At 39.3% G+C, this 72,089-nt stretch overlaps 2 protein-coding genes, 1 long non-coding RNA gene and 1 pseudogene across 3 annotated transcripts; 1 reads left to right on the plus strand and 3 right to left on the minus strand.

The window, feature by feature from the left end:
• Window positions 1–1,907: 1,907 nt before the first annotated feature.
• Window positions 1,908–3,416, minus strand: LOC121781850 (putative receptor-like protein kinase At3g47110). The gene is made up of 2 exons (XM_042179550.1): window positions 3,117–3,416; window positions 1,908–2,331 (listed from the first exon to the last, which is right to left on the minus strand). Exons 1-2 carry the CDS (start codon window positions 3,236–3,238, stop codon window positions 2,076–2,078), a joined length of 378 nt encoding a protein of 125 aa, XP_042035484.1. The 5' UTR covers window positions 3,239–3,416; the 3' UTR covers window positions 1,908–2,075.
• Window positions 3,417–21,324: 17,908 nt separating this feature from the next.
• Window positions 21,325–31,601, plus strand: LOC121781505 (conserved oligomeric Golgi complex subunit 3-like; the record flags this gene model as incomplete). The annotated part of the gene is given in 25 exon segments (XM_042179240.1): window positions 21,325–21,387; window positions 21,805–21,849; window positions 21,935–22,009; window positions 22,108–22,203; window positions 22,469–22,546; window positions 24,870–24,955; window positions 25,219–25,285; window positions 25,410–25,472; window positions 25,566–25,667; window positions 25,787–25,891; window positions 26,016–26,108; window positions 26,900–26,988; window positions 27,239–27,458; window positions 28,198–28,284; window positions 28,573–28,689; window positions 28,811–28,843; window positions 29,014–29,100; window positions 29,183–29,245; window positions 29,955–30,071; window positions 30,566–30,658; window positions 31,020–31,086; window positions 31,089–31,138; window positions 31,251–31,292; window positions 31,295–31,353; window positions 31,445–31,601. Coding segments are annotated over 25 exon segments (2,127 nt in total), but the record flags the coding sequence as incomplete, so codon positions are not given.
• Window positions 31,602–32,198: 597 nt separating this feature from the next.
• Window positions 32,199–33,720, minus strand: LOC121782478 (annotated as a pseudogene).
• A 24,033-nt stretch (window positions 33,721–57,753) lies between these two features.
• On the minus strand, window positions 57,754–59,041 carry LOC121781905. Its single transcript, XR_006046204.1, has 2 exons — window positions 58,751–59,041; window positions 57,754–58,677 (listed from the first exon to the last, which is right to left on the minus strand). It is a non-coding gene; the product is annotated as an uncharacterized LOC121781905 (long non-coding RNA).
• Between the last annotated feature and the right edge of the window lie 13,048 nt (window positions 59,042–72,089).

The raw sequence follows: 72,089 nt of genomic DNA on the forward strand, positions 1-72,089 counted from the left end.
AAAGTGAAGACCGGATAGATGCGAGAATAGATAAGTTAGAGAAAGCAATTCTGATTGCCTTAGGGAAGAACAATTCCCAGACCAAGGAGAGAGAAGATCAAGCTAATGCTAGTCCAGAGGAAGTGTACCAATGATATGGTCAGCAGAACGAGGGAGAGGGGCCAAAACTCATGCAAATGCAATGGGAAGCTAGAATCCAAACGGAAGTTGGAACCCAGGCAGGCAAAGGGATGCTCCCTGGAGGGATCACCCAAATTTCAGATGTCCTGACAATGATCCGAATCTGCCGCCGCCGCAACAAAGCAACAACTATTCAAACCTCAAGAACGACAACCGAATTTGGTTAACAAAAATCCGGAGGGGAACAATTGGGGCAATCTGCAGCAGAATGACCAACCCAACTGGGTAAACAGGAATGAGAACAATCTAGCCAGTTCATATGTGCCACCTCACCAGAGGAATTATCAAGGCAACCATTAGAACTCTCAGCCCAACCATCAAAATCAACAAGGGCAGAATCAGCAGTATCACAACACAGGGGCCAGGGAATTTCAGGCCAAACCAGGGACATGGTCCAAATCACCCTCAAGGACCGAATACCAGCCAACAGAGTACCAGACAGCCGAAGAGCATTGGTGAGTCGGTAGGTGATCTGGTGAACTCGCAGCAGCACATTAGAACAACATGCAGTCCAACAATGACGTAGTGCATAAGCTTCAAGATGCACAGAATGAGCAGAAGGCAGCCATGGACATGTTAGCTAAACAGCTCTACCAGATCGCGACTTCTTTGAGCGAGATGCGCGGGAACGAAGGAAGATTTCCTGCCTCGGTAAAAACCACCAGATAGGGCAAATATCAGCCAGATAACCCTGAGATCGGGCGAGGATATGATGGGTAAAGTATGAAGAAAGATGGAGAGTCCATTCTCACTGCATTGGAAAATGGAATCAGAACAGAGGAAACCGGAACAGGGGAAGCTGAAACAGGGGAGGTCGGAACAGGGAATGCCAACCAGAATACAGACAGTGAGAAAGCAGTACCCAGGACAGCTGATCAACATTCCCTAGGTCCAGGAGTTGAACCTGAGATAGAAAAAATCAACATAGAAACTGGAGAATCTTCCAAGGGGAAACGTTAACAATAGTGAAAGGCAAGTGAAACCCTTTCCCCAACGAGGTGAACCTAGGAAGAAGAAAGAAGACCCAACGGACTTTATGGAAATTTTTGGGATGTTGGAAATTAACCCTACCGTTTCTTCAGGCTCTTAAACAAATCAAATTCTGAAAATTACATAAAGTAAATCAAATCTTAACAACTAAGCAAATAAATCATAAAATAAGCTAAATAGTTATATAAAGATATTATCAGCCTCATAATTTTATTTGGTTTTAAAATTTCCAACTCCAACCTTGAACAAAACTAAATTATAATTGATGGAAGATTAAGAAAATGAGAACATGGAAATGAAGATTGTATAATTGATGGAAATGTTTTAAGGCAAACTTACACCATAGCTATAAACTCCACAATAAAACCTCCTATCTGTAATTGTGGATCAATAATTTCTATTAATCTATGTGGCAAAGCAGAACTCGCATATCTGTGAAGATTTAATTCCCCACCAAACATATCATTTGTTGGACTTCTATTTGTGAACATCTCTAGAAGAATAATTCCAAAACTATATACATCTCCTTGCATGGAAATCGAGTATGATGTGCCATATTCTACACCAAAATTAGAACATTAATAAAAAAGTTAGTTTAAGGCTAAAAAGTTGTCATGTATAAAGGTTTGAATACAATTCAAGAATATACTAGAGAGACATAGCCTATAGTACTCTCAATCCCAATGGTACTTGTGTTGTTTTTCATACGATGATGGAAGTGTATGCTTGAGACAATCTTGGCTAATCCAAAATCCCCAACCCAAGCAACCATGTCTTGATCCAAGAGAATGTTGTCGAGCTTCAAATCTCTATGGACAATAGATGATCCACCATCAAAGTGAAGGTATTTAATTCCTTGAGCAATATCTAAGGCAATATTAAATCTCTAGAATATGCTAAGGCATTTAAAATCTTCCACTTTCTTCCATGTTGTTGTGCAACCATTTGACTAGACTCCCATTGAATTTGAAATAATACACCAATGCTTTGAACTCATTTCCTTTGTAGTCCATAATATCACAAACACTTACAAGTTTCACCAAATTCCTATGTCTTATGTAGCCCAAAGCTCTACACTCTGCCATGAATGTCTTTGAGGCACCTCTGACATCAAGATTGAGCACTTTGAATGCTACAATCTTGTCTTCCGAATCATCAAGACTGGAAGGCACATTTCAAGAAAGCTCATTCCCATCTATATAGAATCGACTAAAAAAACTCATGTTTCCAAACACGGATGATAGTTCGCCTCCGAATTTGTTTCTTTAAATAAAAAGACTCTTCTAATATGAGAGCATTGACATTGACATGGGAATTAGGCCATCAAGAAGATTTTGAGACAGATCTATCATACTAAGATTGACAAGGTTACCAATGGAACTAGGGATTGGCCCTTAAAGTCTGTTTCTCCGATGAACTAAACCAAAAAGAATCGGAAGTGTGACACCAACAACAAGAGGAATAACTCCTTCAAGAATATGAAATGAAACATCAAAATGTTCAACACTCACCGTGCTAATTTTAAGTCAACACTCAGGTCATTCTTCCACAGACGAAATCCGACGTACATACACATAAAGTAATTAATTATTAGAGTTCAACCTTATATCTATTGTATTTTAGATTGACATCTCTGCCCGATTTCCAAGCACCGTGCAAATTACAAGTTATTCTAACAAATCAAATTCTGAAAATTATAGAAAGTAAATCAAATCTTAACAACTAAGCAATAAAACAAAAAAATAAGCTAAATAGTTATATAAAGATATTATCAGCCTTACTTCGAATAAAGTAAAAGTCTTGGCTCATATCATAAATTTATTGGGTTTAAAATTTCCAATTCCAACCTTGAAGAAAATTTAATTATAATTGATGCAAGATTAAGAAAGGAAGAACATGGACATGAAGATTATATAATTGATTGAAAAAGCTTAAGGCAAACTTACACCATAGCTATAAACTCCACATTAAAACCTCCTATCTGTAATTGTGGATCAATAATTTCCATTAATCCATGTGGCAAAGCAGAACTCGCATATCTGTGGAGATTTAATTCCCCACCTAACATACATCTGCTACACTTTTACTTGTTAACATGTCTAGAAGGATGATTCGAAAACTATATACATCTCCTTGGAATTTGGGCCTAAACTATAAATAGCACATTTTCTCATTTTTCTTATTGGTTGAACATTGAATTTGGGCCTAAACTATAAATAGCTCATTTTCTCATTTTTCTTGTAGGTGTAAACTTTGATGCACGACTTTCATGATTCGTATCATCCTCCCCTTCTTGGAAAAGGATTTGTCTTCAAATCCGGGCCTTTTCTATTCCTGACATCCTCACGAGGTTGGAAGGCCTCGAGAGGGGCGCGAATTCGGACCAAGTTATATTGAAAATAACTGAACCGATTGGATCAGTTAGCAAATGTTGTTTCCACTTGATCGATTCAAACTCGCTCTCGCTCGTTTCCTACCAATGTAATTTGTAAACTCCCAATTTTGCACTAGTTTAACAGTAAAGCGGCAAGTTCGGGGTCGGTCCCACTGAGATGTTGGTGTGTCGAGAGTGTGTGTAGTGAACAGGGGGTTGGCTGCTGCCACGCTTTAACTTGGGAGTTTTTAACTATTATTTTTACTCTAGGCATAATTAAACTTGCTAACTTGATCAAGGTAAGGTTAACTACTGGGTCAAGTGAATTGCAGGTGAAAACGTAACAGTAAATGCGAGGATGAAAACGTAATAACTTTGATTAAGGTAAACTGAGAGCAGTACAACGTGAAATTGAAACTAAGCTAATACTTCGGAAAATAAGAAAGCAAGTAAAACCGAGAAGAATCTCGGTAGGTAATTTTGGAATACGCCGACAGATAACAAGTATTCTGCAGCGCTTCTTTAATTCCCCTTTCTAACTAAGCATTACTTTATCTAAGCTAAGCTATTCTAGAGAACTGGACTAAGATAGAGAACTAAACTAAGCTAAACTAGACGGAAAGTAAAAGATTGGATTTTTTTCTTGTGGTGGCACATCATCTATTTATAGGCTCGACTTCGACCTCTAGCTGGATAACGATCTTGACAGGGAATATTCGCTTATGCTGAGAGTGAGCGACTCATTGATTGCTACGTGCTTCCCTTCTAGAATGACTGCACTTTTCAGTAACAAATTCGTGACTCAGTCCCGTCCTTGCGTCTCATATGCCAGCACGTGTCCCCTTCTAGAACGTCGTCCTTGATAACAGAATGGTGCGCCTCATCTAGCTCATTTCCTCACGTGTTCTTCTTCTAGAAGCCACCGGTCCCCGCCTAACTGCTTGATTACTCCCCCTTGTTCAACTCTCCCCGATTTTTGGCCTTTTATCGCCTTTTGTACATACTAGATCAGTTCGGCCTTGCTACCTTGGTCAAGCGGCATTTCTACACCATTAACACTTGTTTTGCGTGATAAACCGATCAAATAGCACACATTTTACCCATAAACCGATGCATGAAATAGGTCTTATCAAACTGCTCACACTTAAAACATACTTGTCCTCAAGTATAAGAAAAAGAAAAGAAAAGATAAGGCAAATTTCAGGCATGGTTTGCTCATTTCAAGAAAGTAAAAAGAAGACGAAAAGAAAAACAAGCCTCAAAACTAAAAACACATATTTACATTTATGCATTAGACCGAATAAATTTCCAACAATCATACCCGAGGTCGAGGTCAATCCATTTTCCAGTAGCTCTTGTTTCTCCTTTTTTGCGTTTGCTTGATCAAGGTGTCAGTTTGTCAAGATTGCTCAATTTAAACCACTGTTGGATTCACTCAGTCGCTCATTTCTCACCAGAGATGTTAGGACTGTTCACTCAGTGTTGCCATAAATTTAATACCTTGAATCGAACTGCACAAGATAGTTCCTTAAGGTCTTTGTTTTGGGTCGTAACGGAGCTCAAGGGTAGTAACGTATTAAGGTAGGGTCCTAGGGGTTCTAAGTATAAAATAAAAATTTTAAATTGTAAAAAGAAAATCACATGAGTCAAAAGGCCAAAGATTCGACTAAACTTGCTGGATCATAGATCATAGTGGGATGTTTATTTTCTTACTGGATATTTGGTCAGAGTTCGACCTTTAGCCTTTTAAATTTTTGGCTTATTTCCTGACTTTTTTTTTACCCTTGATCAACCTGATTGTCTAATCTTGATCAACTCAACTACCCTTATTTCGACTATTCTATTGCTATCCCCTTTCGTTTCCCTTGAAAAACTTCATCTCTTTTACCCCTTTTTCCTCATGTGATATAAAAAGTAAAATTCGGTTTTAAGGCTTCAAAGAATGGGTAAGAGTGTATGGGCTCAAAGTGGTTAACTAGGGGGTGCCTTGATTAACGTGGCGGGTTGTGGAACGAAGGAAACGAAACGGCTCAAATGGCTAAGTCCTAGTGCCTTTAGTCCTTACTACTTGTGCAATTTTCATCTCAATATTAAAAGTCAGCCTCTCGTCAAATTTTCTTTTGTAAAAATAGTAGAAAGTGTTCTACTCTTGGATTATAACTCACATATAGAGAGACTTTCACAGTTGGTTTAAAAATTGAGCATTTTCATCATACTTGCGTCGTTCAAACTGATCAAGTTGTTGCAATCAAGCTTTTACATGTGAGCATACTTAATCCTTTTTCTAACTCTTCCAAAAAGTAATCAAGTCTTCCATTCATCCAATTTCATACATATTGCCTATTTATTACTAACTGGAATTTGATTTTTTTTGAAGATTTTGAGCATGTATGATTCTACTATAACTAACCCGTCCCCCCTCCCCACTGCATATGAACTCGTCCTTGAACAAGGGTTAGGCACAGGCAACGGCACAACAACGAACAAGGGAAACTTCTCACACTTAGACCAGATACTTGGCTAAGTGTGAGATAGTGCCAACAATAAAAACATGCTATCAAAATATGGCATGCATACTGTAACACCCCGACTTTTTCTACTCTTTTTATTGTGTTCTTGAAAGGACCGTCGTTTGTACACTTGAAAATTTTTTCGACCTTGTTTCTTTTGTCGAGAGAATAATTTTACAATTTGGCTTGGGCTATTAATTTAAGAGTGTTGGGTCATCCAAATTTTCTTATTCTTTAACCAACTTACCCAAACTCTACAATTTACATGTTGGGCCCAATTTCATCAAAGAACTTTAAGTTTCCAAGCCCAATTCATTTTATTTGGAAACCACACTTTGAAGCCCAATTAGAGATTAATGATTTCTATACATGCATCCTTTCCTCAACCCCACGACACCTTCCACCCTTCATCTTCCACCTTCCAACTCCCTCAATTAATCCTACAACCAAAAGACACCCCATTTAAACATCCACCCTTTCACTTCTCTTCTCACTTTATACTTTACAACAAGAACAAAGAGAGAGAGGAGAAGAAACCGAGAGATGAGGGAGAAGAAGAGTGAGGCAGCGGCGATGAGGAAGAGAAATGGCGACGTTAGAAGCGTGAGGGCTCCGGTTCAATCGAACGCAGCAACGTCAGTTCAGCGGGCAACGATCCAGCAGTGGCGACGAACAGTGGCCCCCTTGCTGCGTTTTGAAAACTGAAACGAAAGAACATATTTTTGAAGGAGAACTTATCTTTCGGGGCGGTTCGGAGTTGGTTCGGGGCTGTTCGGAGATGTTTCAGGGGCTGCCGTGTCGTTTCGAGGTTGAATCGGTGAGGAACGATGGCTGTCCGAACAGCAAACAGACAATGCAGTGGCTAATTGCGAATGACGGCGACGCTGCGAGACCTTCGACTGCACAGCAGCGACGACGCAGCAGCGCCGAGCGTCTGTGGTGGACACGGGTGACGAATCGGAGTCAGCAGCGGCGACGTCGGCGGCGAACAGGCTGACCAACGGGCAGTAGCCGACGACGACCGATCTGGACCGTGAGTTGCAGAGTTTACAGTGATGGAACAAAACGAATTGATAGAGAGATGAGTGATGGTGGTCGAAAGAGGAAAGGGAGCGACGGCGGAGCAGCAACGTTCGTACAGCAGCGTCTCCCGGCTCTGTGCAGCAGCCAACAACAGCAACAACGTGCAGCAACGGGCCGAACAGCGATGGCACCGCTCGTCTGCTCGACGAATTCCGAACAGTAAGTTCCGACACGTTTTTGACCGACCAAATGAACTCCGATTTGACCAATTCTTTTTCCTGAGTAAACTTCATGATGTCTTCTATGTTGTGTGTAAATTTCAACCCTTTTGGATTAAAGATGAAATTTTGGTGAATTTTTGAAGTTAACTGCGCAACTCTGCCGAAAATGTTTTCTCGACCAGTAGGTTACGTGGTTGTTTTGACTGACCTAAAAGGGGTATTTGGACATGAAATTTTAACTGGAAGTCCTTTGATGAGTCTTCTGTATTGTGGTAAAGTTTTAGCCCCAACGGAAGTCGGATGATTTTTAAATGATTTTTATAAAATCGTTGCGCAGTGCTGCCAGTTTTCAAATGAAATTATATATGTGATGAAGTGATAGGATATGCAAAGATGTATGTTATGATGTGATTTATGTGATTGGAAAATATGTTGATATATGTGCTATGTAAATTTTTTAAAGGTGAAACATCGCAAGTGAATCGTGATCGCAAGGGAAAGAAAGTGTTTTCGGATTAAGCACTCGAGGTGGGCTTTATTCTTTAAACTCTATTATTTGCATGTATATGAAATGGAGAGATAAGGGTGGTTTCAAATGTTATGTCATGCCGAATTTTATGTTTTGAAATGCCTATCTGATTGTCTACTGGGGAGTGAGTCCCTACTAGACTTTGATGGTTAACGAATTCGGGTCTAACTAGGGAGTGAGTCCCTACTTAGGCTAGTGCACTGATGGGGATCGTGAGCCGTTCTTTGTGGTCGGCCGGTCCAGTGATCGAGTTTGTGGCCACATTCTCGTTTCACATATGATGGTTCAGATATGGTACATGATGGGGAATGATGATGATGTTTGCATGCGCATGCACCTTTTGATGGAAATGATTTTAGTGGTTCTCGGCATTTTAAAGTAAAAACCCGAGTTTCACTTAACGATGGCTGGCATAACTTAAATGATAAAAATGTTTTTGGGGCATGAGTTCACTGAGTGCATCAAGTACTCAGCCCCCTGCATATGTTTTCCCTATGTGCAGGTTGAGCGTTGACGAGGACGGAGGATGTTGAGCATTTGGACAAAGACTATTCAATAAATGTTCCGGTTGCTATTATGTCTTCATACATAGTAGTAGCTAACTCTCAAATGCTTCCGCTATGTCAAGTTTTAGAACTCTGATGTTTTCTTTAATCCGTTGGACTATTTTTTATTCGAACTATGTTGCTTCATGATTTAAGACTATGATTTGTTAATGAAGTTCGTCTTTTGATCTACATTTCGTACCCCTTTGATTGTTTTCCCCTTTCTTTCCCGCTTCTTAATTCCCCCATTAGTCGCGATCCACCGTGCTTTCTATCCTTAGGAAGTGCGGTCGTGACAGAATGGTATCAGAGCAATTTTTCCTCCCGCTCTGGACCGAGAGTCTCTTATTCAATCTAGTCTAGACTCGTTTCGCTAGACTATGAGGTTGTGAATTGAAGGCTCAACATCCCGACTCGTCACACTCAACCGAGAAAAAGGTAAGATGTTTTATGAGAATGTTTTGAGAAAGAAAGATGATGAAGTTTTGATGAGGAACGATGGATTGTTTGTTTTTACATGAAAAGATGAAAGTTGATGTTCAAGTATGTTTTGATTTTTGAGTCAAAGCTTGTACTTCAAAGTTGAAAGTGAGATGTTGAATTTTGAGAAAAGTGTGAGTTTTGAAGAAAATGTTTTGATTTGAAAGTAGATGTGAAATGTGAAAGCGTTCTGTTTTGGGAAGTGAAATGTTGTGTATTGTACTTGTTATTTGAAGTATGAATGACTGGATATGTGATATTTGTTGATCTATGAGGTGGTAAAATGTTGTGAAATGAGAAATGTTTATGCAATTGATGTTGGACGTGATAATGAATGGAGTATGATTGATAATGTTATGAGATGTAGACTTCAAAGGCCTTAGATGTAGGCTAGTTATACGCGCGAACTATGTTTTCTTTTAAGGCAATATACTTATCGATGGAACGAATGAGGCCTAGAAAATAGCGAATTCCAAGGGGCGTGATGAGATGACGAGGCAAGGAGATCGAGAGTGCGAATGGAGGTCGGTGAACCATGAAACTTTTTATTCTTGGAATGACGCGAAATGTTGGAGCAAGCTTGATGTGCGAACTATTTCACGATTTCCTACGTTTTCCCTGAACGACAAGAACAAAAAGAATACGAGGTAGATTTCAAGTAGTGGGAAGATAGCGAAGACGAAATGAAGTTCAAACGCAAAAGAGGGTGTAAGACAAGGAGGGATGACGCGCAGTGCGCGAGTTAAGTAATATAGTCTAATCTCGCATAAATTGTTAGGAGTGGCAGCGATGTGACTTTGAACTACAATTAAACGACATGAGAAAGCTGCTTGGAAGACAAGACGATGGAAAATTCTATACTCGAAGGACGTAAGTAAATTTCGGGACGAAATTTTTGTTAAGGTGGGTAGATTGTAACACCCCGACTTTTTCTACTCTTTTTATTGTGTTCTTGAAAGGACCGTCGTTTGTACACTTGAAAATTTTTTCGACCTTGTTTCTTTTGTCGAGAGAATAATTTTACAATTTGGCTTTGGGCTATTAATTTTAAGAGTGTTGGGTCATCCAAATTTTCTTATTCTTTTAACCAACTTAGCCAAACTCTACAATTTACATGTTGGGCCCAATTTCATCAAAGAACTTTAAGTTTCCAAGCCCAATTCATTTTATTTGGAAACCACACTTTGAAGCCCAATTAGAGATTAATGATTTCTATACATGCATCCTTTCCTCAACCCCACGACACCTTCCACCCTTCATCTTCCACCTTCCAACTCCCTCAATTAATCCTACAACCAAAAGACACCCCATTTAAACATCCACCCTTTCACTTCTCTTCTCACTTTATACTTTACAACAAGAACAAAGAGAGAGAGGAGAAGAAACCGAGAGATGAGGGGAGAAGAAGAGTGAGGCAGCGGCGATGAGGAAGAGAAATGGCGACGTTAGAAGCGTGAGGGCTCCGGTTCAATCGAACGCAGCAACGTCAGTTCAGCGGCAACGATCCAGCAGTGGCGACGAACAGTGGCCCCCTTGCTGCGTTTTGAAAACTGAAACGAAAGAACATATTTTTGAAGGAGAACTTATCTTTCGGGGCGGTTCGGAGTTGGTTCGGGGCTGTTCGGAGATGTTTCAGGGGCTGCCGTGTCGTTTCGAGGTTGAATCGGTGAGGAACGATGGCTGTCCGAACAGCAAACAGACAATGCAGTGGCTAATTGCGAATGACGGCGACGCTGCGAGACCTTCGACTGCACAGCAGCGACGACGCAGCAGCGCCGAGCGTCTGTGGTGGACACGGGTGACGAATCGGAGTCAGCAGCGGCGACGTCGGCGGCGAACAGGCTGACCAACGGGCAGTAGCCGACGACGACCGATCTGGACCGTGAGTTGCAGAGTTTACAGTGATGGAACAAAACGAATTGATAGAGAGATGAGTGATGGTGGTCGAAAGAGGAAAGGGAGCGACGGCGGAGCAGCAACGTTCGTACAGCAGCGTCTCCCGGCTCTGTGCAGCAGCCAACAACAGCAACAACGTGCAGCAACGGGCCGAACAGCGATGGCACCGGCTCGTCTGCTCGACGAATTCCGAACAGTAAGTTCCGACACGTTTTTGACCGACCAAATGAACTCCGATTGACCAATTCTTTTTCCTGAGTAAACTTCATGATGTCTTCTATGTTGTGTGTAAATTTCAACCCTTTTGGATTAAAGATGAAATTTTGGTGAATTTTTGAAGTTAACTGCGCAACTCTGCCGAAAATATTTTCTCGACCAGTAGGTTACGTGGTTGTTTTGACTGACCTAAAAGGGGTATTTGGACATGAAATTTTAACTGGAAGTCCTTTGATGAGTCTTCTGTATTGTGGTAAAGTTTTAGCCCCAACGGAAGTCGGATGATTTTTAAATGATTTTTATAAAATCGTTGCGCAGTGCTGCCAGTTTTCAAATGAAATTATATATGTGATGAAGTGATAGGATATGCAAAGATGTATGTTATGATGTGATTTATGTGATTGGAAAATATGTTGATATATGTGCTATGTAAATTTTTTAAAGGTGAAACATCGCAAGTGAATCGTGATCGCAAGGGAAAGAAAGTGTTTTCGGATTAAGCACTCGAGGTGGGCTTTATTCTTTAAACTCTATTATTTGCATGTATATGAAATGGAGAGATAAGGGTGGTTTCAAATGTTATGTCATGCCGAATTTTATGTTTTGAAATGCCTATCTGATTGTCTACTGGGGAGTGAGTCCCTACTAGACTTTGATGGTTAACGAATTCGGGTCTAACTAGGGAGTGAGTCCCTACTTAGGCTAGTGCACTGATGGGGATCGTGAGCCGTTCTTTGTGGTCGGCCGGTCCAGTGATCGAGTTTGTGGCCACATTCTCGTTTCACATATGATGGTTCAGATATGGTACATGATGGGGAATGATGATGATGTTTGCATGCGCATGCACCTTTTGATGGAAATGATTTTAGTGGTTCTCGGCATTTTAAAGTAAAACCCGAGTTTCACTTAACGATGGCCGGCATAACTTAAATGATAAAAATGTTTTTGGGGCATGAGTTCACTGAGTGCATCAAGTACTCAGCCCCCTGCATATGTTTTCCCTATGTGCAGGTTGAGCGTTGACGAGGACGGAGGATGTTGAGCATTTGGACAAAGACTATTCAATAAATGTTCCGGTTGCTATTATGTCTTCATACATAGTAGTAGCTAACTCTCAAATGCTTCCGCTATGTCAAGTTTTAGAACTCTGATGTTTTCTTTAATCCGTTGGACTATTTTTTATTCGAACTATGTTGCTTCATGATTTAAGACTATGATTTGTTAATGAAGTTCGTCTTTTGATCTACATTTCGTACCCCTTTGATTGTTTTCCCCTTTCTTTCCCGCTTCTTAATTCCCCCATTAGTCGCGATCCACCGTGCTTTCTATCCTTAGGAAGTGCGGTCGTGACACATACTTCTCACACTTAGACCTAACACAGGTCTAAGTGATGCGGAATAGAATAACAGTTGCACATACCAAAAACAAATCAAAACTAAAATTGTTTTGAAATTAACGTGAGCTGAGATGGGGGGGGGGGGAAGGGTTGTACTCAATGCTTTCCGGGAGGATTACTGGGAAAGGCTGAGGTATGCTTGGAGGATGACGGGCGCCAAGACGGAGAGCTTGCAGAGGGAGGTGGTGGTCGTCTGGCAGGGGTCTGGTCTTGGGTGGTTCCCAACAACCTGGCCAGCAGGACCAGTTGAGCATTTGAATTATCCACCAGATGTATCAATGTCTGCTCCACTCAGAGCTTTTATGCACTGTCAGTGCTTGCAGCCTCCTCCTGCTCCATCCTTGGAGTGGGTGCCTGGTGCGTATCATCCTCTTCTCCATCGGCAAGGGTTGCTGAGGTCTCCTCTAGCCTTCTTCTCCTCTGGGGTTGGCTTCTTTGTTGCTCCCGCTGACCTGCTGCGTAAAACTGGAAATTCCCTCCCTTCGTCTTCTCTAAAACTTGAATTCTAACAAAGAAGTCAAAGTCAAACATTTCAGGACTAGGGCAAAAGACTGGGCGTCCGACTTTTTTCACGATCCAGTTCCTCCTCAGATAAGCCCCGAGTAGGTGGCAGATGTTCAAATGGCAGGCAGCATGGGTAGCAATTTTGTTCATGGAATACGCCAGCCAAAACCCAAGGTGGACTTTCCTCTGTTCTCTCATGCTCCACATAAAATAGAGCTCAGCCAGAGTGAGAATCGCCAGTATGTTGGCTTGTCTGAGAAGATTGGGGGCCAGGTAAACCTAGGCGGAGGGCAGGATCAGCAATAAGATGTCCTCTGGATTCAGATGTTCTGAAAGTAGGGGCACGTCCTCCGCAAATTGCCTTCTAGACGGCCTGCTGATCGAATTCGGTTTTCCTCTGAGGGAGATATCACACCCAACCCAGACCCCGGCAGCCACCTGTTGTTCCGTGTAGAGGTCCATGCGGATGGAGAAGTCGTTTAGGCTCATCAGTTGTTCCTGGCCAAAGACCCTGAAGGAAACACTCTTGTCGTTCAGGTCTGAACTTCCGGTGAAGCGGAAGGATGTGAAAAACTCCTTGGCCAGGTTCTCCGGCATAGGGGTCTCATCGACCTCTAACAACCATTCAAAACCGATGCCGACAATGTAGGCAGAAAACCTCTCATTTATCTCTATCTTCTCCAAGAATGGCTGGTGCAGCATCTTCCCTGCCTTTAACTTCTTCTGGGAGGTCACCCTTTGATTCACCTCCTTCTTCATTTTAGGATCATCGAATTCCAACATCTGTTTGCGAAGAGCTGGGGACAACACCACATGCTGAGGAAAAGTAGGCGGTGGATGGAGAGGTTACAGGCCTTCCTTGTTGTCTTCCTGGACGTTCGGGTCCAACGCAACTCCTGTCCCGTCGAATCACTGCCCTCATCTCTGGGCCGTGGGGAAACGGGTTTGGTGCATCTGTAACGGCGACCTCTATGTTAGCTGGGCGGCTTCTCTTGGGAGCAGGGAGAACACTTTCCTTCCCCATCCTCTTTCTCTCCCTCGCCAGGCTGCCCTCGGTAGCCTCTCTCTCCTCTCCAGCCTCCTGGATCTGAGGTTCTTCTGGTTCTTCTTCATCCACCAGCCTCCGTACTATACGTTGCCTCTGCACCACCGTTCCCTCCTCATTCTGTGTTTTCAGGTTTTCAGCTACCTCCACGAGTCGGTCCGTTGTCATACGCCGCGTCTGACGGCGTAGCGGCTCCTCCTTCTCCTTTTCTGTTCCTTCATATTCGAACAATAGGCGGAACTCCTCCACCTCTCCATCGTTAATGTCGCCGTCCCCAGTCAAATGCGGCTCATGGCCCGAAGCGGAGCCACTACCGCTTGTTGGTGACGGAATACCAAACGGCTGCCCATAGTCCTCTCCCAATCCTTCCCTGTCAGAGGTAGATTCGCTGTGTTGCATTGGCTGGACGGGGGACTCAGGTGAGGGTGATATAGGAGAGCTAGGAATGGGGGTTGTAGGTGATGTAGGAGAGCTAGGAAGAGGGGACAGGGGTAAAGTCGGGATGGGGGATGTGGTTTTGGGAAGAGATGGCGGCGAAGGTTGGATAGTAGATGGTGGAGGTGATGTAGGAGGGCTAGGTAGGGTCTTTGGTTTAGAGGATGAAGCCGAGTTTTTAGACCGGGAAATCCCAAGTCTAGCTTTGAGTTCGGCGTATGCTGCTGCATCGCCCAATTCGCGGGGTATACTTCGAAGGATTTTGTCAAGGTGCCTTAGAGTCTCCTTATCTACCTCGGGGCCGTGGAGTGGCGGTGGTTGGCGTAGAAGGGTTAGGATTTCCTTGATGAACTTGTGATGAAGTTTCTTAGTCGCCTCCGTCGGCGCCGACACTGGAGGATGATGAAGGACTGGGAATTTGCTCTATCAACATAGTTGGTAGTAGTGGTGATTGAGTGCTGGTGGAGAAAATGTTCTAGGCGAGGGTTCGAAAATTTGGAGCGGTGTGGGGAGAGTAAAGGAATGAACTGTAGTGGATTTAGTTGAAAGTGAAACACGACTCTGAGATCTGTCTATTATATTGGTATCACGACTGTTGAGATCTTTGATGGTTGAGATCTCCGTGACTATTCATGTACGGGCGCGCCTTTTCAGAGTGCCAACTGGCTTAGCTTCTCTGATACGCTTTCTCCTTCTCCCTGGGACGTTCCTGCATTGCAACAGTTGGCGCAGCCTGACACCTCTCCAATGACTGCATATGTCCTATCACCACCTGTTCATGATCAATTAAATCACTGTGGCCATTGATTAGCCTTCGTTGCACTAATCAAGTGGTAAGTTAAATCCAGATGCAAACTCTATAGTTCCACTTGATCAGTTTCTTGTCTCTACTCCCGACTTTTAATTTTCTAAGACATAAAAAAACTAACTCTTCAAGAAATATTTACACTAACTATAAGGATATGACCGGGTTCCCCTAGGACGTCACTTGATCAGTTTAATAGTTTTACAATTTGTTGCTTGATCAAGCAGACTACACAGGAGTACCCGTTCACTCCCTCTACCTGGTCACTAGTTAAGATTGGGCAGGGCTAGTGGAACTTCTTCCACCAGGCCTGCTTCAGTCTTGTCTCAATAGGGTTCAACCCGATGACTCTTTCCTATGAAGGAGAGCAAATTGGGTGAGTCTCCTTGTGCATGTTTGCCTCCAGTGTGCATGTCGTCATGGTGGCATTAGGGTTCGCCCATTCTGATTTCCTCGCTTCCTGGATATCAGTTCGATTTGACACTGGGATGGTAGCTCCTCCTGTTCACCGATGGACTATTTCTTCCTTGAAGATAGGTTGGTCACTCCTTTCTCCAACGTGGCTGGATGTATGCACCGTTTTGGGTTCATCTCCATCAGGTCTGCTGTCTTCCACCTGATTACCTCTTGACGCAGGCTTAGCTCTTGAATCAGTTTGCCCTCCTTGTTCATGCAGATTTGGTTTGATTGGCTTGTGATACGTCTGATCGAACAAGTCTTTGAAGGTAACGGACGATCCAGGTAAGGGCAGTAGTTGCCTCGTAGGCGCGGAGTTCTCCTTCAGCTTTCTTCTTAACTGGCCAGCTTGGTCAGGTGGTTTTTCGACTCTTCCTGATTGCGCGGAGTTCTCTTATGTCTTTGCTGGTCGTGTTGGTTTCCAGAAATCCGTCATTGTTTCTTCAATGTCCTGATCATCCATTTCCCCAATTATTGTCGCTTCGAGCCAGTCAACTGCTTCCTTTTAAGCTTTTCATTATTAGTGGAATCAGATGGTGGTTTAATGAGGAGTTCCTTTTTCAAACACTGTTGCTCCAGAGGTCTAACAGTATCTATTGATTGTATGTTCTCGCTGTCATGTGGCTTCCTTGCAGCTTCATTAATGTCGACTGTAAGTCGCTCTCCATTAAACTCCAAATTCATCGTCCCATGGCAGACATCAATGACTGTGTTAGCGGTGGATAGGAAGGGTCTTCCCAAGAGGATTCCAATGGCCTCCCCTACTTCTGGCTCTGTCATTTTTATGACAAAGAAGTCGAATTTGTTCACTTTGACGATTTCATTCTCCTGAATTCCCTCGGGGTAAATGCAAGATCCATTTCCCAGCTGTATCACCATATCGGTTCGACTAGTTTTTCTTCACCCAGCTTTTCATACATAGATATGGCATAACATTGATGGAAGCCCCTAGGGTCGCACATTGCTTGCTCCATTAGGACTTCTCTGATGGAGATTGGAAGCGTAAATACACATGGGTCAGTCTTCTTTGGTGGAAGATCACTAGGTTGGATCACACCGGTCACTTTTTCTGCTTCGACCATTCTTCCCTTTTCAGTGTCCTTCTCACGGGTGTAAGACTCTTCTTCTTTTGTGACTTGATCAAGGGGTGCTAGACTCAAGGCTTCGTTATGACTGGGTCTGGGTGCTGGGAAACTTGCAACTGAGTTTTTGAATAACCCCTTCCGATCTCAGAGCGATTGCATTGACATTCTCTCTCGCTCAGTCGTTGGCTGCACTGTAGCCGGAATCTTTCCTTCATTGCCTCTCAGTTCGCCTAGTGACAGGGCCGACCTGAGATAACTGCTTGTAAGCATCTCGAGTGCAGCTCCTCTGTTCCTTCTCGGGTTTCTTCTGAACCTTCATTTTGCTGCCTGTTATACCTCTGATTAAATGGCCTCCTCCATGGCCTTGCTGGTAGTAGCCGGAAGGTCCATACTGCTCCGTTTGGTTCTGGAGGAAATGATTTTGCTGGCTCCCTTGGAAGTACGGTGAGTTCCCTTGGGGTTGCTGGTTTCCTCTTTGGTACTGCGGGACATAATTCACCATTTGATTGTTCGATTGCCTTCCCTGATTGCTAAACTGAGGGACTTGGTGCTGGTACCCCCAGTCTCCTTCCTGTTGTCGACTTGACCAGTTAGACTGTCCTCCACCTTGACCAGTTCCCTTGAGGTCCACTTGACCAACCATGCCTGACCTCCCTGCATTCTGTTCCCTCCAATGTGTGGCCTCTCCTGGATTCTAGTAGGCCAGATTGGCTGCCCGTCAGAGGGTTGTATCTGCAGTGTCGAGGGTCGTGGTGGTTGCCATTTGCATTCCAGTGGCCAACGACATTTACTTGGCTTGTGTTCTACCTCAGGAGGGAACGTCGCAATAGTATAGTAGTGATGTCCTTCTGGTGGGGACGGTTTGCGGCACATACTCTGGCGTTTCCTTTGGTGCAGGTGGTGGAGGTGGTTCTGGCTTTCTCTACTGCCGGCCTCCAGCAGTTTCTTTTCCATCTGTTCAAACCGAGCCTCCAGCTTTTCATCATTGCGTGCCTCTGCTGCGTGCGGACTGCCCCTCTTCTATATTGTCCTCGGGATGTCTCCGTACGACCGCTTGGCTTCAATAAGCCGCTCCAGGATGTTTTTGGCTTGGCTGAATGGGGTTTTGAGAAAATCCCCTTGGGCTGCGAGGTTGAGATCATTCTTGCTAGTCCACAGTGAGTCCGCCATAAAAGATCGAGTAGAATCATCCCGCTTCCCCAGCTTGTATTGGGGCATGCTTGAAGCAGCCCTTGAAATCTGTCCCAATATTGGCCGAGGGGTTCATCGTACTCCTGTCTGGCTTCTGTAATCTCTCTTTTCAGGGCACTCGTCTTCGATGCTGGAAAGAAGTGATCTAGGAATATCATGCGGAACTCAGCCCAGGTCCTGATGGATCCTTCTGGCAGCCTTGACAGCCAGACACCCGCATCGCCCTTTAAAACGAAAGGAATAGCTTTGAGCCTGTAATCTTCGGATGTGGATCCAGCCGGCACGGGCTGAATATCACAGTATCGGCAGAACTCCTCTAGGAAGGCGTACGGACACTCCTTCGAAAGACCGTAGAAGTGGGATAAAACGGCTAGCACTCCCGATTTGATCGCGATGGTCCGCATCCCAGGAGTAGCGGCAATGGCATGTGTGGGCTCCTTCTCATCATGAGCGTGCAGAGAGCCAATCCCGGAGTCGTCAGTGACAAGGGCCACCTCTGTTGGTGGTTGTTGTGTGTTCTGTTCAGCGGCTGCCGCGGCTTCTAATGCTGCTCCGTAACGAGTGGTGACCACGCCGCCTTCCCGGACTCTCCAATGAGCGTTAGTCTCTATGTATAGAAAGGGATGATTCCAGTGTCCACCGCGTTGGTACCTTCTCATCAATAGTGTAAAACAAAATGAGAAAACAAGGAAATAAGACTATATACACCTACGCACTACGCACAAACATAAAGTAACACCATGCTTCCCCAGCAACGACGCCATTTTGGAAAGCCTCGAGAGGGGCGTGAATTCAGACTAAGTTATATTGAAAATAACTGAACCGATTGGATCAGTTAGCAAATGTCGTTGCCACTTAATTGATTCAAACTCGTTCTCACTCGATTCCTACCGAAGTAATTTATAACTCCCAATTTTTCACTACTTTAACAGTAAAGCGGCAAGTTCGGGTCGGTCCCACAGAGAAGTTGGTGTGTCGAGAGTGTGTGTAGTGAACATGGGGTTGGCTGCTGCCACACTTTAACTTGGGAGTTTTTAACTACTGTTTTTACTCTATGCAGAATTAAACTTGCTAACTTTATCAAGGTAAGTGAACTACTGGGTCAAGTGAATTGCAGGTGAAAACATAACAGTAAATGCGAGGATAAAACGTAATGATACGATCATCGGAGCCGTGCATCATACATTTCAGCCGCAGCGGGATTCCAAGGGTACTCGACCTATTGAAATAACGTTTAAACGATCTTCAAAGGCCACACTGTGTTCATCTTCGAAAGAGGGTCGCGTGAGTATATTGCACGCCTCGATCGGAGTGCGGTGGAGAGAGTTATGGCTGATTTACAAAAGCCGCGCAGAAGAGATAGCGAGTCCAGAGAAACACCCGACCGGGTGATTTTGATGCTGAGCACAATTGGAGTCCAGGAGGTTCACCCGGCCGGGTGAATTAACTTCGCGAAAACACCCGACCGGGTGATTTTACTATTTTAGACGATTTTCACTTATTTTGGGCCCTTTCTTTGGTTTCCTCCTACCCTAGCTATAAATACCATTTGTGAGACATTTATTTGCAGACTTTGATGAATGTTATTATGAAGACTCCTTTGAGAGCATCTCCCATGTGAGATTTCTATCCAAATTCCTACATTGTAGGTTGCTTGGTTTATGTTCATTAGACTAGATCAATTATAGGTATGCATTTACGGTGTAGTCATGAATGTGGAGCCAATGGAGTATTTGCTTTTGGTGAAAGTAGCCTAGGTTGCCCACATCTTCTTGTGAGGTCATAGGTCCCTAAAGAGGATTCCTCCTTCATTACACTTTCTTCTCATCCCTTTTCTCTCCATCCAAATCCATTTTAAGTCTAGTTTTTGAGGCTAGGTTCTTTATCTTTATCTTTAAAAACTAAAAATTGAAATCAAACACTATTTTAGGTATTTCTTGGGCACATGGAAGGATTCCCTCCCAAGAAACCTTATCATTTGGTATCTAGAGCCTAGGTGCCTACTAAGTGTTTGATTTTAAACCTCTATGAAATTTCCTTTTCCTTGTTTTTCCTTATTTCTTTTGTTTTAGCCTTTGCTTGTTTATTGGTCAATTGTTGTAGGATTGAGCTGATTTTTGGTGTGCATGAACCTTGATATATGAACTATTTTCCTGAAAAATCTCAGCCAAAAATTCCATCATTTGATCGGTCAAATTAATGTGTGAAGTTGCTGCCCTGTTTTGTGCCCTAGTTTGACAGATTTGGGGAAACGTAAAATCGAGGGCCTGCTATATTGGAGATATTTTCCCCTCATTCTAAACCCTTTAATCTTGTTATCTACCAAGTTTCATCAATTTTGGGGCTGGGTAGCCATATCAAAAAAATTCCTAAAGATCAGCCAAGAGTTACATAAATTTTCAGCTCAACTAAGTTTGTTTGTTAGCTTCCTTAGGCCTTGAACCTTACTTTCACATGCTTGATTGGTTTTACTTATTTGTTATATTGCCTATGTGTATACCTTGATTGATTTGTCTTAGTACTTGCATTTAGGAATTTGGATACTGAGAGTGAGTGAACCTAGCCCTCACTATATTCTAAGCCTTGTTCCGAGTGACATTGGTGAGTGTATTGGGGTGGGATTACCAATTGGGATGTGAGTTCTTACTAAAATCTCCCTTTCTTTGTGTGTGTGGTGTGGATTTTACTAATCCCTAGGACTAGATCCTAGTTTATTTTTATTTCTTATTGTAAGTACCATTTTGAATGCCACCCCGTACTAGATCCACCACGATAGGGATTTGCAACCGGAGAGAGTTGAACCGGGTGCGAGCACGAGTCATAATTTGGCGGGGGATGAGTTGAAAGCTTGATGACAAAAATTATGACGGATTTGAGGGATCTAAAAGTAGGCCAAACAACAATGCATGTCACTCAAGATGCTATTTTCGGGGATTTGAAGGAACTCAAGGAGAACCAAGTATCCATCCTGAAAAGCAGCTTTTCTCTCCACGACGAGGCTCAAACGTTTTGTAATGCCTTGCTCTATCCAAAGGATCAACACCCCTAGGAGCACTCCCACCATCACGATGCCTCTGAGGGAGTAATGGAGAGGAAGAAGCCCTATTGGTTGGTAACATATCATGAGGGTCGTGGGAGGCCTCTGAGAATATGATTTCTGACAAATTGCGAGTTTCTCAATTGTTGCTAACTCTGCTTGTACTGTCTTAATGCATAGAATGGCTCCATTGACAGAGCAACAGCAGGCCGCAATTGTTGCACTTTCCCTGCTGTTGGCTGAACGACCTTCCTCCAAATTTGGTAGGGCTTTCGTCATAGATTGTATTGTAGTTGTCTAAAGTCACTATTAGATTCAATTGATGGAATTGTCTGTTTATTTTTTTATTGGGGGATCACAAGGCACAAGATAAAGTAGCTGGACTGGAAAATGGTCTAACTATTAAACAAAGCACAACACTGCAGAAGATTCAGGTGTCATTGATGCAGTTTTGGTCAATACGAATGAGGTAATTCACACAGTCCTTGTTGTTTTTACTAAAATTTTAGAGTTCTATCTGATTGCATGATCTACATGATACAAAAATTTGTAACTCGTGCCTTAAAATGTTCAAAATATTACGGGTAAACCTAACAACCATATTAAAATTTTCAGATTTAATTCTTTTTTGTCTCTGACATTTTGTGTGTTTAGAGGTATCACAAGATTAATGGAAAAGAAAATGAGAAATTTTTTGTGGGATGGTTCCAGCACCTTCTCCATTTTTCCAGTTGGACCTAAAGAATTTGGGGACTTATGTTGGAATTTTATTTTATAATTAGATTATTATGAACATTAAGGATGGCTTGTACATTTGTATCATTTTTTGTCATTGAAGATTATATATGAATTACTTTAGTTTTTGGTTCAATTTTCTTTCTTGCAGTTCTACAAATGGTTTGCTGATCTGGAAGCAGCTATGAAATCAGAGGTTACCTTAGTTTTCTACTGTTTTTGTGAATCCCTTGGTTGAAAGTTCTTTTTGTTGCAATTAATGTGCTCATTTCTTTCTTTAGACAGAAGAGAAATATCAACATTATGTGAGGACTCTAACAGAGCGAATACAGACATGTGACACCATACTCAATCAGGCAATATGCTATTTTCTTATTGTCGTAGTGTGTTTAAGTTCTATCTTAATGTTTAAACTCAGTTATCAACTAATGATTGCTTGGATGACTTGATACAGGTGGATGAAACACTTGAATTATTTAATGAACTACAACTGCAGCATCAAGCTGTTGCAACAAAGACAAAAACTCTACATGATGCATGTGACCGGCTGGTACTTTTCTAATTATTGTTTATCTCAGATCTAGTGAAACAGTGTCTTTGGGTAGTTAAGATTTGGAGGTATAACATTTTAAGGTTTATGGAATTCCATCCATCAATTTTATCCAGCAGGCTCTATGCTAGTTCTAGCTACCTGATCCATGTAAAATAATTGATTAAAAGGGTGATAAATCAAATAAAGAAATGGGCTTGGTGACTAGTTAAAACTTGGAAGTATAATTATAAATTGTAATGTTTATTTGTCACTCATGTTGCAGGTAGTAGAGAAGCAAAGGCTGATCGAGTTTGCTGAATCACTTCGTGCTAAACTCAACTACTTCGATGAGCTGGAAAATGTATGGTTTGAATTTAATTAGGATCGATTTATGATCTTTGACATGCATGTTCAGCTATTCTAAACTCCTATTTATTTTCCTGGAAAAATGAACATGTTCAATAAGCATGATCTGTTATTACTGTTACAGTCCTTGACATTATCCTTATTCTTGCACTCCAGATAGGAAAATCCTGCAGTTTGTGCTTACTATCATAGTAAATTATGGATTTCATTCTAGTTTACTATTATTCACTGACTCACTCTGTCTTGAAATGAATTGGCAGTCTTATTAGGACTACGAAGAATCCTTAGTGCTGGTGTAGGGCAGTGTTAGTTTAGAGTTTATTTGTTTGTGTAAAATCTAGAACAATGTTGCAGATGTAGCTAGAATCCTTAATGTTACTACTTCTTTGGGGATGACTTGTCCCTAATGAAAAAATTTCTAAAATTGAGATTGTATGGAAGTAAGGAAAGAGCTGCAGAACTGACGAATATTCTCTTAGCTTATAATTTTGTACTCCCTCCGTCCGCGAATAGGAGTCCCGTTTTTCCATTTTAGTCCGTCCGCGAATAGGAGTCCCGGTTCACTTTTACCATAAATGGTAATAGAGTTTCACCTTCCACTAACTCATTTCACTCACATTTCATTTAAAACTAATATATGCAAGTGGGACCCCTATTCCACTAACTTTTTTTCACCAACTTTTCTTAACATTTCTTAAAACCCGTGCCGTCCATAAATGGGACTCCTAATGGCGGACGGAGGGAGTATCTATTGTTTCACTCACCTATAGTTCACTTAGAAACTTGTGATTGGAATTTTAATCAGTTACTCCCGCCATCCCACTCTAATTGGAGCATTTCTAATTCGGCACAGGATTTTATGTAGGATTGTTTTGTGAGTTAAGTGGACGGATAATAAATTAGGAGAGAGAAAAAGTAGAGAGATTGATGTTTCTATATTAAGAAATGTGTCACTTAGAGTGAGATAGAGGGAGTGTAATTCTATATAATAAAACATTAAATCAATTTAACTTTCCTAATTCTGCCATTAACCATAGTATTACCAAATCTTGAAGCATGCACGAATCATGAGATCTTATGGTTCTCTGTCCTGCATCAGTGAAGTCTTCATCTCACATTATATTTAATAGGTACTCCCTCCGTCCCAACTAAGTTGAGTCGTATTCCTTTTGGGATGTCCCAACTATGTTGAGTCTTTCCTTATTTGACAAAAATAAAACATTCAATCATTCTTACTTTATTCCATCAAGTATTTACTCTCTTTATCTTTTCTACTTTATTCATCTCTCCTACTTTTCAACACAATTTCTTATTCATCTCTCCTTAGGTGGGACGGAGGGAGTATTACTTGTTTAAGTTTCCATGTGTATAATCAGAAACTGGTCTTTCTGTTGAGCGGACTAACATCCCATTTGATATTTAGTGTTTTGATCATTCATCACTCTCAACCCAACTTTATGAATTACTCCCTCCGTCGTTCGGCACGGTTTTAATGTAAAATTAGTAAAGTAAGAGAGAGGTAGAGAGAAAAAGTAATTAAAGTATTGTTAGTGTAGAATGGGTCCCACCTCAATAGAGGGAAAAAGTTTCAAAATTGGAAAGTGCATATTCTTGTGGGACGGACTAAAAAGGAAATAGTGCATATTCTTGTGGGACGGATGGAGTATTTGTGAACCTACCAGACCCAGTTTTTGTCTGTAAGACTGTCTACAACATATTTACTCTGCGGGTTCTACAGAAAATAAAAAATTCCTGCTCTCCTCCAGTATAGGCCACAAATATGAATTGTCTGTTTATTTACCATCATTTCAATGGTTATTTTATTTTTCCTGAGTCTTTCATGTTAATGTAGTTTGACATATGTTTGGCCTTAGTTTACAGTGATGTTTCATTACGAGTGGGTGAGAGATTGATATAAGCCAAGTACGGAGTTTGTGATCTTAAACTTCAGGTTGAAATCATTTGTGAGATTGATCCATATAGGCATATACTAATGGACCACCATCCTTGTTTAGATAAATAAATATGGGGTTACCTTGCCATGAACAGTTTCCTGTGGGTAATCCATTATGAGCCAAAACCTTCATCCCTTCCTTGATGAATTTTTTTTAGAAGTTCCCGTTACACCTGAAAGTGGAGCTATACACCCAATCGTTATGAGTAGCTAAAATACATTTGATCATATCCTTCCTAGTTTGCCTTTGCTTTAGTCATCACATTGAGTATTTTTTACCTTAGCCATGTCTGCTTACATAAGTCTGCAAACATGGAACATGAGAGACTTATTTTTCCGGATTGGCAATGCCACCTCTACGCAGGTTGCAACCAGTTTCTATGCACCAAGCATGAATGTAGCACATGAGAATTTCCTCCCTTTGCTCAAAAGACTTGACGACTGCATATCGTAAGTGATTATTAATTCAGCAAACTTATTTATTGCTGTTGGTACTATATTATATATCACACAGGTCAGATTTGCCAATTGAGTTAAATATCACTCTATGCATAATGTGGTCATATGACATATGAATACTGAAATATGAAGATTCTGAAAAAATAGGACTGAACTAAATAATGCTGGAGTTCAACAGAGCTGCTACTATGTTGAATTTTATTATTGGTACCCCATTTTTTTATTCAATTATAAAATACTTTGTTGATGTGTAGGTATGTTGAAAACAACCCACAGTATGCCGAGTGCAATGTTTACTTAGTCAAGTTTCGACAACTCCAGGTATGTTTAACATCTAGTGCAGCACAAGGGAAACTGTTATATGGGATAGCTAGTTCTGTCCTTCACTACGCTTTATGTGGACTTCTAGCCTCTAATATATGCAACTGTTTTCTGAACTTTACAGTCTCGTGCTCTAGGGATGATTCGTTCTCACGTACTCTCTATTCTAAAAAACACTTCTGCTCAGGTAAACTTTCAGCGCATTGCTTTGGTTTTGGTGTTTCTAGGTCTGTAACGTGGACAATGGATGTATCCATTACAATTTTATTGTTCACTGTAGGTCCAGGCTGCAATCAAAAGCAGCTCTGGTGACAAAGCATCTGTCTCTGAGGGTGTGGAGGCGTCTATAATATATGTTCGGTTCAAAGCGGCAGCAAATGAGGTTAGGAATGTAGACTGTCATGCCTTTTTTTCATTTGGACACTTTTCTGTACTTGTATTAATTGCAAAAAATGTTAGGATGGTATTAATTTCAAAGGCTAAAAGAAGTGAAAATTTCAGCTTAAGCCAGTATTGGAGGAAATTGAAAGTAGAAAACCAAGAAAGGAATATGTCCAGATGCTCATGGAATGCCACAAGATTTATTGTGAACAAAGGCTCTTACTGGTGAGTGGAATCAGATCCTTGTTCCTGGCCATCAATCCACTCTAGTTAATTATTTTTCTATATCACTCTTCTTCCTCTTTATTATACAAGATTTTTATTGTTTCCATTTTTTTGGTGGCTCCAGGTTCGGGGCATTGTTCAGCAACGAATCTCTGAATTTGCAAAAAAAGAAGCTTTGCCATCATTGACTAGATCTGGTTGTGCATACCTCATGCAGGTTGGCTTCATAACTTAGTTATAAACTTGTACTGGTTTGTTTTGTTTCAGAGAACTTGTGGAAGTTGGGCGGTAATTAGAAATCTTTGTTGAAGTTGGATGGTAGTTTCAATATGTGGGATTGAACATAAAACTTCCTTGTTTTCTTGTATTTAATTTTTAGTTATGACATTTGGGGCTTGATAATGATATTTGACCTCACTTACTAGTCGATCTGCCATGACTCAAGGTTTTACAGTTTCAGGCCATATAGGAACATGTTTTCTGCTGTGCACTGTTTTATTGAAGCTTGATATAGGATGACAATACCTAAAAATAAGAACAGAGTAATTTGGTTTTATTGGGAACCTTTTCAAAGTTCAAACTGGGTTCACAACTTTATCTGTGACTATAATAAAGAACACAAGGAAATGTTGCATAAAAAAGCTGGTTATCTGTGGTTGAGTTTGCATGTGGCATTTATGGTCAAAGAAACATGTTGTCCTACTGAAATTTATTAGGATTCATTGCTGCTGATTAATCACATTCTCAGCAAATCAAAGCTGAAGATGGCGACCAAATGACTTCTTTTGAAAATATAGATTTTATTTCAAAACAGTCACATTTCTGAGTTTTTTCATTCTTTGAAAATAAAAAATGCAAAATATCATTGATTGGTTTGTGCTTGTACAGTGGAATATGTTGCTTGTTCTATATGTGATGATTGTTCCTTGGAATAGTTTTCATCATAACGCATTATGTCAGATATTTCATATTATGGCTCAATGATTATGAAGAGAAATGGAACTGCAGGTATGTCAACTTGAGCATCAGCTTTTTGATCATTTCTTCCCTTCATCATCGGAGGATGTTTCAAGTTTGGCTCCTCTAATAGATCCACTGTAAGTCCTTGAACCTTAATGTATTTCAATTAGTCATATATTTTATTCATTCGCGAGTTAAACAGAAAACAAGTTTTCATATATCTGTACTGTAAAATATCCACATCTACTGTACATAATTCTCACCATCTTCCATGTGGATAAACATAATCCTTATCTGATAATAACTTCTGATCTTTGCTGGCCATAGATGCACCAATCACAGTAGCATGTCATTACACTTGTCTCTTTTCTAATATTTATTTGACAGGTGTACTTACTTATATGATACTTTACGTCCAAAACTCATTCATGAAGCAAACCTTGATATTCTTTGCGAACTTGTGGACATACTCAAAGTTGAAGTCTTAGCTGAACAAGTAAGTAGACGAGGTAAATCGCTAGCAGGATTACGACCAACACTGGAGAGGATTTTGGCAGATGTTCATGAGCGTTTGACTTTTCGTGCTAGAACCCACATCCATGATGAGGTAACTACTGCATCCTAAGAATTAATCGGACTGGATGATCCATATCTTATTATCATGTTCTACACATTTACTTTCATTTTCTAATATTTTTGGATATACATTCTTTTATATTCTGTTCACAATTCTGTTATTGTATGGAGAAAAACGAGGGTATAGTGAATCAAGTTTAAAGGGGACACAAACAACTTATGTCTCTTTCTTAAGAAATTCAAAGAGAACATAACTTTTTTTGTTTGAAGTATAATAAGTGGTTAATATCTCTGTATATCCTAGTTGAGACATTTAGTTTCTGACGAGCTTTGATTCATTAAATTATTGGGATAGTTTTCCTTATGTATGTACTATGTAAGCAAAAGCATCCTACAGTGGAATTTCATGCTGGTGAGCTAAGTCACTTTGCAGCACTCATTGAGAACAAATAAAGCTTGCTTAAGATTTTCAGTTTTGAGATTTGACCCATTTGGTTGAACTGTTGAAGGTCTTAAATAGAAAGTTTTTGTTGCTAATTTGAGTACTTTAGTACTGGGATGCAAGAACAGGAAGAAGTGGAGTGGGTAAAATGTTAAAAGTAGCTATGTCAGAATATAGGACGTAAATTAAATTTTAAAGTGAAAATGACCATCCTTTTCTAGATGAAAGAAAGATTGACCGATACAAGTAGAAATAACCTTAACATTTAAGATATTCTGCTACAGTAATTACCACTTCGATCAAAGTAACATGTATGTTTGCCATTTAGATTGCAAACTACCTTCCTACGGATGAAGACCTGGATTATCCTGCTAAGTTGGAGCAATCAGCCGAGACAAAGTCAGAAACATCATCTGTAAGTATTTAATTACTTGTTATTATTTATTCTCATTCCTTTTGTTGACTTCACTAGCTTCTACTCAACCTTTCTCATGGTTCGGTTACCGTGTGTTCTATTATTTTGAGAATGCGAACCTTTATTTGACTCTTGGTCTCTAATTTGCTCGGTTAGTGTGTTTAGCATTTCAAACATGGATGCCAACCATTCCTTTTCCTTTTTTCTAGCTCATTTAGCTTGCTTTTCTTATATACCATGCATCTGTCAAAGAATCAGAGATTAGTAATATGTTCCTCTTGTCTGCAGAGTGCTCAAAGCTCAGATGTTTCAAGAACTTGGTACCCTCCGCTTGAGAAAACTATATCTTGTCTGTCCAAACTATACAGATGCTTAGAACCAGCAGTTTTTACTGGTTTGGCACAGGTATTAGTTCTTGCCTATCTTCCAGACAGTTAGAGATAAAATTTTCTGGCTACTCACTTCTTTCACTTTTATTTATCTGTTCACTTCTTTCACTTTTTATTTATCTGTTTATTTATACCAGGAAGCTGTAGAAGTCTGTGCATCATCCATTCAGGTGCGTGGTTCAAGGAGAAGACCTCACTTTAAGATTTTCTACAAGAAGCATCTCATGCACGACTAAATTGAGATTTATCTATGAAAAATTACTTGGTGTGGAACTTTTAGGCACTTCTACTCATCATTAATAGATGAGTTTAACTTAAGTTTCTATATCTGATCTGGCAGAAAGCTAGCAAACAAATTGCAAAAAGGTCATCTACAATGGATGGGCAATTATTCCTCATAAAGTATCTTCTTATACTTAGAGAGCAGGTAGTAATTTATGTTTGATTGTGACTAGAATGGTGATTGTAGTTTAATTCATTATTATCTTATACTCGTATTCTGTTTGCAGATTGCCCCATTTGATATTGAATTCTCAGTCACACACAAGGAGCTTGACTTCTCTCATTTGCTGGTACTGATTCCTACTGATGCTGGTTGTTTTATAACATATAGAAACAGATGGTATAAGCTGATCTGCATTGGAGATTGTTTTGTTTTCTCTGTTTTATCTATATGTGACTCTTTTAACATGGATAAAGCCTGTGTTTTTGCACATTGACCATTTATGATTTCTCTGTTGATTATACTTATTCTGCAGGCACATTAGTCTTGCATTAATACTTCTCTAACACTTGTAATTTAGTTCTTCTCTGAAAATACATCTATGTAGTTTCATGATAAGTTCAAATCATGAGTTTTTATCACCTGTGTTCTAATTTGTCAACCCGGGTACATGTATTGAGAAATCACATCTGTATGGAAAAAAAGACTAGTGGCTGCTGTGGTCTGCTGAACTTGGATCTGCTTAAAAAGATCAATAATAACTCTTTCAAATGTTAAAAGAATTTGTTTAAGTTAGTCTTAAAACTTTGATAAAATTGGAAAGATTGTTAGAGTGTTTTATCATAAAAGTCTTTCCGAATAGGCAATTCAGAAATTGTCTGAAATCAGGAGATATGCACTACCTTAATTTGAACTTTGAAGGATGTTGGCATCTGCCATGGTACATGATAGAAGGAATCTCAATGTTCACATTATTCAGTGATTAGTATGCGACTGCAAAGATTGGTTTATATTTTACTTTGCGGTGGAATGGTCACCTTCTTCAATTCATTTTCTAGGAGCATTTGAGACGGATTCTTAGGGGTCAGGCCTCGCTATTTGACTGGTCAAGGTCGACGTCCCTGGCCAGAACTCTCTCTCCCCGAGTTTTGGAAAGTCAAATAGATGCCAAGAAGGTAAACTAAAATTTGTTAAAATTTGTACTCTCATTCACCACCGCTCTTTAGTTGATATAGATGATTTCTCATATGTTCCATCTGTCTAGATTTGGTAAATAAAAATTCTGACACCATGTATTTCATTTTAATTTCTGCTAAATTATACTCCCTCCGTCCCATGCTACTCGCACTTTTCATTTTAGGCCGTAAATTTGGGATTGATTTTTTTGTGTAATTAAAAAAGAATTTTAGGTGTAATGAGACATCACTTAATAAAAGAGCTCTTAACTTAAACTAACATATTAATTAAATGCAATAATTCTAACTTAAATTATAAATAGTGTAAGGACTTTGTGACGAGCCGAAAAGCAAACGTGCAAGTAGCACGGGACGGAGGGAAGTACCGATTAGTAGTATGAATTGTTCATTATACATTAGAAACAGAAATCAGGCAGTTTGTGCGAAAAAGTTTTTCACCATTTAAATAGAGTTTTATTTTGCTTCACATACAGGAATTGGAGAAAAACCTCAAAGCTACTTGTGAGGAGTTTATTATGTCGGTGACCAAGCTGGTTGTGGACCCTATGTTGTCTTTTGTCACCAAGGTTTTTGCATATTGAATCTTTTTGTTTCTAATACTATTAATCAGTAAACTTAGTCATATTTTGTTTTGAGCTTACATGAACAGTTAAATGGCTGATTTCTGAAAATATAGTGATGGTAACTTAGAGCTGTGCTGATTCTGAAATCTTTTCATTGGAGAGTGAGAAGAGAGAGAGAGAAATACTAGATAATATGGTATGGCAGGGATTCAATTCTCTGCATGTTTTGGAAAAGAACTTGCTTTAGGCATAATAATCTCTTACATAGTTGGATTTTCCCATTTTTGGCCCATTCTGTATACAATACAATTCCACTGTACAAAATTCTGACATAGTCCTAACACTGTATCATTTATCCCTGAAGGTCACTGCAGTCAAAGTTGCACTATCCTCGGGCAGTCACAAACCGGAGTCTGCCATTAGTAAGCCACTCAAGATCAGGCTTTTGCAACTCCAGAGAAAATATCCGAACTAGTTCAGAAGGTATATATGCAACTTCACTGCTTTGAAAGCAACGACGTGTTTAATTTTGTTAAAGGTCTATAACACAATGTGCTCTGTTGGGTACATACATACTGGATTCTCTTAAAAACAGGTTGGATCTTCTATTAAACAAGAGCTGCCAGGAGTTGCGGGTGTAAAATGAAGCTTTATCTCCAGAACCCCACCACACGCTCTATACTTTTCAAACCAATCAGGTAGAGATACTCTTCCTCACATTTCAAGAGTGTGTACGAGTCATCCTCATTTTCAAGCTTTATGAAAGTTGTTGTTGCCTCCAATTTACAGGACCAATATTGTCGAAGCGCATACTCAAGTGCTAAATTTGCTCAAGGCTGAGTATTCTCCTGAAGACATGCAAAATGTTAATATGGTTTCAATACATGACTTGCAGGCTCAACTCGACGATCTTATGTAACGCAGAATGTACTCGAGTTATCGATTTTTTGAAACCTGGAATTTATACATTTTTAGAAATATTCAACTGCAATATTACATTATAGTTATGTTATTAATTCGGAGAAGTATCGAGTAAGTCCATTCCTGTGCATGGAGATTTTGTAACATTCTGTCACATTTATAGTTGTGTTATAGTAATGTCATGATTCTTTTTGGGGATTATAAATTTTTGATATCATATAGTTGACTTATCCAACCTGAGTGTGATTAGTATTTTGACCCAACCTTTAAATTTTTTACGAATATTGTTTCATTTTGTTCCAAGTTTATTTCAATCATTGAAGTTTGCGGGAAATGGAATTATGAGACATCATAGAAATGTAATGACATTTTGAGTAGTTAAATTTTCATTACAAGACGAGTTGGATAGTAAAAATAAAGATAAAATGAAAATACAATTTTTTCTCCTTTCTCTTTCTTTGAATTGGCAAGGTCGATAGCACTAGACATGTTCTTGAGTCAGCAACACCTCAATAGCAGAATAAGGAAATCGAAAGTGCTAAAAGCAAAAGATTCGTAAATAAAGAAATATTTAGATGTGGATTATGGTATTGATGGCAACCATATCATTAGCCATGGAAGCTAAACTAGAATAATGAAAATTTACTGAAAAGCAAAATATGGTCTCATGTCTTTAACACAGAGCCCAAGCCTCCACCCATGAAAATATGCACATCACATTGCCTATAAAAAAGAAATAGGCTTACTACTTACTTACTAATCAAAACCAAATCAACCAATCTCAGTGCTTGCATTTTGTGCAGTAGTGAAGATGTACATCCATCTTAGCTCCACAGTTGTAACAAAAAGTCATTCCACACCTATCGACAAAAAACATAACATCACCAATCTACCATAGCACCTACATAACAATTATATGGAGTATTTGTTACTACTGATTTCAAGACTTGTATAAACCCGCACTACAACATAGCAATCTTGAGAATCTATCAATTATACCATACTTAACACGCATGCGCGACTTCCTAAGCTGAAATAAATAAAAAAAAAAAAGTATTCGGGCACGTTTTGACATTGACTATCCACCATTCAGCAGCGGAGACCTAATTCCATAATTATATAATAATAATAATAATAATAGTATTGGAAAATGAGATTACATTTCACATAACTTTTTCAAACAATTTCTTAAATCGGAGTAAAAAAAAAGGGAAACAAACCTGCATCGCATGTATAAGCAACCTTCAGACTTGGAGACATAAATTCGGCAGCTAGGGCACCGAATCCACTTACTATCCTTTGCAAGTTTCATAAGCTTCAAATCCTCATTGCTTCTCTCATCCTTCTTCAGCCTCTGAAACTCACCGCATTCAATTCCGTCGTGCCACGCCGCCTTGCACGGCGCACAGAATAACCGCCGGCACTCAGGGCACTCCGATTGCACTACATTCTCACTCCCATCGTTAATTAGCAGAGCCGAGCACTCCTTGTACGGACAATAAAACCTCTCCGCCCCCAAAATCAGGGCCTCGCACAGCGCGTCTCCCCACCGATCGAAGACCTCCCGCGGCAGAATCGTGCGGCAGTGCTGCGGCTCCAGGAATCCCGCGCACCCGGGGACGGGGCAGCCGATCGACGTGATGCTCTCCTGCAGGCGCGCCGCGACGTAATTGGAGACGCATTGCGTGCAGTAGGAGTGGTCGCAGCCGAGGATGCGGAACGAGTCGCTGATCGGCTTCTCGCAGGCGCAGATTTCGCAGGAGAAGGAGAGGCGGCGGGGGCTTGGAGTTGGACGATTCGCCTCTGTAGAAGCGGCTCTTATTGCGCTTGGTGAAGGAGGAGGCCGGGACTTCGACGACGTCGTCGAGGTCAATTATGATTTTGGAAGTGGGGCGGTAGGTTTCGACGGAGATTGCGTCCGATTTCGTTGCGCCGGACTTGATTAACGACGGCGGCGTCGAGTAAAGGATGGTGAGTTCGTCGTCGTCGACGTCGACGTCTCCGATTTGGAGGATTTCGGTCGCCATTGCGTAATTGATGAAAATTGAAGTAGAAAGCGAGAGAGTGGCTGTTCAAGATTTAACCTTTTTAGTTTCAAATTAGGAAGGAATACTGTGCATAATTGTGAGTATATCGAACGCTACAAGGCATTAATACGGATGTAACGGGTAGAGTATCCACTATAAGACGGACAATAGTGTTGAGAAAAGGGGAAGTATCAATAAGCATTAAAGAAGAATATAGTTCCAAGAATGGAGTTTCAAGAAGCATTGAAGATGTGCATGCATTGTTCCAATAGTAGTGTAGTTCCATGAATATACATTTATTGTAGGATCTCAAAAGTCACCAACATCCCTATAAATATATGGGTGTTGAGTACCATTTTATCATTCAATCAAAATACAATAATCTTCTCCCATTGCTTTCTTCTCTAAATATGTTGTCTATACCATTTAACATGGTATCAGAGCGGGTTTGGACTCAGATAAGGTATCATCATCGTCTTTGATACCTTTCTCGGCCCTTTCCCGTTTTTTTGTTTTTCCTTTTTCCGCTGTATCTATAACCATAAGCCAAAATGTCAAATGACAACTATATAGTAACCGAAACCTCAGATTCATCTATGGCAGATGAATTTGCCAGGCAATTTGCCAACTTTATGCGCAATAGTTTTGCGATGAACCAACCAAATCCACCAGAAACAGCTGCCATGCCATTCAGAATTGACACGCAGCCCCTCCACATTGGTGGGAATAAGTTGAATGGAGAAAATTACGCCCTTTGGTCCGTATTGATGAAGACGGCAATAAGCGGTCGGGGAATGGTATCTCACGTCACCGGAGTGCCTCATTCTCCACCGCGAACCGATCCAGCCTTCATACAATGGGAACAAGCCGATCACTGTGTGATCACTTGGTTAATACAAAACATTGAGCCTCGACTGGTCAGTCGAGTTTCACAACATCCGACGGCAAAGCATATATGGGATGCGTTGGCCGTCACATATGGGAGCGGAAGAGATAAAATCCAGGTATATGATCTTCAGTTCAAAGCAACCACACTGAGGCAAGGAAGCAGTTCATTAGAAGAAATATGGAGCCGGTTGGGAGAGATCTGGATTTCAATCGACCAAAAACAGACGAACCCAATAAAATGTCCAGAGGATATGGAGATTCATAACAAATTCATACAAGATCAGAGAGTATGTCAGTTTCTCTATGCAATTGATAGCAAATATGAAACAACCAAGAGGGAGATACTGAAAATGGACCCACTTCCCTCCGTCGACTATGCGTACAACCTGATTCAGCAGGAGGAGACACGACTCCGAGTGTTACAACAGGCAAACACCGGCGGAGCAGCTGCCATGGATGGAATTGGAACTGGCCTCGCCATCCGAGGGTGGCAGAACCCTACCGGCGGCTCTCGGGGTGGCGGTCGCGGCAGCAACGGTGGTGGTCGCGGCAGCAACAGTGGTGGTCGCGGCAGTGGCAATGATAGAAATCGGCGAAGTGATGAAGAAGACAAGTCAAAATTGGTGTGTTCCTACTGCAAACGGAAAAGACACACAAAAGATTCATGCTTTGAACTAGTTGGATATCCAGATTGGTGGGAAGAGAAGCACGGCAAGCCGCCGCAACCGCAAACACCATGGAACCGTGGCGGGCACGCCGCCGCAGCAGTTGGAGGCGACGGAGGCAACGCCGTGCAGGGGGTCGCGCAAACCGCCGGTGCTGTCCAGCCAGGAGGAAGGACCAGAAATGAAGCTGCTCAGCCGGCGAATACAACCGGGGCAGCAAACTTCGTTGCCAGCGGAAGTGGGAGTGTAATTCACGATTGGAGTGAAGAATTGATGAGGGGAGAGGCGGCGCCCGATTCAGGTAGATTAGGGTTAGGGGGCTCTTTTATTGGAAGCCCCCAAATCTTTGGGAAATTGCAGGTTTTACCCCACCAAAATTCTCAGTCGCAATTAGCCCCCAAATCTCCTGAAAATTCCATAATTTCCCAAACCACTTGCCAAAATCGATTTCAGCCTCTCGAGAAGCTTGGAGTTGTGTGTGCAGTATCTAATGGCCATGAGAAAAATGATAAATGGATTTTTGACTGTGGGGCAACCGATACCATAACATATGATGCCTCAGACCTTACCAACCTTCAGAAACCTCTAAAATCTCATATCCAAACTGCCAATGGGGAATTTACGGTGGTTGAGGGGGCTGGAACCGTTAACATTTCCCCAACTTTGCAGTTATCAAATTGTCTATATATTCCTTCGATGTCTCATAAGTTATTATCCATTAGTCATGTCACAAAGGAATTGAATTGTACGTTACTAATGCAGCCACAATTTTGTCTGTTGCAGGATATCCGAACCGGAGAGATAATTGGGCGTGGCACTGAACGTGATGGGCTTTACTATGTGGATGAGATAGCTCAAAAAGGGACTGCCATGTTAACTCACGGATCAGCTGACAGGAAAGCTTGGCTTTGGCATCGGCGCTTGGGTCATCCATCTATCGGTTACTTAAAATTATTATTTCCTAGTATTATTCCTAAGCATGACATGTACTGTGAAACTTGTCTTTTATCCAAAAGTCATCGGAACTCTTACCCATTAAGTAATACTCGTGTTGAAACCCCATTTGCCTTAGTACACTCTGATGTTTGGGGGCCCGCACCAGTTATTGGGGGGCAAGGTTTTCGATATTTCTTAGTTTTTGTGGATGATTGCACTCGCATGACCTGGATATATTTCATGAAACAAAAATCTGAAGTTTTGTCACACTTTACCCATTTCTATAACCTTATCCAAACTCAGTTTCACAAAACCATTCAGGTCCTTCGGTCAGATAATGGGGGGGAGTTCGTTAATTCTACCATGAAACAACTCTTCCAAAACAAAGGCCTTATACACCAAACCACATGTGCTCATACTCCCGAACAAAACGGTGTGGCTGAAAGGAAAAATCGATCTCTCCTCGAAATGACTCGTTCTATGCTTATAGAGTCAAAAGCCCCGAAACACTTCTGGCCAGAAGCCATTGCCACCTCAGCCTATCTCTTAAACCGATTGCCCACAAGTATTCTCAAACATAAAACTCCTCTACAAGTCTTGTCCACCTTCACAAAAATTCCTCCGCCCTTGACTCTTGAACCTCGCGTCTTCGGATGCTCCGTTTTTGTCCACATTCCTAAACATGAAAGAACTAAACTATCCCCTTGCGCTATCAAATGCGTTTTTGTAGGATATGGGGTAAATCAAAAGGGGTATAGGTGTTTCGATCCAAAGTCCAACCGGATGTTTGTTACAATGAACTGCAACTTTCTTGAAACTGAGTACTTCTTTACCCATCTTAGCGGTCAGGGGGGAGAGTAATGTTAGGGATAACAATGATACGGACCCGCTAAGTTGGATCTCAATGCCACTGCCAACGCCAAGCAATCCTGATGCGGATCTATCAGAGAAAACAGTAAGCAATTCCGCTGAGCAAGTCTCTGATGTGGTAGAGTCCATCGTAGAAAGTGGCATCGCCTCAAATATTTCTCCGTTAAGGTTATCCACTGTAAGTAATCCTGTGGATACAGATAATTGTTTGGCTAACACTGTAAGTGCAGAAGAAAATTCAATTGAGGCCGAAGAAAGGGAAATTGAGGAAGTCGAGGTCGAAGGAGTTGACCCTGACACTGGGAGGTACATACTTCCACCAAGGTCAAACAGAGGAGTTCCACCCAAAAGGTATACGCCAGAGAGGATTGACAAGAAAAAGCGGTACTCTGTTGTGAACCTAGCCAAAGGCCATTTATCAGAGATGGCTCGGGCTTTCGAGAATGCACTATATGAGGAAGAAGAAATACCACAGACATGGGAAGAAGCTATGAAATACAAGCATTGGAGGGAAGCAATGAAGAAAGAGATTGATGCACTGATTCGAAACCACACATGGGAGAAATGTGCTCTACCAGAAGGGAAGCGACCAGTGGGTTGTCGATGGGTCTTCACTATCAAAAGAAGACCTGATGGCTCGATAGAAAGGTACAAGGCACGACTTGTCGCAAAAGGCTATACTCAGACATATGGAGTTGACTATTCTGAGACCTTCTCTCCAGTAGCTAAGATGAACACAATTCGGGTGTTGTTATCCATTGCTGCTAATAGGGACTGGCCATTACACCAGTTTGATGTGACGAATGCCTTCCTACATGGAGAGTTGAAGAAGGAAGAAGAAGTTTACATGGAGGCACCCCCAGGTTTTGCAACAGATTTTAAAGCAGGTGAAGGGTGCCGATTGAGGAAGACCTTGTATGGATTGAAGCAATCTCCAAGAGTATGGTTTGGGAAGTTTGCTGGGGCAATGATTAGCTATGGATATACACAGAGCAATTCAGACCATACGTTATTTTTTAAGAAGCAGGGTGATAAGATCACATGTTTAATCATATATGTTGATGACATGATTATTACAGGTGACGACCTAGAAGAGATTAAGGAATTAAAGAAAAATCTTTTTCAGGAATTTGAGATGAAGGACTTGGGGAATCTCAAGTACTTTCTTGGGATTGAAGTGCTAAGGTCAATCAAAGGAATTTTTCTGCGACAAAGGAAGTATATCTTGGACATCCTAGCAGAGACCGGCCTACTGGAATGTAAACCAGCAGACACTCCTCTGGCAGTTAATCACGGATTACAAATCAGAGAAGGAGCCAAGTTGGCTGACCGTAGTCGATATCAGCGACTAGTCGGAAAACTCATATATCTCTCGCACACTAGGCCAGATATTGCCTATGCAGTTGGGGTCGTAAGTCAGTTCATGCATAAGCCGCAGACAGATCACATGGAGGCAGCACTTAGGATTTGTCGGTATTTGAAGGGAACTCCAGGGCATGGAGTGTTGTTCGCTAAAAATGGGCATCTTGAGATTCATGGTTATACAGATGCTGACTGGGCAGGGAACCCAAACGATAGGAAGTCTACAGCAGGCTACTTTACCTTTGTTGGAGGTAATTTGGTAACATGGAGAAGTAAGAAGCAGAAGGTGGTGGCTCTTTCGAGTGCCGAAGCAGAATTTCGTGGGATTAAAAGTGGGTTGACCGAGATTTTATGGTTAAGGAGATTGATGAAAGAGATTAATCTCCCTCCAAGCAAGTGCCAGTTGTATTGTGATAACAAAGCCGCTATAAGCATCTCACAAAATCCAGTACAACATGATCGAACGAAGCATGTGGAGGTTGACAGACACTTTATCAAAGAAAACATTGAGAATGGGATTGTCGAACTCCCTTTTGTTCGCTCTGAGGATCAACTTGCCGACATCCTAACTAAAGCAGTCAACTCAAGGAGCTTTGAAGATGTGCTTTCCAAATTGAGTTTTGGAGATCCCACCACTCAATTTGAGGGGGAGTGTTGAGAAAAGGGGAAGTATCAATAAGCATTAAAGAAGAATATAGTTCCAAGAATGGAGTTCCAAGAAGCATTGAAGATGTGCATGCATTGTTCCAATAGTAGTGTAGTTCCATGAATATACATTTATTGTAGGATCTCAAAAGTCACCAACATCCCTATAAATATATGGGTGTTGAGTACCATTTTATCATTCAATCAAAATACAATAATTTTCTCTCATTGCTTTCTTCTCTAAATATGTTGTCTATACCATTTAACAAATAGCCTCGCCCCTTTTTGCCTACAGCCTTAGTTTTTTTGTCCGTGCCCTAAAAAAAAGTTTCCATCACTATAGGCGGACACTTTCAATAGCTCCAAAATTTTACAACCAATTTTCATTTTAATTTTTAAAAAAATCGAAACGGCTCCTTCCTTCTTCCTTCTTCCTTCTCCAATCCCCCTCTCCCTCTAAAAATGTCGATTTTTTTTAAAAAAATATTCGAAGGGGGCGGCCGGCGCGTCCTCGCACATTTCTCGCCGAAGCCTCGTCCGCCCCGGAAAATTTGTCCGCCTCGGGGCGGACGTCCTCCACACTATAATCCGGCGGGACGGGGCGGCCGGCGCGCCGCCCCCATAGTGGACACTCTAAGCATGACTTGTCTTCGGGCTATTTTGTTATATGGGTGTAACACCCGGACTTTTTATAGTACTTGGAACAACACCAAGCTACTACGAGACAATTAATATATTGTCTAAACGAAAGGAAACGAACAAAAATAAGAACTTGGGCCGATCCAAATAAATATAAAGAAAGTCCAATGTTTTATTTTACAATTTGGCTTTGGGCTATTAATTTTAAGAGTGTTGGGTCATCCAAATTTTCTTATTCTTTAACCAACTTAGCCAAACTCTACAATTTACATGTTGGGCCCAATTTCATCAAAGAACTTTAAGTTTCCAAGCCCAATTCATTTTATTTGGAAACCACACTTTGAAGCCCAATTAGAGATTAATGATTTCTATACATGCATCCTTTCCTCAACCCCACGACACCTTCCACCCTTCATCTTCCACCTTCCAACTCCCTCAATTAATCCTACAACCAAAAGACACCCCATTTAAACATCCACCCTTTCACTTCTCTTCTCACTTTATACTTTACAACAAGAACAAAGAGAGAGAGGAGAAGAAACCGAGAGATGAGGGGAGAAGAAGAGTGAGGCAGCGGCGATGAGGAAGAGAAATGGCGACGTTAGAAGCGTGAGGGCTCCGGTTCAATCGAACGCAGCAACGTCAGTTCAGCGGCAACGATCCAGCAGCGGCGACGTCGGCGGCGAACAGGCTGACCAACGGGCAGTAGCCGACGACGACCGATCTGGACCGTGAGTTGCAGAGTTTACAGTGATGGAACAAAACGAATTGATAGAGAGATGAGTGATGGTGGTCGAAAGAGGAAAGGGAGCGACGGCGGAGCAGCAACGTTCGTACAGCAGCGTCTCACGGCTCTGTGCAGCAGCCAACAACAGCAACAACGTGCAGCAACGGGCCGAACAGCGATGGCACCGCTCGTCTGCTCGACGAATTCCGAACAGTAAGTTCCGACTCGTTTTTGACCGACCAAATGAACTCCGATTTGACCGATTCTTTTTCCTAAGTAAACTTCATGATGTCTTCTATGTTTTGTGTAAATTTCAACCCTTTTGGATTAAAGATGAATTTTTGGTGAATTTTTGAAGTTAACTGCGCAACTCTGCCGAAAATGTTTTCTCGACCAGTAGGTTACGTGGTTGTTTTGACTGACCTAAAAGGGGTATTTGGACATGAAATTTTAACTGGAAGTCCTTTGATGAGTCTTCTGTATTGTGGTAAAGTTTTAGCCCCAACGGAAGTCGGATGATTTTTAAATGATTTTTATAAAATCGTTGCGCAGTGCTGCTAGTTTTCAAATGAAATTATATATGTGATGAAGTGATAGGATATGCAAAGATGTATGTTATGATGTGATTTATGTGATTGGAAAATATGTTGATATATGTGCTATGTAAATTTTTAAAGGTGAAACATCGCAAGTGAATCGTGATCGCAAGGGAAAGAAAGTGTTTTCGGATTAAGCACTCGAGGTGGGCTTTATTACTTAAACTCTTTTATTTGAGATGATATGTTTATGGTGAAATAAGGGTGGTTTTAAATAGTATGTCATGCCGTAACTTATGTTTTGAATTGCCTATCTGATTGTCTACTAGAATAATGTTCTACTAGACTTTGATGGTTAACGAATTCGGGTCTGGCTAGGGAGTGAGTCCCTACTCAGACTAGTGCACTGATGGGGATCGTGAGCCGTCCTTTGTGGTTGGCCGGTCCAGTGATCGAGTTTGTGGCCACATTCTCGTTTCACATGATGGTTCAGATATGGTACATGAATGGGGATGATAATGATATTTGTCTGCAGACAACTTTTTATGGAATGGTTTTAGTGATTCTCGGCCTTTTTAAAGTAAAACTCGAGATTCACTCGATGATGGCTTGACATATCTTAAATGATAAATGTATTTCGGGCATGAGTTCACTGAGTGCATCAAGTACTCAGCCCCTGCGTATGTTTTCCCTATGTGCAGGTTGAGCGTGGACGGGGGACGGAGGATGTTGAGCATTGGACAGAGACAGTATTCAATAAATGATCCGGTTACTATTGTGTCTTCATACATAATAGTAGCTAACTCTCAAATGCTTCCGCTACGTCAAGTTTTAAGAATTTCTTTGAATTCCTTTGAATTGTCAAACTATGTCATTCACGTTATGTACCTTCGGGATTTGAAACCTTGTTGATAAACGAAATTTCGTATTTTGATCGATAAGTCGTACTTCTTTTGGTTGTTCCCCTTTCTTCCCCGCTTCTTAATTCCCCCACTAGTCACGATTTCACGTGCTTCCTATCGTTAGAAAGTGCGGTCGTGACAATGGGCTATTCGAATTACATAAAAAAATAATTGAGTTTAAAATTTTAATTAGTAATACTTCCTCCGTCCCTGAAAATTAGTCACTTATTTTCATTTCCGTCTCTTCCTAAAAATGACAAATGTGATCTATTTTTCGTGGACGGATGGAGTAGTTGATTGGACTATTTAGGCATGGAAAGTTTTATACTTCCTCCGTTGACAAATAAGTGTCTTATTTTGCAATTTTTATTTGTCCACCAATGAATGTCTCATTTATTTTTTTACTACTTTTGGTAGCGGACCTTACATTGCATAAACTTTATTTCACTCACATTTCAATACAAATATAAAATTAGGATACACCTTCCACTAACATTTTTCACTCAATTTCTACTATCTTTCTTAAAACTCGTGCCCGATCAAAATTAGTCTTATATTAGTGGACGGAGGGAGTAACTTTGAAGTAATACTACGCCGTCCATCAAAAATAGACCTAGTTGTGTACAACACTAGTTTTAATGTGCAATTAGTAAAGTAAGAGATGAAAAGAATGCTATAAGAGAGAAGTAGTAATGGTGGATTGTGGAGTTCACATTATTAGAAATATTTAAATGTTACAAACTTTTCTTATTTAGAAATTAGTCTAATTTTGATGGACGGCCCATAATGATAAAATTGGTCTATTTTTTTAGGACAGAGGTAATAATGAAATTCATAAAGATCAAAGTACAGTTTTATTTAAAAAAATATATGTAATGGTTTATAAGAGTAAAATAAAATTTTATGTTTAATTTCAAATATATTTCCACGTATATTTAAAAAACAATGATTATTTGCCTAAATTTTAAATGTTTGAAAACTAATTAAAATTGAAAATTCAATAATGAGAATTAACTAAGTATTTCGGGGCAATATGAGGTTCTTTTTATTTTTAGTTCAACCTTATTTAATTACAAATTATTCAATTTAGAAATATTCGAATTGTGATTTGTTTGGATTATAAATTTTCTAACTCTAAATCTCAATTTAATCCATGAGTTTCGAATTGAATTGATTTATCAATATTCACCTTACCCAAAGTTTATATTATTTAATTGACAAATTTTAATTAATAGCAATTATTAATTGACGTTAGGAAGATGCTAATTACTCTTTCCGTCTCATTAAAGATGATCCACTTTCCTTTTTAGTTTGTCCCAATCAAGATAACTCATTGTTAAAAATAGAAACACACTTTCTCTACTTTATTCCTTCTATCTTACTTTACTCTCTACTTCACAGTACACACAAAATAAAGTTGCATAAATTCTCGTATTGCTAGGCATGCACAAACCGAACCGAACCGGCAGTTAACCGCCAGTTCATAACCCGGAACCGGAACCGGGAGTGGCGGTTCAAACCGTGAGACGGTTGGGCGGTTCGGACGATTCGGTTCAGGTTCGGGAATTTGAGAAATCAGAACCGCCAGTTCAATAGTTCGAACAGGCGGTTCAAATAAAATAAAAAAATATTTATTATTTATAAATTTAAAATTTTATATGTAAAATTCAATTTTCACAAATAAATAAATACTTACAATAATTTCATAATAACCCATATTTATTTGTTGGGCCTCTGAAATTTAAGAAACAATTTTTGGTTGTTTCTCTTTTATAGAGACATCATTTAATATTTTATGTTTCACTTTCGACGTGGGATAAAATATGTTAAAGTATTTTCTTTTATAACTACATGTTTACATCATTCATTCATCTTTTTCCAATGTGAAATACAAAATTTTGTTTTGTCTTCTACTTTTCTTTATTTTTATCTTTTATTATTTATTTTTATTTTTGTCATAATTCTTTTATTACGACAAATTTATAGATAATAATAGCATCAACTAGAATAGTTTAGTTAGAATAGTTTAATTAAATTTGAGCGTTGCATGTTGTGGGACGGAGGGAGTATTTGCCAATAGCTAAAGGTGGTTACGAGGGAGAAAGCAATTTGTTAGTTAGCTGCTGAGCTGGCAATAATAGTTACTCCCTCCATCCACGAAAATAGTCTCATTTTGTCATTTTGTGTAATTTACCCACTTTTTCTCCTCTTTCCATAATTTACTTAGAAGAGCATCCACAACAGTGGACGAGCCGGAGGACGAGCGACCGGCGAGCCGCTCGTCCGTCGCGCTCGTCCACTATTGCGACCGGCAAGCGCGTCGCGGACGAGTTAGACGGACGACCCCTTGTCCGTCGGGTTTAACGCTCGTCCGCCGTCTCATCCGCTATTGCGGTCACCCGACGGACGAGAGCATTTTTTTATTTTTTTTACTTTTTATTTTTTTTTTAATTTCAACTTTATATATATCGGGCTCGTTGCACTTCATTTCATTTACATTTCATATCATGCAGAACGATCGTCAAAAATGAAGGCCTAAAACATAAACATATCATTCCGTCGGGACCCCCGTTCGGCTAGAGGCAAACTATAAAGATTCAAGGCATACTAAACTTTGTCTAAATTGTTGTTTTTTTGTTGCATTGTATTATTTTAAATTTTTTTATTTAATAAAATTATTATTGCACTTTCTCTGCCCGTATTCGTGTTGAAATTTTAGTTCTGTAATTGCTTATTTGTGAATTTGTGAATTTTTATTATTGTACTTGTCTGCCGGGATGTCCTAGTGTTTGTCCACTATTGTGTAGTGAGATGTCCTAGTGATGTGGCAGTGGGGTGGGAAGTCCTAGTGACGTGGCAGAAAGTGATTGTGGGAAGTCCTAGTGCTAGTCCGTGGGGAAGTCCTTCGTGTGGATGCTCTTACTTTTTCTCCATATCTCTCTTACTTTACCCGCTTATTCTCATTTTCTCTTTCTTTACCAATTTCTCACTAAAACTCGTGCAGTCCAGAAATGAAATTATTTTTTGTGTACCGAGAGTACTATTTAGTTAGCTTACTCAACAGTTACTTGAATTAGTTAGATGATAACAAGTTGTAGCTATATATATATATATATATATATATATATATATATATATATACTCGAGATTGCAATCATTTACACAACTTGCGATCATATTCTTTCTATCTATTCCAATCATATGTGGTGTGAGCGTTCAACAAACCGAGTTGATGGAGAGTTTTCAGAATAACAATGGTGGAGTTTCATCATCACCAGGAGATGCAGGGGGCCTCATTTGTAACCGACTTGCATGTAATAATACTGGATACCTATGTTTTGATACTAGGGGTCTCTCTTGGAATTTATGTATTTTACAAATAGTTTTTCAACCGTCTTTTTCTTTATTCACATCACTTTCAATGAGAAGAAGGAAAATTTGAAGATGAGATGAAATAGTAACTGCTGGAGAATGAGTTTTTTTCATGTCACAATCAGCAACAAGGGCAATCATGGCAAAAACGTACAAGATTTATCGGATGAATTGAGCCAATGAACATAAGACCATATTAGTATGCCGTCGAACAGAAGGATTGATGTCCAGTTCGAGAAGAGCCCAAATGGAGTGGGTGGAAGTTTTGAGTTGGATGAATACGAAAAGAAGAAGAATGTTAAATATGACGCTTGACATCATAATTGTGTTTGGGCAAAGTTTCAAATCAGTTGAAAGAAGATATTGAGAAGATATGCATGCAAATGGATGAGTTTATTGATGAAAGTGACAAAGTCTCGGAAATATTCCATACCTTTGATCTGATATCTCTTTTTTAATAATGAATATGTTACTCCCTTCGTCCCTAAAAAATAGATCACATTTGTCATTTTGGGATGTCCCTTCGTCTCTCGGAAATATTCCATACCTTAGATCTGGTGTCTCTTTTTAATAATGAATATGTTACTCCATTCGTCTCTTAAAATAGTTCACATTTGCCATTTTTGGGATGTCCCTTAAAAATAGACCAATTCTATTCAATGAAACTTTTTTTCCCTTTAATGAGACGAGTCTCATTCTCCACTAACAATACTCCAGTGCCGTTTCAAATGTATTTTATTTCTTAGGGAATGGAGGGAGTATATTTTATCTTGTTAATAGATTAGTATAAATTGGATTACAATTTGCCTATAAAAGGCCAAGTAACTCACAATGGAGAGGGAAAATGTTTTGTTTAATAAAAAGATTAAGTTATTCGTAAGTATTTACGCATGAGTAACTCTGAATCGAACGTTTATATTGGATTGGGGCGTCACTCATTATTCCCTTCCAAATCCAAAATCGTGGCATTCATCCCATCCCGTTCCTAACCAACTACTTCAACCATTCTGTCAAATTTTGTCCGATCTAGGTAACACAAGGAAGTCCAACCACTCGCCGAAAGCCCAACATCTCTATCGACTGTGCCCATCCATTCCATCACCTCAACAAGTCTCGCACCTCGGCCCAATGGCCGGAATTTGTCAAATCCACCAAATTCAAGTTAGCCAATTCTCTGCACTCACATGTTTGAGAAATTGCCAAGGTATTCTGACTGGGCGTCACGCATCGCGTCGAAAAAAAAAAACTATTTGCCAAGGTATCCATTGAAAATCTTGAAGTAATTTGAACGTTCCTGGGATGTCCGTCTTGACCCGAATTAGGTCAGATCAAGGATTATATTGAAACCATGATTGAGGTAATCAGGCATAGTTCTATCCAATGTGTGTGGATTATAGGACTCTAAATGCACTCACTATGGGTGGACAAATACCTAATTCCAGTAATAGAAAAAAATTCTTGGATGAGTCAGTCTATGTGGCTAGTTTTCTAAAATTGACCTCAGATCAATGTATTGGCAAGTGCAGATGGCTCTTGATGATTTGCCAAAAATGGCTTTTAAGTCTCATGAAGGGCACTATGAGTTTTTTTTGTCATGCCTTTTGAACATAAAAATGCACCAACAATATTCCAAACTTTGATGAATATTGTATTTAAGACATTTTTTAGGGTAAATTTGATGACATCTTAATACTTCCTTCGTCCCACTCTAAGTAGAGCATATCTAATTCGACACAAAATTTTATATATTGTTGTTTTGTGAGTTACGTGGAGAGAGAAAAAAAGTAGAGAGGGTGATATTCCTGTTTTAAAAAATGTGTCATTTAGAGTGAGACATCATAAAAATAAAAATATGTGATTTAAAGTAGGAGTGAGGGAGTATATATCAAGGATAATAAGAAACACATTCACCACCTCAAATTAGTTCTGCAACTTATTAGGGATAACAAACTACTACTTGCTAAGAGATCTAAATGCATATTTGATTGAGAAGAGGTGGAGTGCATGTGACATCTAATTGCAAAAAAAGGTGCAGCCACATGTGAGAAGAAAGTGGAAGCCAGTGGCTACATGACCCATTCCTTGTTCTGACAAACAAGTAAGAAACTTCTTGGGGTTTACTGGGTACTATAGACGATTTGTTAAAGGATATGAAATAATAGCCAAATCTCCAATAGAAGTGATTAATGATTCCGAGTTCAATTGGACAAAAGCTGCGTAAAGAGCTTTTGAGAAACTAAACCTTATTGTGGTTTCAGATCTTGCATTAGCACTTCCATATTTATCTAAATAATACCCCATTGTAACTGATGCTTTAGGGTAAGGAATATGAGCTATCTCGATACAAGAGGGGCATCCAATTGCATTTAACAGTAAATCTCTATCTTCTAGACATCTACTATTATTAGCTTAGGAGAGACAGTTATTTGCTATTTTATTTGCAATCAAGAAATGGTACCATTATCTCCAAGCTAAAAAGTCCATTATCTTAACTGATCACCGGAGTTTAAGGTACTCCCTCTGTCCCAAGGAAGATGACCCTTTTATTGGGCGCCACATGAATTTTATCCATATTTATGCTTAAAAAGAATAAAGTAAAAGAGAGAATAAAGTAAACATAAATGGTTTTCTATTTTTAGAAATGTGTCTTCTTAGTTGAGACAAAGTAAAAATAGGAAAGTGTTGTTATCTTCAGTGGGACGGATGCAGTATTTGATGGAACAAAAGTTGACCACTTCAACAAAGCAGGCTTGGTAGAAGTGTAAAATTAGAGTTTTCATTTTACGTGCAAGAACACTCTACTCAAGTTCAATTAAAAAGTTTCTAAACTTACACAACTTAGTTGCAAGAATACAACGTCAATGGTAGTATTTGGTAAAACCTAGATTAATTATTAATAAAATGAAAAACGAGTAATAGGATATATTCATTTGATAAAGAAGATTGAATTCAAGGAAATAAAAAAGGAAAAATTGTGAGATTAAATATAAAAATAATCGTTGGTCCCAACAATCCTTAGACATGCCGGAATGAATGCTTTGCATCACTATTTAATTCAAAAAATAAAGGGACTAGGAAATCAAATCCAACTAATAACATGAAATATGTTAAGCAGTTAACGACTCTCGATTAACTAAACACTTTTGTTAATCCCCAATTAATTAATATCCTTACTTTTAATAATTTTAGTAGTGGAACTCTCATTCCAATACCCTATTGCGCTAACATTTTATTAGAAAACTAATATATAAATGTAGGATCTACATTTCACTAACTTTTTCACCCACTTTCTACCCTCGGTCCACTATTAAAGAGCTATTTTGATATAAATTACTTGATTTTGTAAAGAAAATTTACTAGTTTTATAATAGATTATGAGTGTAAAAAGTTAGTGGAATATGTGGTCCGCATACCAACAGTGAAAAAAATAAAGTGTTCTTTAAATCGGGGACAACCCAAAATGACTCTTTAAATGGTGGACAAGTGAAGTATTTTCTTAATACCCGAGTACAACATGGACAATTAATATGGGACGGATGGAGTAAAATATAAGAACATATAATCACGAACTAGCAATAAATACCCAAAATATACTTCTAAACTGCAAAGGAACATTGTCAAAAATAGTACCTAGGGATCGAACCCACGAGGAGACGGTTTGGATGAAAAGCTCCTAAAAAGAGACTAAAATTCGATAAAAAGGAGAGGTAAGTTGATGATAGAAAATAGAGTAAAAGTCAATTTTGGTCCTAAACATATGATCAAAATATGAAGTTGGTCCAAATATTCTCTTTTTGAAAATCGGGTCCATAACAACTAAAATCATTGTTGATCCGGTCCTTTTTTTACGTTCCGTCAATTTCTGACGGTCAACCGGATTAGTGAATTTTTGACCGATTAGGCTTAATCTTGGATTATTAGTCACCTAATTATTTTCTAATTAATTTTCCATTCCTAACAAAATCAAAATAGGTTTAATTGCTTTGGACCAACTTCGTATTTTGATCATATGATTATGACCAATTTTGATCTATACTCTAGAAAATAAAACATGATTAAAGCAATAAAAACAAGACAAACATATCATCACTAGGACGACATATTTTTTAATGAAAAATAGATTAAGTAAGAGAGAGAAGAAGAAAAAAAACGGGTAAAGTATGAAAAGAGGAGAATGTAAGAGAAAGAACGAAAAAGGTGGTAAAGTATGAGAAAAAAGTTTCCATTTTTGAAATGACACTATTTTTCGTGGACACCCTAAACTTGCAAAATGAGACTATTTTTTTTAGACGAAGGGAGTAAGTACATCTTTTTCATTGAGGATCGTGTTTAGTTTACGGTCACCCGCAGGTGAACACTGGTAAAGAAATGGTACGACTAAGATAAGTTGAACACGTCTCAAAGTCTATACTCACTAACCTTTCACCTATGCATATATTACAGTAGGCTACTAATTAATTTCTAAAATAGGTAAACGCCCTTTATCTACACTCAAGTTATTCCCTGAACAGTTTTAGTCAATAGTTTCTTAACTATGTCTAGTCCTTAATCCCAGTAAAGATACATAAAAATTAAGGCCCCTATTTGTATTCAAAAGCCGTGTGATAGCTTATAGAGATAAAACACAAGGACCACATATAAGAGTTAAATTGATAGAAATAGGAAAGAGATTTGACTTCGAAAGACATGTATATCTCTAAACCCGCTACTTTTCGCCAAAATTTTGTCTCTCTCTTGACTGTGAACGCAAATTTCGTAAAAGGACCATAACTTTCTTTAACGGACTCAGATTGAAGCATGTCAAGTACCCACGCAAAGCTCTTTAGTGGTCTTATAAGAGCGCTCGGAAATTATCTTGATAGGCTAATTATTATTTATATTACTCCCTCCGTCCCACATTACTTGAGACGTTTCTTTTCGGCACGGGATTTAAGAAAGTTGTATTTAGTGAGTTAATGAAGTAGAAAAGAGAGTAAAATAAGAGAGATGAGAGAGAGTAAAATAAAAGAAAGAATAAAGTAAGTGTGATTATATGTTTTGTTTTTAGTCAAAAAGAGAAATGACTCAAGTAACTTGGGACAACCTAAAATGAAATACGACTCAAGTAACTTGGGACAGATGGAGTATGTCTTAAGTTATTTTCTATTAAAGCAAACTTACAACACAATGAGTCTATAAAACGCTTAAAATTGTATAAAACCAAAGGGAAAACCATGCAAACTCGTATCAAATTACCTTCATCAATTCTAAGATCATATGGAAGCGCATGTCACTTAAAAAATTACTATATACGGAGTATTCAATTTCCAAAAGTCCTTAATCTTAATCAAATTATTGTATAAACAAGTCGAATCTTGTCATTCATCACTCACGTTATCCATCTTATCCTATATGCCTTTCGGCCGTCTTTTATAGTCTTACTTTTACTCGGCATGGGTTTTAAGAAATTGACTTTGAGAAGAAAAATAAGGAAATGAGTTTTATATATTAATTTTATAACAAAATATGATTAAATGATTTAGTTGAATGATGGGGTTTACTTACTAAAAATGGAAATGCAAAAAGGTAAATGAGACTTTAAATAGAGGATACCTAAAGATGACAAAATGAGACATTTTTTCAAGAACCGGATAAGTATTAAAGAGTCTTTAGAAAAGACTACACAATTATCAAAGATCACCTTCAAATATAATTTCATCATTCACACCAAGATGATACATAAACATTGAATGAAATATAATGGAAAGCGACAACTCCAATTAAATAGTCTAATTACATGTGTGGAGCAATCATGGAAGATCTAGGTTATCAAAACAGGGGAAGCACAATTAATACCACTGCAGCAAAAAGGCGATTCCGTCGCCTTGGCGGCCCCCACACTCAGGCCCGACATCATGTGAGGGGGTTCAATCAGGGTACGCAGTAGCCCGTTAAGGGAGAGGCCATAACCCACTGGCTGTCAGAAGCCCATCTCCCAAGGCCTCACACTTGTGCCTAAGAGATGGAAGCAACTACACGACAGCAGTGGGATTCGAACCCAGGCTCATTGCAGCAGGATCTGCCCCTCCGTTGCTAACTGCGCTACGCCCCTGTAGGCTTTGATTAATACCGTCTTATGTAGGTGTGATTATATCCGGTCTTAGCTCCGCAATAATAGCAAAACCTACTCCCACACCTAAAAATAAAAACATAACATCACCTTAATTTTGTAATAAGAGAAACCAAGAATTATATAAACCAGTACTTAATTATATCATGTCTAATCTTGACTATACTGAAACAAAAAGAGGTACTCTTCCATCCCAACTAAGATGAGTCAAAATAAAAATTAAGAAATTGTGTTGAAAATAGGAGGGAGGAATAAAGTAGGAAAGTAGAAATAAAGATTAAGAAATTGTGTTGAATGTTTTATTTTTTGTCAAAAGATAAAATTGCTCAACTTAGTTGAGACATCCCAAAACGGAATACTGACTCACTTAATTGAAATGAATGGATTATATGGGTTGTAGAGCAATACTGATGCTGCATGGATTCCTACCATGATATTATACTCCATCCATCCTAATTTATATAGACTAGTTATACCATTTTGGGTCATCCTCAAAATTAGACCAAGTCTAAATATAGAATTTTTTTAATATATTAAACAAATTATTTTTAATATATTAAATAAATTAGACCAAGTCTTAATATAGAAAGTTTTTAATATATTAAATATCACTAATAATATGAAGCCGGCAATCTACTAACACTACTTTTTCCTTTCTATTACTTTCTTTTTCATTTATCTCTTACTTTAACAATTGCACGTTAAAACTCGGGTCATTTACAAATTTATCAATTTTGTGACGACGGGGAGAATATTATATTATGCAATTATTATCAAACTTAAGGATCACCTATAACAAACCCTACTCACTCCATCCCATGGAAGAGACTCCCTTCCTTGGGAAGCATAAAATTTTATGCAACCCTCCATTGCGTGGTTGATGACGACTGAAGTTGAAACTGGGGGAGTGAGCGTTTTTTTTTTTAAGATTTTACCTTTTTCGATGTAACTTCGGAAGCAAGATTTGCGATGAACGATTTATATATATCCATGGAATTAATAGGGCTGTTAATAGACGATTATGTGGGCTATTCGAAACACTCTCATAGTAACCAATTATGAATTTTTAACTATAACCTATATTTTTTTGGAATTTGGACTATCTGATTGGGCCGATTTTTAAAAATTTGATACAAGTATAATATTTGAAATAAAATTTTCTAGTGATAGATTTATATAGTAATAAATGAATACACATTTAAATAAATTATTTCAATTCAAAAATAAAATGTGTATTCTCTCTGTTCTGGTAAAGATAATATAACTTATTTTTTAGTCACACGGGATTTTAGGGATTTTAGGAGTTGTTGATTAATGAGATTGGAGGGAAAAAAGGTAAATGTGAGTAGTAAATGTAAGAAGAAAAAGTAAGTTGAATATATTAATGAGATAGAGAAAAAGTGGTAGGATGTATTAATTGAAAAGAGAAAGTTTCCAAAAATAGAACCGTATCATCTTATTTTAGACAAACTAAAAAAGAAAGTATGTTATCTTAGTTGGGATGGAGGAAGTAACTTGTAAAAAAAAAGGATGCATTTTTCTAAAGAATTACTCCATCCATCCACAAAAAATAAGTCGCATTTATTGGCTGCCAGGTTTTAATGAGAAAATTGATAATGTAATACTCCCTCTGTTCCATAGTATTAGAGGCATTTCATTTTGAGCACTCATTTTGAAAAAATGATAATAAATAGTTAAAGTAGAGAAATAGTAAAGTAAGATAGAAAATATGGTAGATACTCTTCTCTACACTATTCTCTATCTTACTTTACTTTAATTATTTATTATCATTTTTTTCAAAACTAGTGCTCAAAATGAAATGGCTCTATTACTGTGGAACAAATAGGGGAGTAGAAAATAAGAAAGAGTAAGAGTGTCCACAATGGTGGTGGCCCTTGAAGGCCACCAAATGTGGCCCGGCCACCATTCGTGGCTCTCATGTGGCCCTCCGCAATGGTAAAGTAACAAAATTAACAAAATTAACAAGGGCCACCAAATGTGGCCTTCTATAAAAAAAAATTAATTTGTTTTCTTTTTTAATGTTATTTTTAATTTAACTATATTAAATTTTATTAAACTTTAAATTTATGATATTTATAAATTTAATTAAAATAAAATAATTTGGATCGTAAATAAAAAAATTCACAACCTAAAATCAAAATATAACAAGAACTTCGTTGTATTATATTAAAATAGGAAAATTATACAACGAAAGTTTTCTAATTTAAAAACAACAACCCGAAAACCCATATCACTCTGCGGTGCCCCTTCTACGGTTCCAGACCTCTTCAACCATATCAGCCTGCAGTGATGTATGCGATATTTGGCTCCGCATATCGGTGTACCGCTGGATCAAGTATTCATTACTACGTGGTACACCCATCTGCAGGGGCTCCATGGCAATACCCGAGCTCGAACTAGCACCATCTTCCGGTGTCCATCGCTCTGCAGCAACTCCTTCGTCATCTATGATCATATTGTGCAATATGATACATGCAGTCATGATGTGTGCGACATCATTTTCGTGCCATTGTCGAGCCGGGCACCGTATAATGGCCCATCGCGCTTGGAGTACACCAAAAGCTCGCTCAACATCCTTCCTAGCACCCTCTTGTTTTTTCACGAAGTAGGTTTGCTTCGGCCCAACGGGTTGTCTGATCGTCTTCACAAACACGGGCCAGCGAGGATATATCCCATCGGCCAAATAGTACCCCATGTTGTACTGAGTGCCGTTGGCCATGAATCTAACTTGCGGACCCTCACCCCGGCTCTCGTCATTGAACAGGTGTGACGATCGTAGAACGTTGATGTCGTTGTTCGATCCAGCGACCCCAAAATACGCATGTCAGATTCGCAAGCGGTAATCAGCAATGGCTTCCAGAATCATCGTGGGATGTCTGCCTTTGAAACCAGAAGTGAACTGTCCCTTCCAAGCCACCGGACAGTTCCTCCACTCCCAGTGCATGCAATCGATGTTCCCCAACATCCCTGGAAAATGATGTGCAGTCCCGTGCATATCAATCAATCTCTGGCAATCATCGGCCGATGGCTTCCGTAGATACTCCCCTTTGAAGATATCCTTAATGCCCCTGCAAAACTGTCTCAATGTCTGTAGGGCAGTCGTTTCGCCCATCTGTAGGTATTCGTCGAACATGTCAGCGGGCCCGGCATAGGCAAGCTGCCTAATTGCCATCGTACACTTTTGGTATGTCGACAAGCCGGGTCGACCGGTGGCATCATATCGCAAGTTGAAGCACTTGAACCGCTGCGCCAAACACGTCGCTATATGGACGAAGAGATTTTGCGACATTCTGAATCGCCTACGGAAAACCTCTGGCGGATAACGGGCGTTCTCGTTGAAGTAGTCTTCCATCAACCGGCGGTCAGCCCCGGCATGATCACGGTCAAAATACTGCCGATGATAGAATGGCCGAGGGACTGCCACCGCCGCCGCCGCATCTTCCGCCTCGTCGGCTTCACGTTGCACCGCTGCAACAAGGTTTTGGAACTCCAGATCTACCGCTTGTTGGAATTGTTCATCGTCGGAATCCATAGTTGCAAGGTTGAATCGAAATTGGAAGGAAATATTGGAAAGATTGGAGGAAAATGGAAGTAAAATGGAGTTGGAAAAATAGAATGGAGGTGTAGTATTTTATAAATAATTTTTGAAATTAAAAAAAAATTAAATTAAATTCCGCGGCCCAGCCGCGAATGGCGGTCCGCTGCAGTGGAGGGCAGCGGCTCGCCCTCGCCTCTCGGCTCTCTGCAATGGGGGGCCGCGCACCGAGCAGCGAGCCGCGGCTCCCCTATTGTGGACACTCTAAGGGAGATAGGAGGGAGAAAAGGTAAGTAAAGTATGAGAGATAATCTATTCTATTTTGGAAAATAAGACTATTTTTTGTGGACATCGCAAATGGTAAAATGAGACTATTTTTCGTAAACGGAGAGTATCATTTTCTATTTGTTATATATAGTTTTTGATAATACGAAATAAAATATAATTTTTAAAATATTTCAAAATAACTAAAATTAAATAATTAGAATTAAATAATTTCAAATCAATTTTATGGGGGTCGGGTTAATTTTGGGTCAACCTTTGTCGAGTTAATTTATGAGTGGGAGGCCCTCCAAACCCGCTGGCCATGGCAGCATGACTAGCGTTCTCTTCATCTTAAGTAAGTATCTGGATTGCTTTGCTTGACTTGATATGAAAAATGAAGATATTGTGTAGATTTTATAAGTGGGGTGTAAAGTGGTGCATGGGTTTCGAGATGATGGCAGTGGCTGCAGGGGGCAATGACTTGATCACATTCATCTTCAACGACATGCATTTCCCTCTCTCTAAAGCTGCAACAATCATAACCCCGCTAGGCGCTAGTCAATGATTACTAAATCCTAGTCTTAAAAATCCAACGCCGCTATTCAAGATTACCCAAGATGTCAAGATTTAGTAGGGATATGTAAAAGTCTCACTTATTAACTACACAAAATAATACTTAAACAAAAATAATACTTATAAGGCTACATTATGCAACCAAACAAAAGTGAAACTATGATTAAGGGAAATTTGCTAGAGGCTAGGTAATCAAACCACCAGTTCGAGCTTATTGTAAGGTTCCTATGGTGTTCGTAAAGAAGGAGGCGGAGAATGGGTGGTGGATTTTATAGCGACCCGAAAGGCACACTTCGATGAAATGAACAATACCTAATTCAGTAATAGAGCAGCTGGATGAGGCTAGGTTTTCTAGACAACGACCTCAGATTCCAGGGGACACAAATGGCAAGTGTGGATCAGTGTCTCCACGAAACCAAAAAACAACAGGTTTTTTAAGTCTCATGAAGGGAACTATGGAGGTTTGTATTCATATTTTTTGGACTTACGAGTGCACCAACAACATTCCAAAATTTGATGAATTTTGTATTTAGGGCATTTTTTAGGAAGTTTATTTTGATTTTCTTTGATGACATCTTAATGTATAGGAACACATACAATACCTCAAAATGGTTCTGCAGCTTATGAGGGTTAACAAACTACTTGCTAAGATATCTAAATGCATATTCGATTGTGGAGTAGTTGGGACATCTAATTCAGGAAAAGGTGTGGCTACAAATGAGAAGAAGTAGAAGCATTGGCTACATGGCCAATTCCTAGATCTGACAAGCGAGTAATAAGCTTCTTGGAGTTAACTGGGTACAATAGACGATATATTAAAGGATATGGCTAGACCTTAATAGAATTGATGAAGGATTTCATGTTTATTTGGACAGAAGCTGCACAACCAAGTTTTGAGCAACTAAATCTTGCTATGGTTTCGGCTACTGTTTTAAGTTTTAACACTTCTATATTTCTCTAAAAAATTCATAATTGAAACAATGCTTGGGAGTTATCTTGATGCAAGAGGGGCATCCTTTTGCATTAACAATAAATCTATATATCCTAGACATCAATTATTATTAGATTAGGATAGAGAGCTATTTGCTATCTTATTTGCAATTAAGAAATAGCACCATTATACCGCCTCTATGAACCGTTTCTCTCGTTTCAATTGTAGCTTTGTGAATCAATTTTCTTCCTTCAATAAATCAATTACTCACATCCAGCCCCCAATCATTATCCAATCTGATGAGTATTGAAGCAGACATCGCCAATCTCTCTCTGACAGGCGGAGAAGATGAAGAATGGGACATATCTGCAGCAGGGAGAAATGGAGCAGCAACTTACAATCTATGTTTGGTTGGAACCTTATTAACCACATCTAGAGTCAGTTTTCATGTATTTCAAGATAGCATAGCTGATCTGTGGCAGCCTCAGGCCGGAATATCGATAACAGAGTTGGAAGCGAGAAGGTATCTATTTCATTTCTTTCATATTGTTGATCTTGAGCGAATCTTGAATGGGTGTCCATGGGACTTTAATCGACATCTGCTTGTTTTGCACCGGTTGAAAGAGCGGGAATTACCACTTGAAGTCCCACTCACACATACTGATATTTGGGTTCAAATTCATGACTTACAATCTGGGTTGATGGCTGATACAATAGCAAGACTTTTGGGGAATTTTATTGGTACATATATTGAATTAGACCCAAGAACAGTTGAGCCATGTTATTGCAGCTATATGAGGATCAGAGTTTGTATTGATATTCGTCGTCCACTGAAACGCCGTAAAAAATTTCGGGTGACTGCTACCACATTTTTGTTCGCAAAATTCCGATACGAACGCCTCCCTCTCTTTTGCTTCTTATGTGGTATCATTGGACACGGAGAAAAAATGTGCCCCGAATGCCTTCAAGAGAATGGTAACAACAGAGAGTTCGAATGGTCCATTAGGCAGTACTGTAACGACCCGCTAAGCCAATATTATTATAATCAATATTAATAGCTCGATTATCTAAATAAGTAACTTTTGTGCGATTAAATCCGAGCCACGATAGATTGTCGTCGTTGTTTGTTTTGACGATGGCAAGTAAATAGAACACGTAAATATATTACACCTATATGAAAATAATAAATTTAAATAAATAAATAAATAAATAAGATCCCAAAATCAAAATTTTGATGTCCGTTACATCCAACAAAAGTCCAACAAAATTTAATCTATACATCCTGCGTTCTAGTAAAAATCGGGAACTTCAATGCGGACAACCACAAACTTGAACCGATCATACCTACACCAAATTAAATGAACAAGTGAATAAATACTTAAATAGTTACTTTAATAAATAAATAAAATAAAATAAAAAGAAAAAGAGAGAGGGGGAGGGGAGAATCGTTTTTTAACCCAACATTCAATGATGCGTTTAATTAGATTAGGCAAATCTTATCCCCTCCTCTGGCAAAAGAGATTTGAGATAGGAATCTGGCAAGCAACTTGCCACAACCAACTTCCTACCCACGCCACTTTCACCGCCATCTTTTATACATATAGACAATCGTTTTCTTCACCCCCACATCACAATCACACCATCTATTCTCTCTGCACACACCAACAAATCGAAAGGGAGAACAAGAATCAGAGACGGGGGAGTCTTGCAGATGATTATAGGATCATACTCCACAATCCAACAACACTTTGTTCTCATATCAATAAGGTAAACCCCAACCTCCCTTTTCTTTCATAGTCATATATATACAAGCATATGTATATTTTTATTTGGAAATAGAATCTGCTACCACAAGTTTAACAACATAATTTATTTTCACCATTTAATCTTCCATATAGCAAGGCATATACTACTCATAATTCACCAAATTCAGTAAATAGAAATAAAATAGAATCCCACTGCCTTAATAACTAGAAAGAAGGAAAAAAAACTTATCTCTATGAATCTGTCGGATTCCGGCAGCGAGCTCGGCCGCCCGGAGACGACGAGGGCAGCCCCACGCCCCTATGACTCTCAATGAATTCGAAATCTTGACGAATCTACAAAGTTAAAACACAAAACTTGTAAGATATTTGACTCCTAGGAAAATAAAGAAAGCAAAACTCACGTTACCTGTCGGAAAGCTACGCACGGCAGGGGAAGGGGTCTCAGATGTGGCGTCGGCGGCTGGGGGGAGGCGGACCCGCGACGACGGGGGATCCGCAGCGGCGGCGGCGTGAGCATAGCCGAGGGAGAGAAGAGAAAGGAGAAGGGACAGACGGAGGTGGTGGTGGCATGATGGCGGCACCGGAGGCAGAGGCGGCGCTGGTGGGATGGCTGGTCGACGGAAATTCTGATCTGGGAGAGATTTTTCCCTATTTGTGCAATTTGGGGAAGAATATGAATAGTAATTTAGGTGGGAGAGAGTAGATGATACGTGTGGTGGAAGAGGGAGTATATGGACTAATTTAGTTTTTGAAATGGGCGGATCTCTTTCTCTAATTAGATGTTGGGCCTTTGGTTTTAAAAGAATTGGGCCTCATTAAATTAAAGTGGATGATTTGTTTAGTTAGACTCCATTTATTTTATTTTGGGCTTTAAACTTTTAATTAGAGATATAAAGTGGGGAAATATTTAAGCTTTGGGGCTTCTAATTAAGTTTTGGGTCGATAATTAATTGTGATGAATTATTTAAATAATCCCGGAATATTTCAAAGGATGAATAATTTTATCCTAAGTCCGAAATAAATATATTTTCGAGGGGAAATGGTTGCGATAATTTAATTGTGCACTTTTATAATTTTTGGGATTTTAATTCGATGTCGTGGAGGAAAATACGAGGAGCCAATGGAGGAATTATGGGTGTAAGCGACCGACCGGAGTCTCAAGCGACGCTTTGGGCGGCCGCCGAATAATAAAAAATATGTGAAAATCGAGAAACGAGATAAAAGACTTTAATGAGGGTGCATGCATTCTAATTTAAGTAGTTTTGTCCTTGAGTCTAATTAGTGTTTTATTATATTGTGATATTTTCAAAAGGGTACGTCCACAAGTAAAGTCGGAACGAAAGATTCAAGCTAAGGGAACTAAACATTCAAGGTGAGCTTTCTTATACTAAAAATACAAATCATATTTTATGAGAACACGAACACATGTTCGTGATTTTTTTAAAGATGTTGTCTTGCCAAAAATTTTTTTGTATGGTGCCTATCTGTTTGGCTAAGGCCAAGTGAATTATGAATGACGATATAAGTCGAATTCGGGTCCCAGTGTGGGTGGTGTCCCCGCTCGGATTAGTGTACACAAGCTACCTCTGACCATGAACGGCAGAGCAGGTGACCGTGGAAGGTGGCCACCTTCCCGGCACATGGAAACCCCTGACATGATGGGCAGAGAAGGTGACCGTGCGAGAACACCATCTCGACGGCACAATGTGATCAGATATGGCTAAGTACCGGAAAAAGGGGTTGCAACCCAATGTGAATATTTTAGTAAGCTCGGGTCTTTTCAATAACACCCCCGAGTGTTACTGTGATGATGGCTTGACAATATTTTCAAATGTATATGTGTAATTTTCGGTGTTCACTGAGTACTTTTGTACTCAGCCCTGCATATATTTCTAAATGTGCAGGTTGAGCAGCGAAGTGGTGGAGGAAGTGCTATTGAGACAAGATATTTAATTCAGTCAGATTTTGACTCTCGGAGGTTCATGTCTTCATACATGGAACCGCGTTCATTTGGTTCCGTTGTGCATCTTAAAATACTCAAGTCTATTTTGTGCAAAACTCTGATATTTTGAAATTTCTTTACAAACAATTACTCGAGTTTTCATGATCAAATATCTTTTCTTCTATGTATCAGGACTTGATTAGTCATGTATCACAACCAATGCTTGATTTTATTTTCCCCTTATTTCTTTCCCCGCTTCTTTAACCCTCCCCTAGTAGCGATCAACCGTGTTTTCTATCCTTAGAAAATGAGGTCGTGACAGAGTGGTATCAGAGCATTCTTCCTCGCTCTGAACCGGGAGTCTTCTTTGAAAATATTTGGTTTTGCCTTGTTCCACTAGACTGTCTAATCGATGAAAATGCTCTTAGCACTTCCCTCCCATCGCGCTCAATGAGGAAAAAGGTAACTTTTTTTTTTTCAAAAGAAAGTCAAGATATTTAAAAGTTTGAAATGGACAAATAGCTCATGCAGTTAATTTGAGTGAAAAGATTAAAATACTGAGTTTAAAGAAAGAGTTGATGTTTCTTGATTTGGTAGCGTGCTTAAAAAAAGAGTTAGTATGTCTTTTCTTGGCTAAAGACTGTGAATGCATGAATAAAATAAGTAACTTTCCTAAATGGAAAAAGGTACTGAAATATGAAAGTATAAAGTATACAAGTCTGGTACCAATTGGTGAAATGACATCTCTTTTTGAGTTAGTCATCGAATCATGTTGCTAGTATGGGGAAATCGAAATTTCCCAGAACTTAGAATACTTAGTTATGCGTTCCTTCTAGAACACAATATGAACTCGAACTTAGAAGTACAGTATGAACATTTCTCGCTTTCCTGAGCGACGAAAAGAAAAGGGCGCGATAAGAAAGAAACTTCGATAAAAGCAATCTAACATAGAACAAAACGATGTTTCTGGAAAGTTGATAGAAGTTGGATGCCATTTTCTACGTCCCAATGACATGAATAATCTGGGTTAGCCATTGTCTTTCTTGACAATCCAATCACTCCAAAGGGTCGTACCTTCGATCCAACTAAGTGATATATACATATTTAGCAAGAGAATTGACTGCAACATAGACAAAGAATCCAGTCTTGCAAATAATAAGTAAGCAGAAACGACGTGTTACGAGGATGAGCGTTATGACGAATAGAGAGTACCAAAGAGTCGTAATCCCCACATATGGTCATCTGACGTGATCGTAAAGTGAAAGTAGCTTGTGACCAAAGTTTCCCCTAACTCATTTACCATCCTCTATAAAGAATTAAATAAGGGAGTATCACCATTGTAGTTAACCAAGAAGATTCATCAGCAACGCTTACTTGGATTCCCATGAATTCCATTTTTTCTCGCACCCCTCTTGATCAAAATACCTTTTGTTGAATTAAGAACTTAAATGACTCCTTTTGCAAGGTAATGTGTCATTACTTTCCCTCTTCTATGTCAAGGTTGTGAATCACTTTCAGTTTTGAGCTTGCTCCCTCATGTTTTCTGATAACCTCCGGTGACTACAATCCTTCTTTACTCATTCTTTATAAAAGCAATACTTTGACTCTCTGAATTCTTGCCAGCAAACTCTTATACTCGGAGCTGCTTTATTTATAGCCTTCAGAATGAACATGTTTACAATTGTCTTTTCAATGATATATTCCTCAAAGATCATTAGTGGACCTTTTTGTTTTCAAAAGTGCATCTTGACAAGCTCTTTATTTTATATGAGTAGTTCCCTCTTATTAATTCCACGACAATTATTCCATCATGCTTTGAGTTCTTCAGCAACTCCAAGTCTAAAGTAATTTGATCTACCCCCGAACTAGTTTGCTCTGGTTGTCTTCTCTACAAGTTAATTTCCGTGATTTGGCTATAAACTTTGTGAATTCATTAACGTGATATAGTATCACGATGTTGTTGACCCAAAATGGTAGTTCCTTGTTATTCTTCTTTCTCAAATCCACTTGAGACCAATCATTTTCAGTCTTACTATTTTGGAGCAGCCATCTGGTGAGACCTTAAACCTCTAAATTTGACCCTTTGTGTTTTCAGACATACTTATTGATAAGCTTTTTGTTTTACATGAGTACTCTCATCTTCTAAATTCAAATATGACTATTGTCTCTTAATTTGAGCTTTTCTGCAGCTCCATATTTAAAGCTGACATATTGTTTCTCCCTTGGCTAGTTTCCTCTTGTTGCCCTCTTTATTAGTTAGTTTCCCTGAACTGCTTATAAACTCAAAAAAAAATATTTCGTTGATATGATCTTCTATCACAGTGTTGTCGAGCAAATTGCAATTGTTTGTTTTTCCTATTCTTTTCAAATCCATTTATAACCAATCATCTCAGGTCTTCCTGTTATCATATGGGATACTTGAAACTTTTCTACTTCACTGTTCATTTTGATTATATTATTGGCAACCTATTATTGGCATCTACATTCTATTCATCATACCCTCACTCTTGCAATTTATTCCATCTGGCAAGCTCTTCCCACAATAAAATTTCCAAGGTCTATGGGTATAGCTCAAGCCCTTTGAAGTTGTATCTTTTTTTTTTTTGGAAGTGAGCATAATGAGCCCAATTGAGCCTAGTCTTTGCACTTCATGAAAACCTTTGTTGCAAGCTACTGGTAAGAGTTGTGGTAAACCAAACACTCACGTAATTGAAATAATTATAATTATTTTGTTTTCATGGCTACCTTGGAGCCTACACAAAGCAAGAACAATTCGAATATTTCTCTTGGAATCCCAAATTCAGTTCCTATCAAAGTTAAAACTGTTAGACCACATCTAAATTTCCTCGCGTGAGACCCTCAAGGAAGCGAAAGACCGGCAAAAAATAAAAATAAAAATCCTACACCGATGAGCGTCGAACGGAATTGAAATTTAACATCGGGGAGAAGGTCTTCTTGAAAGTATCACCTTCCAAAGGAATAACCAGATTTGGACTCAAGGGAAAGCTGAAACCATAATTCATTGGACCCTATGAAATTCTAGAGGAAGTGGGCCCAGTAGCATATCGCTAGGCATTACCACCCAACTTTGGGAACGCACACAACATATTCCACGTCTCCCAACTTCGAAGGTATGTGTTCTACCCAAAACATGTGATTTGCCACGAAGAAATCGTTCTAAAGCCTGACCTGAGTTACCAAGAAAAGCCGGTAGAAATACTAGATCGAAAGGTGCAGCAGCTTTAGAATAAGTCGATTACTACAGTGAAGGTTTTGTTGAAAAACCACGGACAAGAAGAAGCAACATGGGAGCTAGAAGAGACAATGAAAGAGAAATATCCCAAGCTTTTTGTCTAAATACATCCTAAATTTCAGGACGAAATTTCTTTTAAGAGGGGTAGAATGTAACGACCCGCTAAGCCGATATTATTATAATCAATATTTATAGCTCGATTATCTAAATAAGTAACTTTTGTGCGATTAAATCCGAGCCATGATAGATTGTCGTCGTTTTTTGTTTTGACGATGGCAAGTAAATAGAACACGTAAATATATTACACCTATATGAAAATAATAAATTTAAATAAATAAATAAATAAATAAGATCCCAAAATCAAAATTTTGATGTCCGTTACATCCAACAAAAGTCCAACAAAATTTAATCTATACATCCTGCGTTCTAGTAAAAATCGGGAACTTCAATGCGGACAACCACAAACTTGAACCGATCATACCTACACCAAATTAAATGAACAAGTGAATAAATACTTAAATAGTTCCTTTAATAAATAAATAAAATAAAATAAAAGCAAAGAAAAAGAAAAAGAGAGGGGGGGGGAGAATAATTTTTTAACCCAACATTCAATGATGCATTTAATTAGATTAGGCAAATCTTATCCCCTCCTCTGACAAAAGAGATTTGAGACAGGAATCTGGCAGGCAACTTGCCACAACAAACTTCCTACCCACGCCACTTTCACCGCCATCTTTTATACATATAGACAATCGTTTTCTTCACCCCCACATCACAATCACACCATCTATTCTCTCTGCACACACCAACAAATCGAAAGGGAGAACAAGAATCAGAGACGGGGGAGTCTTGCAGATGATTATAGGATCATACTCCACAATCCAACAACACTTTATTCTCATATCAATAAGGTAAACCCCAACCTCCCTTTTCTTTCATAGTCATATATATACAAGCATATGTATATTTTTTTTTGGAAATAGAATATGCTACCACAAGTTTAACAACATAATTTATTTTCACCATTTAATCTTCCATATAGCAAGGCATATACTACTCATAATTCACCAAATTCAGTAAATAGAAATAAAATAGAATCCCAATGCCTTAATAACTAGAAAGAAGGAAAAAAAACTTATCTCTATGAATTTGCCGGATTCCGGCAGCGAGCTCGGCCGCCCGGAGACGACGAGGGCAGCCCCACGCCCCTATGACTTTCAATGAATTCGAAATCTTGACAAATCTACAAAGTTAAAACACAAAACTTATAAGATATTTGACTCCTAGGAAAATAAAGAAAGCAAAACTCACGTTACCTGTCGGAAAGCTACGCACGGCAGGGGAAGGGTCTCAGATGTGGCGTCGGCGGCTGGGGGGAGGCGGACCCGCGACGACGGCGGATCCGCAGCGGCGGCGGCGTGAGCATAGCCGAGGGAGAGAAGAGAAAGGAGAAGGGACAGACGGAGGTGGTGGTGGCATGATGGCGGCACCGGAGGCAGAGGCGGCGCCGGTGGGATGGCTGGTCGTCGAAAATTCTGATCTGGGAGAGATTTTTCCCTATTTGTGCAATTTGGGGAAGAATATGAATAGTAATTTAGTGGGAGAGAGTAGATGATACGTGTGGTGGAATGGGGAGTATATGGACTAATTTAGTTTTTGAAATGGGCTGGTCTCTTTCTCTAATTAGATGTTGGGCATTTGGTTTTAAAAGAATTGAGCCTCATTAAATTAAAGTGGATGATTTGTTTAGTTGGACTCCATTTATTTTATTTTGGGCTTTAAACTTTTAATTAGAGATATAAAGTGGGGAAATAATTAAGCTTTGGGGCTTCTAATTAAGTTTTGGGTCGATAATTAATTGTGATGAATTATTTAAATAATCACGTAATATTTCAAAGGATGAATAATTTTATTCTAAGTCCGAAATAAATATATTTTCGAGGGGAAATGGTTGCGATAATTTAATTGTGCACTTTTATAATTTTTGGGATTTTAATTCGATATCGTGGAGGGAAATACGAGGAGCCAATGGAGTAATTATGGGCGTAAGCGACCGACCGGAGTCTCAAGCGACGCTTTGGGGCGGCCGCCGAATAATAAAAAATATGTGAAAATCGAGAAACGAGATAAAAGACTTTAATGAGGGTGCATGCATTCTAATTTAAGTAGTTTTGTCCTTGAGTCTAATTAGTGTTTTATTATATTGTGATATTTTCAAAAGGGTACGTCCACAAGTAAAGTCGGAACGAAAGATTCAAGCTAAGGGAACTAAACATTCAAGGTGAGCTTTCTTATACTAAAAATACAAATCATATTTTATGAGAACAAGAACACATGTTCGTGATTTTTTTAAAGATGTTGTCTTGCCAAAAATTTTTTTGTATGGTGCCTATCTGTTTGGCTAAGGCCAAGTGAATTATGAATGACGATATAAGTCGAATTCGGGTCCCAGTGTGGGTGGTGTCCCCGCTCGGACTAGTGTACACAAGCTACCTCTGACCATGAACGGCAGAGCAGGTGACCGTGGAAGGTGGCCACCTTCCCGGCACATGGAAACCCCTGACATGATGGGCAGAGAAGGTGACCGTGCGAGAACACCATCTCGACGGCACAATGTGATCAGATATGGCTAAGTACCGGAAAAAGGGGTTGCAACCCAATGTGAATATTTTAGTAAGCTCGGGTCTTTTCAATAACACCCCCGAGTGTTACTATGATGATGGCTTGACAATATTTTCAAATGAATATGTGTAATTTTCGGCAATGTGTTCACTGAGTACTTTTGTACTCAGCCCTGCATATATTTCTAAATGTGCAGGTTGAGCAGCGAAGTGGTGGAGGAAGTGCTATTGAGACAAGACATTTAATTCAGTCAGATTTTGACTCTCGGAGGTTCATGTCTTCATACATGGAACCGCGTTCATTTGTTTCCGTTGTGCATCTTAAAAGACTCAGGTCTATTTTGTGCAAAACTCTGATATTTTGAAATTTCTTTACAAACAATTACTCGAGTTTTCATGATCGAGTATCTTTTCTTCTATGTATCAGCACTTGATTAGTCATGTATAGCAACCAAAGCTTGATTTTATTTTCCCCTTATTTCTTTCCCCGCTTCTTTAACCCTCCCCTAGTCGCGATCAACCGTGTTTTCTATCCTTAGAAAATGCGGTCGTGACAAGTACCACGTCGGATACAACAACCTAGGAGCAGCTGGTTGCGCAACAATGATGAGAGCCCACTCGATGGATCATTCAGTAAATCAGGTACTAATGCAACTTCTCATAAAACAACAACTCACAATATGAATAATATGATTACGTGTGAGAACATTCCTCTGTCTAACTTCAAACAACCAAGGACATCTGTTTCACTAACCCTGAAGTTTCGACTGAGATCGATTCGACAACCGTCACTAGCGAGTTAATTACTCGTTCAACAATTACATTGGCGGGCGCCTTTGTGCCACCCGGCCAGTCATCATGATAATACTAAGTTGGAACTGTCGGGGTCTCGGCAACCCCCGGGCAGTTCAAGCGTTGGACGATCTCCTACGCCAGTACAAGTCGGGTGTGGTTTTTCTTATTGAAACTTTAGTTGATAGTAAGAAAATTGAAGAGCTACGGAAGAAGGTGCGTTTTGATAAAGGGTATGAGGTCAGCCAAACGGGTAGAAGTGGAGGTCTTGCGGTTTTGAGCTGATTCTCAAGCAAGGTAGTTGTAACTACAACATCTCATAACTATGTGAATGTAAAAATTTGTATGGATGGTGGTTTTGAGTGGTTAATGATATGTTTTTATGGCTTCCTAGAAAGATTTCGTAGACATGCTCTTGGGAATTATTGAAGTCTCTCGACCCTGGTCATGATGTACCTTGGCTAGTAATTGGTGATTTTAATGATCTTGCTTGTAGTTCAGAGAAAATCGGTGGTAATGATCACCCTACCTACTTACTAAATGGATTTTGTTCTGCACTCCAGCACTGTGATTTACATGAAATAGAATGGCTTGGGTACACTTATACATGGGAGATGAGTAGATGATCACCTAATTAGGTTCGTGAGAAATTTGAAAATACAATCATCAAAACAGGGGTTTATTCAGTTTCTGATCATTCACCTATTATACTATCCACTGATACTACTGCAGTACAATGGCATGTGAGGCATTTTCATTTTAAGAATAGTTGGTTGAATAAATCAGGCAAATCACGGACTTACTCACAAAATTCAGCATATGGGTAATACCTTACAGAAGTTGGGACGCAACCTGAACAAGGAACTCAACATCAAGAAGAAACATTTAAAGATCGGACTCAAAGTTTGTCGAAACAATAACACAGATGAACACACTAACTTATGAGGTGAGTTGAATACAATCCTTGACATGGAAAGAATTTAGTGGAAACAAAGAGCTAAGAATTTTGGCTTCAAGAAGGAGATGCGAATACGAAATATTTTCACCTTGCAACAAATAATCGCAAGCGACGAAACACTATTACAGAGTTGCAAAATGACTCAGGTGTGACAATTCGCAGCAAAGATGGTATCCACTCTATTATTAATAATTATTTTCAACAATTATATACTAATAATTATTTTCAGCAATTATATACTGCTGAAGTTACATATTTTGAGCCTGTAACGCCTTTAGTTAATCCAAGAGTTTCTTCAAATGATAGTGCTGAATTAATTGCCCCGTTTACATATGAGGAATTTCGAAGAGCTGTGTTTTCTATGCATCCCGATAAAGCACCAGGTCCTGATGGTCTTAATCCTGCTTTCTATCAGAAATTTTGGCATTTGATAGGTGACGAGGTCGTTGCTGCAGGGTCTTCTTGGCTAGCCAATGGTCAGTTTCCACCATCGCTTACAAATACAATTGTCGTGCTCGTTCCCAAAGTTGACAACCCAACCACAGTCAAAGACCTGATACCTATATCACTATGTAATATCTTATATAAGATTATTGCAAAAGTTCTGGCAAACCGCCTTGAGTGATTACTCCCCGTAGTAGTTTCTGAAAATCAATTCGCTTTCATCAAAGGTAGATTGATTACTATCAAAGGTAGATTGATTACTGATAATATCCTGGTTGCTTTCGAACTAATTCATCACATGAAAAATTGTTCAGGCAGAGCAGGAGGAAATGTTGCTTTGAAACTTAATATAAGTAAAGCTTATGATTGCATTGGGTTTTCTTCAAGCTATGATGGCAGCCCTCGGATTTGAGCGTAGATGGATCACCATGATTATGATGTGTGTTCGAAATGTTCGTTACTCAATCTCTGTGAACGGAAATGAAATAGGGCCAATTCTCTCATCACGAGGTCTTCGACAGGGGGATCCACTTTCACAGTACTTATATAACCTATGCGCGGAGGGATTAACTACCTTGCTAAATGAGGCTGAGCAGTGCAGAATCATCCAGGGAATCTCCATATGTCATGACGGCCCTTCCATCTCACACTTGCTATTTGCAGATGATTCCTTTTTATTCTTCAAGGCTACAGAACCACAATGTCTCGCTATCAAGAATATCTTGAAGACCTATGAACGTGCTTTGGGACAGGCAGTGAACCTTACAATACTAGCATCTTCTATAGTTCTAATATGTTCGAGATTCAGAAAGAGATTTTATCAAGTATTCTCCAGGTATTCACTCCTCTTGATCATAGTCGATATCTAGGATTGCCATCCCTTGTCGGAAGTAATAAAAGATCTATCTTTACATACATTACAAACAGACTGTGGGCACGCATACAAAATTGGAAAAATAGATTTTTGTCAAGAGCTCGTAAAGAGATTTTATTAAAAGCCGTAGCACAAACCATTCCCACATATGTGATGAGTGTTTTCATGTTTCCAAGTTCTCTCTGTGACGAATTACAGAAGATGATGGATTCCTTTTGGTGGGGTTCGAAAGATGATGGTGGTAAAATAGTGAATTGGTTGAAATGGGACCGGATGTGTGAGAGAAAGTCTAATGGTGGTTTAGGCTTTAGGAATTTGCGATGCTTTAATTTGGCTAAGCTAGCTAAGCAGGGATGGAGGCTACTGAATTCTCAAAATTCTCTTATATACTGCATTTACAAGGATAGATATTTTCCCAATGGTGATTTTTTATCTGTGAATTTGTGGCACAACCCAAGTTTCACCTGGAGATGTATCCATCAGGCTACTGTTGTGTTGAAAACGGGACTTAGATGGAGAGTTGGTAATGGTATAAGGATTCGTGTATGGCATGACCCATGGCTACCAAGAGAGTATGATTTCAAGGTTGATCAGGCGAAAAACTTTATCCCTTCCGAACTCCTCGTTGTCGACTTACTTGACCAGTCTAAAAAACAATGGGATTTGGATAAAGTTTGTACTGTGTTCAGTGAACGCGACATCCCTACCATTCTATCTATCTCTATCTCCCCGACCATCCCAGACAAATGTATTTGGCACTTTGATAAATGCGGCACTTACACAGTGAAGTCCGGTTATTATGTTGCATAACATCTCAATAGAGTATCTGAACCACTTCATGTTATTGACTAGAAGAAGATATGGCAACTCCACATTCCCCCCAAAGTTCGTAAATTCCTATGGTGTGTGTTACGCAATGTGTTACCAACAAAATGTCGCTTACAACAACGCGGCATATCTATTGATACCATTTGCGGTTGCGGCTCCTCGGATGAAGAACTCAACCATGCCCTATTGACTTGTCATAAAGCAAGAGCCGTGGGGCAACATTGGGGAAAATGTGAAACAACTTTATCACTTCCATTTGTAGAATGTTATCAAACTATCAAGGAGTTGAACAACAAACATGTAATGGAGGAGTTTGTTATGATTTCCTGGCGGATTTGGTGGGCACGCAACCAAGCGGTATGGAGTGGGAATTGCTTTCCACCTTGAGTAATTGTTGACCAAGCTCAGGAAACACTTGTTGAATGGCAAACGGCACAAGGTGGAAAACAAACATGCCTTCACGCAGACCCCATAGCTCCTCGCGAACCTCCACAATTCAGCACTGGAACAACCCCATCCGAAAGCTGGCAGTGTTACACGGATGCCGCTACATTTGCAGAGTGCAATATGATCGACACAGGTTCTGTATTGCTATCGCACGACAGTTTATTTCTTAATGCATTTTCATGTTGTCAATATGGGATTGTGCCTCCCCGTATATCTGAAGTGATAGCCATTCGTACTACACTTCAATATGTTTCTCAACACTGTCTTGGGCCAGGTATCATATACACAGATGCATAAGGAGTAGTCTTCTCCATTATGAACACATCACCCGATTGGTCAGATCATATCGGAATGTCAACAATTACTACTACAGAGACCTGATGTGGTAGTTGCTTGAGTTCATTGATCAAACAATATGTTAGCACATATCTTAGCTCGTAACTCCTTTATGTATCCTCCCTTTATGTTTTGGTCTTTTATTCCGAATTGTATCATTGAATACTTTTAATCAATCTACCATTATTTCTTAAAAAAATAGCACCATTATCTCCAAGCTAAAAATTATTTATCTTGACCAATCACCAGAGTTTAAGGTATTTGTTGGAACAAAAGTTTGAGCATTCTAATGCAGCAAGCTTGGCGAGCAAGTTGATTCATGTGTAAAATTAGATTTTTCATTTCGTGCAAAAACACTCTAGTTCATCATTCAAAAGTTTCTAAACTTACAACATAGTTGTAAGAATACAACATCAATTGTACTCCTTCCTTCCGTCCCTGAAAAATATGAACATTTAGTTAAACATAAGTTTTAATGCATAATTGATAAAGTAAAAGAGAGATAAATAGAAATTTTTTTAAAAATATTGTTAGTAAAGAATGGGCCCCACTCCATGTGAAGAATGAGTCTCACTCCATTAGAGAAAAAAAAGTTTCCAAAATTAGAATGTTCATATTTTTCAGGGGCGGTGGATTAGTATTTAGAATGTCGATCCACACGGAGGTAGAGCTCGATTAATAATTAATGAAATGAAACACGAGTAATAGAAGATTTTTGTTTGATAAAAAAGATTGAATTCAAAAAACAAAAACTGAAAAATCAAGATCAAATATAAAAGAAAATCATTGCTCCTAACAATCCTTAGATATGCAGCTGAATGCTTCATATGCAAAAATGAAGCGACCAGGAAATCAAAATCCAACTAATAATTATGAACTCTCGATTAGCTAAACACAACCTCGAGTTACCTTCTTCAATTCTAGGATCCTACAACTAATATTCAATTTCTAAAAGTCCATTATCAAATTATTGTCTAAACAAATCGAATCTGATAAATTAAAGAGACATTAGAAAAGACAATACAATTACCAAGGAAGATGCACCTTCAAATATAATTTCATGATTCATACCTAAGATTATAACAAAAACATTGAATAAAAAGTAATTAAAAGTGATTCATCTAATCACAATCTAGTTACATGTTTGGAGCAACAATGGAAGGACCTAACCTATACCTCTAACCTATCAACATAACGGAAAAAAAGGTTGTCAACATAGCGGGAAGCATAATTAAAACCATGGACTTGTT

This window comes from Salvia splendens, chromosome 20, assembly GCF_004379255.2.
Source record: "Salvia splendens isolate huo1 chromosome 20, SspV2, whole genome shotgun sequence".
Taxonomy (NCBI): domain Eukaryota; kingdom Viridiplantae; phylum Streptophyta; class Magnoliopsida; order Lamiales; family Lamiaceae; genus Salvia; species Salvia splendens.

What these genes read in the sequence shown, in the direction of transcription:
- LOC121781850 (XM_042179550.1), bottom strand. Translation starts at nt 3,238, where the DNA reads ATGTTAGGTGGGGAATTAAATCTCCACAGATATGCGAGTTCTGCTTTG. An exon ending in GTGGAGTTTATAGCTATGGT is followed by an intron (nt 2,332 to 3,116) that starts GTAAGTTTGCCT and finishes TGTGCCTTCCAG; the next exon opens with TCTTGATGATTCGGAAGACA.